This window comes from Mus caroli, unplaced genomic scaffold (genome assembly GCF_978045245.1).
Source record: "Mus caroli unplaced genomic scaffold, Mus_caroli_1 scaffold_18, whole genome shotgun sequence".
In the NCBI taxonomy this organism is placed as follows: domain Eukaryota; kingdom Metazoa; phylum Chordata; class Mammalia; order Rodentia; family Muridae; genus Mus; species Mus caroli.
In genome coordinates, this window is record NW_028227273.1 from 21,100,184 (window position 1) to 21,172,272 (window position 72,089).

Here is a 72,089-nt window from a genome sequence, read left to right on the forward strand (position 1 = left end):
AGTGCTCCTCAAAGACAAAAGAAAATGAGTTGATGAATCAATCGACTAAGTTCCAACGTGAATGGCTGCCACAGCATCTGTCACCATTGGGCAAAATGGCAATCGCCACAAACCATGTGCTCAGAGCTTGCAGGACAGCTGTACTGGGTATCAGACCATCCTTCCAGCAAGGCCTGTGTCCCAATTGGGACATTTTGATAATGGTGCATTTTGATAATTTTTAGAGCTACTGCTCCCACTCTGAATTAACGTAGGAAAGATGCTGACATGCCCTCTTGGCCTTGCTGCTTATGATTTTCCTTTAGGACTCAGAATATCATTATTTAAAGTAATAATGAAAAGCAAAACAGGAAATTCTTATCCTTTCTGGCCGGAAATTCTTCAGCTGCATGGAAGGTACTGCCCTGAGGGTTTGCACCCTCCAGGAACTGTTTGGGAATGATTTATGGTTCAAGATGGCGCCAGTCCTTCCTCAACCCATTGGCACAGAAGAGAGAGGAACACAGCAGACCCTGGAAAGCAGGGTCTGCATTATCTTGGAATGTACATTTCTGTTGATAACATGCTCACTGGCTCCATGAATAACATAGAAGTTTGTTTTTGTCTTGCTCTGGGGTAGGAAGTGCTAAATACAGAAGCAAAGATGTTCCACTTGAGACTGAAACATTTCATATCACTTTTGTATGTGAAATCCTATGTGACAGGTCTGGGGGGGGATTTATGTTTTTTTCAAGATATGAATTCCATCTATAGTGACCCTACATTTATACTGAGTTCTCTTCTTTCAGGGATTTTTTTTCTTCTTCTTGCAGTTATAGAAACGGAGGCACTCTGGGGTTAGTTAAGCATGCTGGTCAAAGTTATATGAGTAGTGATAGAACCAGGAGGAGCGTGATTTCAGTAGACTCTGTTGATGATGTCTGGGATGTAGTGATAGAACCAGGAGGAGCGTGATTTCAGTAGACTCTGTTGATGATGTCTGGGATGTAGTGATAGAACCAGGAGGAGCGTGATTTCAGTAGACTCTGTTGATGATGTCTGGGATGTAGTGATAGAACCAGGAGGAGCGTGATTTCAGTAGACTCTGTAGATGATGTCTGGGATGTAGTGATAGAACCAGGAGGAGCGTGATTTCAGTAGACTCTGTTGATGATGTCTGGGATGTAGTGATAGAACCAGGAGGAGCGTGATTTCAGTAGACTCTGTTGATGATGTCTGGGATGTTGGCAGGTGCTTGTCCATTGTGGTGCCCTCCAGAGCCAGCCAACTCCTTGGACAGCAGGAGGAACTGGACAAATAGTTCTTAACTGAAAATTGTAAGTTGTGAGAAAGGAGGAAGGCAGGCTGATAGTCTGCTACACACTGAGAAATCCCTAGAACAGGTTCATGAAGCCTTTCAATAATGTCTAGGACTTCGAAACCATAGAAGTCATGTCTAAGGAAAATATTGAGGGATGGTTAGGTGTTACCAAAGCCTCCCTGGCTGGCTATTTTTCTCATTCTCTCTCATTACCTTTCTGGTATAATATCCTTATTTTGATTATTTGGCTTTCACCTCCAATTCCCATGCGATTCTTTGTCTCAGATCCTGCATTGGCACCAGGTCCTTCATGCCAAGTGAGGCTCTGGATTTATACCCTCATTGTCCACACTTATTTCTATCTTTCCTGCTGTTCTGATCACATGCTTTGGAGTGTATGTGTGGGGTAACAGGACTGTCATGACTGACAGTTACTTCTAGTCACTTAGTTGTTTCTCATCTGTATGTTGCTTTGCTGGAAAAAAGATTTTGTTTATAAATAACTTTAAAACGTTTTATCAAAGAGGACAGGTGAGCTCTATTTGATCATGAGTCTAGCCCTTATGACTGGCTTAAACCTGTCTGCTTTATTCATCCACATTTGGACTTTAATCTTCAGACGAGGTGGCCCTTCCAGTGCCGATAGTCCTTGAGTGTGTGATTTTAACACAGTCTATCATGTGCACTCACCTGAACCACCATCCTTATTTAAGAGGTTTCTAGACAACATTGTACTTTCCTCTACAGTAAGGCTTTATCTAGTGGTGCTCCATATCTGAGATCTGGCACCTTGCCTGTCTTTATGCATACAGACTCTACATTTTTACATCTAGGGTTTCCCAAACTAGTATCTGGTGAGTTTGGTTTCCAGACCTAAATTAGTTAATATTGATTAGGTTTTAGGTTTATCATAGGGCTGACTAATCTAAGCCACCTCATTCATTCATTCACTCATTCATTCAACCAGTATTTATTGATCATATTCCGTTACATCTTTTCGGTTCACTGTGATCTTTGGTGCATCTGAGAATTAATAAACTTTTGTTTTGTCTTTTAGCCTAACCTTTGGAATAGTGTTTTGCAGGAAGGCCTTATATGGTCATCTTGTATGTTTATCTGGCTTATATACAATGCAAATTTATTTATTATAATTCTGGAGGCTGGAAGGGCAAGAATAACATATCCAGTGGCTGGTGAAGATCTGTTTCCAGGTTGAGTCCTTAGATTACAAACAAGAGAAAGCAGATCTCTGCAGTCCCTTTTATGGGGGTACAAACTCCATTCATATAGGCTCTGTCCTTGTAACTTACTTTCTTTAAAGCCATATTATAGCTTTGGGGCTTGGATGTCAACATGTGACTTTTGGAAGGACACTAACACTGTGACCACTGCAATAGGAAGAAGTCTCGAGGACTTCAGTTCTCACCTGAGTCATATGGTTTCCAGCCAACACAGCTCGTGGTGACTTCCTGGTCATTTGGTTCTACTTTTCTGGCCTTGTGTTTGCTTCTGAATCTTGATAGAAAGAGGAATGTCTTGGCAGCTTTGTGGAATTTATAAAATCTAAGGAAAAGATCTGTGTATCTCAACTTCCATGAAGCATCATGAATAGTGGCCATGGGATGGAAAAGGCTAGTAGAGGTGAAATATTAGAGGGGCTTGGGGATGTGGCTCCAAGAAGGTGTAGCTGGTGGGCCAGGTAAAGAATGAAGAGGACTTTAGAAACTGGTGCATATCCCTCAGATCCAATGATTTCTTCCTATGAAGTTTGTGGGCATCTGGTGAAAACTCAAGGTTCATAAAAGGGCTATGTGAGGCCATGATGTATGAGTATTATTACCTGCTTGGGAGGGCAAGAAATACATTTGGAACAGAAGGCTTTGGAAGCCTTCCAAGAAGAGGCAAAATCTGAAAATCTAGGCCCTTAGGCTTTGAGGGCTTACAGTATTTAGGGACGTGCTTTGCTATGAAGCAGGGGACCAGCCAATGGCTCTGATTTTAGAAGCATTTATTTTTGCAAGCTTATGGGACAGCTTACAGTGATAGCTTGACCTTTGCTTGAAAGGCAGAGAAGTGAAGGTCAGTGACCAGAAGGTTCTGGACAGCTAGAATAAGCCAACTGTGAACATGAAATATGCACTAGTAGAGACTGGTCCCTGAGCCAAGCTAACGGAGCAATTGAGAGTGTTTCTTTCTGTAATTTGTCAATCCATCTGTCATTCTTAGTGTAATGAAAAGTGGTGTAGAACAATTTGTCTTTCTTGCCTGGGTTAACCTTTCAGCCTCCTCCAGGATCCAGTAGTTTATCATGTTCTGTCCCTGTCTTGTTCTCTTTGTATTTAGTAGGATGCCTTGCTCATTCCTGTTTGCCTGAGACTGTCCTAGTTTTAGCACTGAAAGTCCCACATCTCAAGACATGCCTAGGTCGTGAACAGACAAGGACAATGGGTCATCCCAAAGGCCTTTTCCTTCCTTAGCCCTCAACCATGTCCTTGTCTACTAATTGTTTATTAAACACTTCTGCTTCCCCATTTATAAAAAACATATAGATCACTAAACTTCTGGTCATAGGCCATGTTGTCACTGTGTCCCCTTGCCTTCCGGATGGCTTTTGACCCTTTTCCTATCACATATCCCGTGTTGGGAACTGCCCAGTCGCATTTAGCACCACTTTCTAAGATCACATTCTTTCCTCTCAGATTAGGTCTGGAGAGTGAGCTGTCCCATTTCTTACGCTGCCTATTTGGGACACCATTAAAGACTCAGATCTCCATCCCATGTTTTCACCAATGTCCACAAAAAGCCTTCAAGAGTTGGGGTAGAAAAATATAGTCTGCTGAGCAGAGACTGCTTCATCAAAAGAACTTTTTATGTCTACAAGCTTTGAAAGGAGTTGCTTCCACTAGCTTTGAAAGTACATCTGAATTGCAAACTTAAGTCAACTTGAAACAGGTCACATGATCCTTACATGGAGTGATGTATGTCCATCCAAAGGTGTGATGGCAAATTTGGATCTATCTTAAGCAAGAAACCACTTCTTAGAGCTCTGGGGAAGGGAATATCACATCGCTTGGGAGAAGAGTTCCTAGTCTCACATTGGGAGAAGGCTCTTTCCTTCCCCTGATTTTGTTTGCATCATTCTGCAATTTTTAGTAAATAATTACCAAGTTTCTGTTCACCCAGGTCATCTTTGAGTAACCATGACCTTGATGGAAATATGTAAGGACCAGTGGACCAAGTATTAGAAGTGTTTTAATGTGGAAATAAGAAAATCCTCATAGGCAATGGAGGTTATATCATTCAACACAGATTCATTCATCTTCCCATTGTAATTACAGGTCAGAGTGTAGCACTCATCGAGCCCATGGTCAACAGCTAATGAACAGATAGATAACAGGTAGTTTCAGACACGATCAAGGTCAGCAACCGTAATCTCTTAGCTATTTTTAGTATCAACTATCACAAGTTTAGAAAGGAGTTATAAAGAGTAATTTCTTCTTCTGGTTTTGCATATGGGAACAACATCATATTCCTTATACTTCAGTTTTTATTGTTTCCCTAAAGGCTATGCCCTTGGCTCTTTGAAAAACGTCCTTCGTTCCTTCGTTACCCCTTATGTGATTGTGTGTGTGTGTGTGTCTGTTTGTGTGTGTGTGTGTGTGTTTAAGCTTATGTAGCTAGGTATAAGGGCAATAGCAGTGTGTCTTTGACAAGTCTTTGTTAGAGCTGGGAAGACAAGGTATACCTAAGAACAATAGAAATGCCTTCCTATTATTAACTCTAAATATATGCTTAGTGGATAACAACCTCAGGCAAGTAATTTATTTATCTTATCTCATCTAAGTCTGTCTCTTCAAGGTTTCAGTTGCACTGTGGGAACATAATGACAGTACTTGCCTTCGAGGATTGTTCAAAGGTTTGAATAAGAGCACTTAGGAAAAGAAGTTGAAGGTGATCTGCCGATGTCAGACAAAGTCTTGCCTTCTACTTACCTGCTTCATTGTCAGAAAGCAGATGCTTAGGAATGGGAAGGTTGCAAGCCACTGTTCCTGTTGCAGGGCCAAGTCTTAGGTTCACCAGCACTCAGCAATGGCTACCCAGTCATGTGAGTCTGGCAGCAGCTCCGACTGTTGTCTTATGCACTGTCACTCGGTGGATTCTCACAAGCTTGTCCTTCACCAAGCTGTAGATCGCTGGTGATTAGTCTAAGCAGTTGGGAGGAACCATCAGCAACAGGGAACACTAGCCTGACTTCCCTAGCTTTGCCAGGCAAAGACACTTGGGACCCTTAGCAAGTGATTCAGTCACACACCATTGGGTGGTAAATTTGGAGGAGCTACCAAGTTCAGAAAACGGGTTGCTCACTTTAGAATAGGACTGAAAGAGCAGAAGAGTAATAGCCATATGAAGTTCATTCCCTACATGCCTTCTATGGGAGAGTGTTGACAGGTGACGTTAGGAGGACAAGAGGTAGAGGCAGGCCTTTGTGCCTCAAAGAGGGGAGGGAGAGGAGGGCATGTGTTGTTCTCCCACTCTGGGTCCATTATAGGCATCACCTCACTGTGTTCTCATAGAACCTTGGTAGCAGTGGGTATAATTACCTGCATGTCCCAGACACAGCTCAAAGAAGGGCCCAGCAGTGTGCTCAGGTGACAGGTTGCAGTTGTACTTTGTGACCTTGAGGAAGAGGTATTCAATAACGTTTGAACAGCACAGCATTCCGGTTCCTCGAGTCATTCAATGCTTTTCTCAAGGCCCCCTCCAAAGCTGGGGTTACACACTCGAAGCAGGGTGGGAAGCTTGTGGTGAGATTCTTTTCAAAGTTGCTCACGGGCACTGTCCCAAACTGATACATTACTAAAAGAAATCAGTGAGCACACAAGAATGAACATACCCACGAGAATGTTCAAAGTACACTCACACAAATACCCAAGCTAAAACGCAGGCATATACATATGTAGAACACATACATGTATACACACATATAGAACACAGAGAGAGGAGAGAGAGAGAGAGAGAGAGAGAGAGAGAGAGAGAGAGAGAGAGAGAGAGAAGGAGAGAGAGAGAGAGAAGGAGAGAGAGAGAAGGAGAGAGAGAGAAGGAGAGAGAGAAGGAGAGAGAGGAGAGAGAAGGAGAGAGAGAGAGAAGGAGAGAGAGAAGGAGAGAGAGAGAGAGAGAGAAAGAGAGAGAGAGAGAGAGAGAGAAGTTCTGTAGACACTGCAGTGTTATCAATATTATTTTTTTCAAAGTTGGAGTGAGGCCAGGAAGTATCATAACAGAATAACTCTGTGTGAAGCCATGGCAGGCAGCAGGAAGGCAGAGGAAGGACACTGGGGGATAAATTTCACTTTTTAATTAATCCATGTTTAATTAATGTTCACAGAGGAGAGGGTGGACTGAAACTGGTCATCTCTCCCTATTCTAAAACAACCTTTTTCTTTTCTTTTTCTAAGTTTCTGGTTTGAAAAAACAAATAAGCAAATAGCAGCAACAGCAGCAACAACAACAACAAAACCCCAGTGACCCGTGGTTCTGGATACACGACTGGGTACACGACTGGTATACAATGCACTGAGCTTCAAGGAAAATTTTATTTTTGTATTGGAAGAGAGTTAAAGTGTTTGCTATTTAAAAACTTATCTACAAAAGAAAAAAAAACTCTTCCCCCTCCCTTGTGACTTATCTCCTGTTGCTTCAACAATAAGCTGTCCTGGGTTATGTTTTTTTCCACACAGGGATTGAATGAGACCAACAACAGAAGGAGATAAATGTTAGAATATGATGATCTCAGGGCCATGGGAGAAGGTAGGCTCCCAGCAGGAGCTGAGTGGGGTGCAGAGAAGGGGGCTGGGCATATAGAAATCAACTTAGCTGCAGTTGTACAGATGAATCCATTACAGGTAATTAACAGATCAGGCCTTGGAGCCCAACTCACAGCAGAAACAATCCCTCACAGTGTTCAGCGCTGGCCTGCTCTTTTTACTTTTCTGAGATTGGGGAGAAGCACAAAATGACCCTGATACCAGTGGTCACCAGCCCCTCTTCTTATACACAAAAGGCTCTAATTTCTTTGTTTTAATTAGTGAACTTTTTTTTTCAGAGCAGTTTTAGGTTCACAGAGAATTTCCTTTGAACTCCTCTTCCTGTGTACCCACAACCTTTTCTACTGTCAGCCTCTTCCCTGTGTGGGGCTGTTTGTTGTAGTCAGGGATCTTATACAGACAGTGTGTTCCCACTGAGGCCTGTAGTGTGCACCAGGGCTTGTGGGTCTTGGCAGACGGCTAAAGACCCCTGATTCCTTCTCAGATACAGATGTGTATGTCTCAAAGGCAAAGTGTTCTAATTATTAGTGAGTCACTGGTCTGGGCTATGGGTAATTAGCAGCTGTCCGAGGAGGAGGAGAGTGGGTGGAAGTGATGATTTCCAAAGTTCCATCCATCTTCAAGTCCTCAGGGTTCTATAATACAATAGGTGTCAGTCATGAGCAGACTCATGAGGCATATTCCAGAAAGGATCGTTCCATCTCACTCTGCCACTAGTGACCTTGACACACAGAGCAGTTGGGATTCAAGGGAGCCAGATTGCTATTTGTTTAAAAGTAGCCAAGGAGAATTCTTTCAAGACTTTGGCCAAAGATTGAGGCTATAGGATAAGCTCTGCATGGCTTGTTAACATGCTAGCCATGTGTTGTAGCTGCTTGTTTGTACAACAAGCTACACAGAACCTTCTACCCTGCTCTGGCACTAAATGTGACTCCTCTTCATTGACGAACTGAGAAAACTCCCGGATGGACATGCTATGGTTCTGAACCAGGAAAGACAGAACTGACCATGGGAGCTACCATGCACCTCAGACTCACACCAGAGCTGTATTCTGTGCATTTGTCATTAATTCACAGTCATCTGGACTTTGAAAGCAGCTAAAAGTGTCCCAGTTCACATCCAGTGTTCTTTGTTTGCCCCATTTAGGTAGAAAGACCAACTGGTCTTTATATTCCAGAAATCTACGTTAAGAACAAAATATCTCTCATTAATCACAAGTGTTCTGTTCTGATGAGTGTGAAGAAATCAGTCTTCACTCAAGTGTTTTTGGCAGATGCTTTAGAACAGTACTGTTATAGTATAAATTTCACTACAAGGGAAGTCCCTTGTGCAATAATGCTTAATTTTTGTAAAGCTGAGACTAGAATTGTACCTCAGGAATGCTCTCTCTCTCTCTCTCTCTCTCTCTCTCTCTTTCATAGTGGTTTTCCCTTTTCTCTGTTCGTGTTTCAGAAGTGAGAACTCCTGATTTTCTAGGAAAAGGAGAAACTAGAGTTTGAGACAGCTTAAAAAAAGTATACCTTTGCAGAGAATATGAATCCTGTGGCTCTTTGCATCAATCACTGATAGTAACTCAGAGTTGGTTGGGGCTGCCTAAAGTAAAACTCTCAGACTCCCTTCTCCTATGTGTTCCACGATTCTGGATTCTCCTGATAATTCACAACAACCTGCCAAGTAGAATCTGGTGCCTGGTAGCACTTACCTTCTGGCAAGGCCCTTGTATCCATTTGCATCATCAGCTAACTAATTCCCAAGAGGTCATCTCAGAGTGGCTTCATTACCAAGCAGTTGGCTTTTCAATTATGCAAACACATATTTACTGAACATCTCCTATTTACCAGACACTTTAGACAGGCTGGGCTGCCTGGAAGTAGATTCTGAGCTAGATTCTTAGGAACTTTCCTAGAAAGTGTGCCCTTGGCAAAAAGAAAGGGGGAGATAGCAAGATAAGGAGAGGGACTGCTAGATGGCAATGCAGACACAAGGACTCAAGCTTGGCCCCATGGGGAGTTATGGAGTTTGGCAGAGCCTTCCATGATGAGGTAAGGGGGCTAGGTCTTCTGTGCTTACATTAACTCATCGCTGACTGTAACTACTCTGGACAATGAGCCCGGGAGGCAGATTTCTGTCTCTGCAGGAAATTTCTGGAGACAGTTTGAAGTCTAGGGCTAACAGCTGGCCATAGAGACACCATCCTGGGAATGGAGTTTTTGAGCCTCAAAGGGGAACCTGGTGGCACAGCAGGATGCCTGCTGGCCTAAGCAGGGCACATTCTGTGCTCACAGGCATTTGTGATGGACAGGAGTGGAATTACACAAGTGTTCTGGTGATGATAGTTTTGAGTGGCACCTGGGAGGTGGTGGGATCTCCTGATGCTTTAGGCATTTGCCAAGGATAATGGCAGTGAAGAAAATCAGATTTGGGAAGTATTTGTATTGGTCATTAAAAGATTCTGAGCTTGAGGATCTTCATTATTCTTAAGTTAAAGGATGAAGATTTAAGTCTGTGGTGGGTACAGGGGGCTTCTTTTATACAGACCTCTAGAGTAGGACATTGGACTAGAAGCTAAATGAATCCCTATGGCTAAAAGGAATGCTCTCTGGCCCAGTGTTGAGACTCAGAATCGGTTTGCTTGTTTTGCTCTTCAACTCTAGAAGTTCCAGGAAACACCGCCGAAGAGATCATGGCCATTGGTATCTCTGGCCTCAGTTCCTGTGGCCCTGGATCTGCTTGGGTATCAAGAGGACAAGCTGCAGCTGCTTCAGGGCCGGAATGGTTACTGTGCTCCAGGCACTGGAGTGCCCGCTGGCTCCCCTGCAGGGAGCTGCGTCTTTCCACTCCATAACACATTGCTCAAGACTCTTATGGAATGAGAGGAATGGCTTCCTCCAGCCAAAAACAGCTGAGGAGGCATTTAGCAACTAGGTGAAGACCTAAAGGGAATTCTGCATGCAAGTGCTGCTCTGGGAGGGGAGTTCCTAAATGGCTGCATCTCTCAACTTCTCTGCCAGATGGACAGAGGCCTTTTACCCTTGGCTCTTAAGGGTCCAGAGTCATGGCAGCAGTTGCTGTCCTTAAGGAGTCACCTGCAGTCTCCTGGTTACCCAAGTCAGCCAGCAGGCTCATGGTAATACCTTTCACTCGGGAATGGAGCAGACATGGAAGACAGGCCTGGGTTACTGACCTAGTAAGGGACAAGAGGTCCAGATGGTGGAGGACTGGTGCATGCTGGGATACCATGGGCAGTAGCAGTGGGTAAGGCAAGGGAGTATCCTTATGAATAAGGAAACATAGACCAAAGTCAGACTTTACTAGCATTCTCATGAGGCCAACAGGTTTGGTTACTTGTACAATGGTGAGGTGTGTGCTATTATGACTGGCTTTACAGCTTATTGTGTTAAGCAAGGTTGTAGAAATGTCTTCAAAACAGACATGAAAACAGAAACCTAGGTGCTTTTATGAAGGCAGATGCTTGCCACTGGAGCCCTGATCTCAGCATTGGAGGCTCTGCTGTGACCTCTGAAGTTCTCAAGTGGTCTGCCCTGAAGTCACTACTCCTACCAACCCATGCAATGTCCACAGGCCAGTCAGTACCAGATCATAGTGGCTGTGTTTTCCTGAGTGACAGTGGGATCAAGAGGTCATAGGTGCTACCCATGTAGTGTACAGGTTCTTAAACACTTTTCAGGTATCAATACCTGGACACAACTGTCCATCCTCTCCCCAACTCTTGTTCCCCCTCTACGCCTTTCTTGGGGTTAGTTGGTTTTCTTCTTTGACATAGACAGAATTCTTTTCTGTTCTCTGATGCCTATCTCTTCTAGCAAACGCCAATAAAACTAACCCATGTAGAGTGTTGATATTAGTGGTGAGCTTTCTGTATCCTCATGATGGCTCCAAAAGGCTTACCTAATGTCTACTTAAAGGAACAATGAATGGAGGCACAGAGGGCCACATGGCTGGTCCCCTGCTGAAACTTAGGTCACCTGATATCCCAACACCTGCTTTTCCCAACCTCCTCCAATGCAGCTATATGTTTATGACTCATCTTCCAGTTGTGGCTGTTACCATGGAGCTTCAATGGTACTTTCTAGCTTAGGGAAAGGGGCCTGGTGTCTCATGAATCCTAAGGGAAATAAATAAAACCTCTGTTTCTAACAAGTCTTATCTTACAGTATTGAGTATCCTAAGTATACTCCATCTCAGACAATTCTTAGGAAAGAAACTATTATGTGTTCACATTGTGTGTGTTTGTGTGTGTGTGTGTGTGAGGGTGCACATGTGTGTGGAAGCCAGAGGCCAACATCAGGTGCTTTCCTTAGTTCCTCTCTGCCTCATCTGAGACAAATTCTCTCACTGAACCGAGAACTTACCAGTTGGCTAGATTGACGGGCTAGTGAGCTACTTGTCTGTCCCCTAGCCTCCCACCCCTGGGTCATGGGTGCACACTACTGCACTCTCATTTTTTAGATGGGTTTTGGGATCCAAGCTCAGGTCGTCATGGTTGTGTAGCAAGCACTTTAGCCATTGAACCATCCTCCCAATCCTCTGAGAAGGATTACTGCTTTGAAAATTCCTGTGCCATTCTCTATGGAAAGCTTAGCCATGCTGATTCCTGTTCACTTATCTGAGAAGTACCACTTCAGAGTATCCTCCGTCGATCCCATCTCTCTCTCTCTCTCTCTCTCTCTCTCTCTCTCTCTCTCTCTCTCACACACACACACACACACACACACACTCACAAACATACACAGACAGACAGACATATACATAGACACATATGTACTATGTACACAGACACACACATACAAAGGCACAGACACACAGATACACACACACATATACACACAGACACAACATCATTACCACCACCACCACCACCACCACCATCATCATCATCATCCCACCCACACTACCTACGAGGTCTCCCAGGGTTAGGTAGGCAAACATAAGGTGGTTGGCGAGCTTCCATGTTTTTTCGTTTCTACTAGCATGTTGGCCACTGGGCCATTTAACCTTACAAAAATCTCCAACTCACTTCATCATGGTTATGAATCTGCAAAGCCAGAAAGTCAATGTTATGGTTACAAGGTTCATCTCCAGTGATCTATTTAAGCAATTTCTCATAAGTATAACTGGTATGTAGGACTGAAGACCATTTCTGGAATCTGGCTGCAAGGAAGCCTTGGAATTTTAGTTTTTCTTTTTTTCAACTGATGTGTTTGTTCCTGTGTAGCTCTTAGCAGACAAGTGTCCAGTTCTCAACGCTTATACTCTACCAGTTTCATACTGTAAGTATAGTTTGTGTGTGTTTGTGCATGTGTGTAAGATGGGAGAAGTTGTAGATTTACAATGGACCCTGTTCAATGGGCACTAGTGACAAGTTACAAGGACACAATGATGTAACATGCACACTTGCTTCTCTAAGTCAGGGACAGTCTGCTCACATTCTCATCTCACCAGCCAAAGTCCTCACACAGCCACCAACCTTTAAAGGGGAAGTGTGAGGTTCGATTAGGAGGGTGCACCCTTGTTGCTCCGCTGGGATGGCTCACACTCTTCCATGGCCATGTTTTCTTCCATGTGCTGAAGATACTGAAAAAATTTTCACTTACATTGTCTTCTAGGGAAAAAAAAAAAAAGCTAACACAGTTCCCAGTTCCCAGAGGCAAAATTCTAATCATGCTTTGCAGTCTTTCTAAGTCTGGTATGATTTGCTGGGCTGGAAACAGCATCTATGTTTGTATAAAAATTCTGTCTATCATTCTTGCATTTAGGAGGGAAGGAGAGGCCCAAGAGGCTGGATCTGGAGTTTTTTTTCTGCTTTCTTGGTAATCATTTCCAAGGAAGGACAGTGCTCCTGGATTCCATTAGATTACTGCATGAGCAGGACCTAAAATCATCTCCTGAACCTGACCGCAAGGAAACCTGGGAATTGTAGTTTCTCTTTTCAATGATACACGTGCCCCTGGGTAAGTCCAGGACCAATGCGGTTGCCCAATTCCCTATACTCCTCATGTGTCTACCCTCTCTGGATGTTTTCTGTGACTTCTACTTTCATTCTGCCTTGAAGGCACTTCTAACTCCTTTGAGTCCTTATGTTACCTGTATCTGCCCCCAACACTCCCTCTTTGTCTTATCAGTGTTTTATAAATACCTCACTCCTCCACCAGGATGTGAGCTTCCTGACATGCTAGGAAGCTGGTTTGATTCATCTAAAACTAGAGTAGACTTTATTAAGTATTTCTGAACAGTTCAAAGAGCAAATCTCCATGGTTTCCCTAAGAGTCTTTTTGTGGGAAATGCTTAAGATCTCTTAAGTGAAAGATGGCACATGGATGGTCAGAATACAGAATAGTTTGAATGTGTGCAGAGGTCAGTTGGCATCCTGCAGGGAGAATGAACAAGCTTATTCTCCTCCAGAGGGATCTTGATGGACAAATTCTCACATCCTAGTTCTTAGAACAGAGGGAGCCAAATGGGAGTGAGGATGACTCAGAGAAACATGAGTCTGCAAACAGAGGGCCGCACCCTGCTGTGGTAAGCAGTTCACCTCGATGCATGTGTACATCAATATATTTTGGTCAGGATTTAACTCTTTGGTAAAGAAGTAAACTTCACTGGGTCAGGGTTCTGGGATGTTTCTACTTCATTGACAATCTTCATGGTCAAGGCTGATCATGTGGGAGAAAGGAACAGTAGAGGATTTTGTAAATGCAATGGGCACCATGTGTCTTGGTTTACCACGTGAGAGGTCTCCTTGGTTGAGGCAGGGGATCACTGCAAGTTCTCAGGTCCTGCAAGGGGTCAGCAAGCCATGACAGCTGGAGCCAGAGTAGTACTATCCACACTAGAATAACTCACAGCTTTCACCCCCCAACCCCCAAACACACACACACACACACACACATTGAGAGGAGACCCAAGTATAGCCTCATCCTTCCAGATAGCAGGAGAATAAATGTGGAATTCTTATACCTTCTAGATCCTTCTGGGTTGTCTTGAAGACAAGGTGGGGAGACAAGGAGATAGAGAAGGGTGAACATATGGCATCATCATCATACACTGTGGCATGAGGCACACACATATCTCCCTTTCTTATGAGCTAAAGCAGACTTGATCTACTATTTTATTTTACCTCTGGCTCAACATAAGGTAGAGGGGAATGGGTTCTCTGCTGGGATACTTTGGTGGCGTTTTCTGAATTCAGACCTCTCTGTCTTGGTCTTCCTTTACTATCGACTCAAGAGAAATCTAAGTTTGATGAAGTGAACATCTCCACTCCAGAAGAGCAGGAAACAGTGGCCATTGTAGCTTCATGTAAGCTGGATAAGATCACCAGTCCAGCAGAAGGTGGTGCGTTCATGACCTTTGAGTAGATGAGCCACTGTCTTCCAAAGTTGCCATGTAACTAGGCATGCCATGTTAGAATCTAGTGCTATGCAATGATGCTCAGTCACCAAAAGAGTACCAAAGGGTAAATATGTTGTATTAACATGAATCCTAATGACAAACACACTGCAGTTATAAGCACATTGCAGATACACAGAACAGTCGATATAGTCTGAACATAGATACAAAATAAGTTATACTTGCTTTGTTTTCCATCACAGTAGGAGTGTAGCAGAGAGCTACTGCATCAGTGGCCATGGGGCAAGCCAGGGGGAGACCACAGAGGAGATAGAGGGCACTGAGAATGATGGAAATTTTGCCAAGGACACCAGAGTCCTTGGAGCTCTAGAGAACAAGGTCCCAGTCCTTTCAAGATGGCCTTCTGTGAATTAGCATGAAGTCCTGCTTTGTAAAAGCCTGGGGCTGAATTTGAGCTGGGATGCTTTAGGCTAATGAACGGGAGGCTGAGCAGGAATAGGCACAGACAACATCTAGCAGGCCAGCCCACTCTCCTGATGGCTTGGCTGGTCTTCTGTGATGTTGTGAACATGAGGCGCAGGCCAGAAGGCACAGTTTGCTTCTACAAGGTGACAGATGGTCAGATTGCTGGCCCATCAAAGGCTGGTGAGCCTCCCTCCCTCCCTTGCCTGGATGCTTTGGAAGGCTATATGAGGGGCTGTGTGTTTAGACTGTCCTGTGCTTTGTCACCATGTAGCAACACTGGGATCTTTCATCCATCACAGAACTGGGACAGAGGGGTGTCTCAAGTTCTGGATTTGAGTCTTCTCTTCTTGGTACTTCCAGGAGTTTGGGAAGGTACCCTAAACTACTCTGAGTCTTTGGCTCTTCATCTGAAAAATGCAGTAACAGGAGGGAAGCAAACTTGCCTAGGGCATTCATGAAGGCCACAGGGACTAATACATAGAAAGTGCCTAACCCTGCTCTTGCCACACAGGAATGGCTTGGTGTGTATAAAGAAACTGAGTATCCAGAGATACCAGGCTGGGGGTGAGGGACAAACCCATGAACCACCAATCCAATGTCCTGTTGAAGACCACAGGGCAGCTTCCATGTGCTTTCCTACCAAAGTTTTCTTTTTCCTTTTCCTGTTTGGGAGTCTTTGACACAAAGTGGCAGGCAGAATTCAAGGTCCGCATTTACTGAGGAAGACAGAGAGTCTTAGGTTGAGAAAAACACAGAGAACATAGGCCAGTGTCTTTTCAAGTGTGGGGTGCAGTGCCCTACGGAGGTTTCTCAGCTTGGTCCTCCTCCCTCAGCTTCTCCATTCCCTCACAGCTCCCAGGCCCTGAGTCAATTTCTACTTAGGAAGCCCCAGAGGAAAAAAAATAAAAGCATAGAAAATAAAGCAAATTTTCTATTCCATGAAAAAGCCTTTTCCATCTGCTCAGAGCCTAGATAGATGTGGAGGCACTGGGGGTAGAGTGGGTGGGCCATCTGTGTTAACTGCCTCATGTCTGTGGGGGAATGGGAGATGGAGGGACACGGGCCTATATCCTAAGACAGAGGAGGGAAAGCTGCCCTTCTACCAACCCTGGGAACTTGGAGAGGTGCTCAGACAAAGGTGAACGCTTCTCATTTATAGTGTGACTGTCAAGTTGTGTGTGTGTGTGTGTGTGTGTGTGTGTGTGTGTGGTCTACATGTCTATCCTCTCTTTTGATACTGTCTGTCTGAGGTTACTTGACTCTCTCACTCCGATACTTTCCTCTTAGATGGAGGGAGGAGGTGGGCAGGTAGCTCACTAGGCAGCTCATGCCCCTCTAGCTTGACTTTGATAAGGTGGTTGGCCAGGGCAAACTCCTCGTCATCCAACATGCCATCCTTGTCAATGTCGGCTAGCTTCCAGATCTTGCCCAGCACACTGTTGGGCAACTTGGAGCGCACCATCTCCTTCTTGGCGTTGGCGCCTGTGATCTTGCCATCCACCGGGGATAAAGTGTAGAAGATCTCATCATACATAGGCTTGTCCCGGGCCACCACCCACTCGGCATCATCGATGCCCTCCCCGGCTCCCTCTCCATAGCCGTGCCCGAAGGGGCCTTGCAAGGTTCCCTCAAATGCTCCGCCCTTCACCATCTGGACAGGCCGTTGGGTCTCTTCCTGGCGCACCAGCACCATGAGCTGGGCAATGTCATGGGCCAGCATATCATCAACCACTTCCAGCAGCTTGCTCTTCAGTGGCTGGAATTTGCTGAAGTCCTGGGCCTGCAGCTGGTCCTGAGAAGAGAAAGGAAAAGGATGAAGTAGAATACAGTGGAAGGAGATGCTCATATCACTGAAGGTGCCTCCTATTAACGATAGAATCCTTGCCCAATTATCTTTCTAGTGAAAGCGAGGGGAGGGGAGCAAGGACCCGATGGGCTAAGGATAGGTCTTTTATGAAGGAGCAGAATAAGAGCTGGAGCTGGGGAACAAAGAAAACTAGTGTTGGTTTTGTTTATTGTCATCTCTTTAAATATTGTTACAAACTGGAACCCAGATGTTCCTTCCAAAGTTAGTCTTGGCTGTTAATTGGTGAGCCTTGAAGGCAGTAGTCCTCTGGGATGGAGTCTTGTGGGTCTCCAGGAAAGCTTATGCTTGTAAAACACACAGCAGAATGCTTTTGATACCTCCCTAACTACTGTTCTTGGTGCTCTTAGAGGTCGGGAAGTCATATTCTAGTCACAGTTAGTGAGAGGGCCACAGTGACCGGGGTGGGAAACCAAGGCAACTAAAACCGTAACAAAAGCCAAAGGTTGTTCCTAACCTTATAGTTCTCAACCAGGAATTTCCTGGATATCAAAAGACTGACCTAGGCACAGGCATGTATGTAGACTATAGGAAAGCTGTCTCTTTTGCCCTCACATGTCCACCCACCTACATCAGAAAAGAAAGATGCTCTAGTTTGAAAATCTTTGCAGTCTCAAAAGACCCTCAACCTAGAACATCCAACTCTCCTTGCTTCTAGAACAGTGGTTCTCAATCTTCTTAATGAACCTTTAATACAGTTCCTCATGTTGCGCTGATCCCCCAACCATAAAATTATTTTTGTTTCTATTCAAAACTATAATTTTGGTACTGTTATGAATCATAAGGTAAATATCTGTTTTCTAATGGCCTTGGGCAACCTCTGTGAAATTGCAAAGGGGTCGTGACCCACAAGTTGAGAACAACTGTTCTAGAAGACCATAGATGCCCACTGCTGCCCTGGTCTGGCCACAGCAATCTCATTATGTGGGGAAGAAGGCCACTAAACATGGATGGGCACTGACGAAGATTTAAAGGCTATTTACAGCTACTATTCAGAGGCAAGTGCTGGCAGGAAGCTTCTTGCCTCCTCTCAATGGCTGGGCCAAAGAGGATTCTGTGGGGAGCAGAGCAAGACTCTAGGCTAAGGGCCTTGCAGGCAAGATATTTCACTGGTTTCCCAGCAGTTGTGTACAAGAACCTTTGCAGGCCCTGTTTATGGATGCCAGGAAAGCTCTGCATGTATCTAGCTTCTAATGGCATGGCGGGTTCTTGCTTGGGTTACGGGGACAGTATCTGGCTTTTCTATGTGACGCTTATGTGAATGCTTTGCTGGGAAAATACTAAGGACCTCAGCTGACAAAAGGCAGGTGAAAATGCTCTCTCTGAGAATGACTTTGGAGAAGACCACATCTCCTACCCCCAAACACACAATCCCAAGTGGTAGCCTTAGGTTCAAGGGCTTGCAACATACCCCAAAACATGCTGTGGGCCACAGACTGTTCCCAGGGAATTCTGGGATATGTTGAACATGTGGCCTTCACTAGGTAAGGTCTTCAGTGTCATCAAACACAGCTCTGTGCCTTTGGGGACAACTGGGCTGTTTCTCTCCAGCCTTTGCTATGGCATTTGCTGTGAGTGATTGTGACTTATGACTCTGGCTTCTCACACCTTCATTTTCTGGAAGCCAGCTAGTAAGATGCCATCTCCCAACTGTAGGGTCCCTGACCCTCATTACCTGCATCCTCTTCAGGTTGGGGAAGTCTCCAGGGGAGATCTGGTGTTCTCGCTCAATCCGGCCATAGATCTCAGCCAGGTTGTTCACCAGTTCTTTCTTTTTGGTGTCCTTCCCAAACACCGAGGGCATCTCCTTCTTCAAGGAGCTGATGATGTAGGCATGGACCTACCAAAGAGGAAGAGGACAACCTCAGGAGGAGCCTGAACTGGCCCTTCCAGTCCCTCCTCCTGACCCTGCTTCTGAAACTACTTCTTTTGTTCCTCACAGTCACAGGCTAGTACGGTGAGACTATGGAGAGGGAAGGTCACAGCGGAGGGGGTGAGAGCACTGCTGTCATAGACACCGACAGTGGCAGCTTCTGAACACTAAGAGGTCTGGCACAGTGACAAGGGTTTTCATGTTCTGTTCCTCTTCTTCTTCCACCAGCCCATTCATTTTGCGAATGTAGAAAACAACACAGAAACTATCAAACCTTAGCCCTCCCACGGATCACTGAGGTGGACATGGAGCCAAGCTCCAACCTGGCATTCTAATCCAGAGCCAGCAACCATAACCACCCACACTCTCCTATCGAAGGGACCTCAGTTCTGGCAATTGAGCTCTACTTTCGAACCTGTTCACGTTGCATTTACTTGGCGGCAGCCTTACCTTGGCCAGCCGAGCTCTCTTGATGAGATCGTTGAGCTTTCGAAGAGCAGCATTACGGGGTAGACTCTGAATGTCTCTGAACAAGTCTTGCTCTTCAGCTTCAAAGAGCTTCCGGTTGTCGGGAATGAGGAGAGGGTGGGACCAGAAGGAGCCAATGTAGACCCGGATCACCTCGGGGGTGTTCACGATCTTCCCCAGGGACCACATGAGGGCCCCGTATACTCGCATCAGCTGCTGGGTCTCAATCTGGTCAGCTTTGTTCAACACTACGCGCATCTTGTCCTCGTGGTTCTTGAGAGCCTTGATGACTTCTGAGAACTCATCAGAGATGTCCAGCTTGTGGGCGTCGAAGAGTAGGATAATTCGGTCCACCCGCTCAGCAAACCATTCAAGGACAGCAGCAAAATCATACCCTGTGGTGGAGTGACAGTCAGTGGGAGGAGCTTTGGGGCATGGAAGTAGAGTGACGGGTCCAATGTAAGATAACACACACAGTCTTGGAAACTGTCTCTGGGTTCACATCCTGGCTCCTCCCATTTGACTGCTGGACCTTGAGCAAATTACTGTGGTGTGTGTATCCCTCTCTCTCTCTCTTTGTGTGTGTGTGTGTGTGTGTGTGTGTGTGTGTGTGTTTGCAGTCATAGGAATCAAACCTCATGCATGGTATCCAATTTTTCTTCCACTAAGTTAGATCCCCAGGGCTCCTTACCACTTTCCATCTATAAAATGACCATTAGGAAGTATCTGGCTTGTAGGATGATGGAGATACTCAGGAATTGCTGGGCTCTATTATAAGCATTGCTATTCCCATAAAGGGTGGCCACAATCCATTTATCTTATTTATTAAAGTTAGGGGTCAGGGATCCTGATGGGAAAAGAACTCTGGACAGTATTTTCATGCTGATATTTTGAGATTGGCTCTCACTGTCTTGCAGTATCCCACGTTGGCCTTGAACTTTCTCAATAGGGCAAATTTAGCCTTGAACTTGAGATCCTCCTGCCTTAGTCTCCAGGGTGCTGAGGTTCCTGGTGTGTATTGTCATGACCCGCTTGGACACTTGTTTTGAATTTGAATAGATTTAGAAATTCTTCACAAGGCACAAGCAAAAAAGAAGAAGAAGAAGAAGAAGAAGAAGAAGAAGAAGAAGAAGAAGAAGAAGAAGAAGAAGAAGAAGAAGAAGAAGATGATGAAGAAGAAGAAGATGATGATACAGGCTATGGATGCATGTTCAGACCATGCCCATTTCTGGTTGGGAAGAAGTCTGAGTTCTTGGTAGGGACTCAAGTGATTTATTCTCCTATAGTTCACAAGATCACTTCCTTCCTCAACTGCTGCAGCCCCACCCAAATTCCCAACTCCTATTCTGTATGGGAGTCCTTCCTGAGGATATGACTGGACCTCTGGCACCTGGTTATCCAGTACTAAGCTACTTCACATCCAGCTGGTTCCAGGAACTCAGTGCTAAGCAACTGCGGATCTGGGAGAAGGAGAAATTATCCTGGTTTGATTATGCTGTCGTCTCCAAAAGACTCATACTGGGGGCTTGACTGTCAACTGGTGGACTTTTGGGAAGTAAATGGATCATGAGGGCTCTGAGATAACTACTGGATTAACTCTTTGGTAGATTTGTAATACTAAGGGCATTATTGGAAGACAGGAGATGTGTGGAAGAATGGGTCACTGAGGTGGGAGAGTGACCCAGACTTTTATTCCAAGCTCTTCTTTTCCTGCTTTCTGGCCCTAAAGGGTTAGCAATGTTGCTCTGCCATGCTCCAATACCTTGATGTTCCATTCTTACCAGAGCACAGAACCAGTGAAGCCAGGAGACCATGAACCATGAGACAGACCTGGCCACTCCTCTTTTTAGGTTATTAGCTTTAGATTCTTGTTACAGTGCTGAAAATCCAACCACAGAGGGAGAGGTTATCCCTGGAACTAGGATGGTTGCCCAGAAAGCTGTAGGCATCTACCTGTCTCAGCTTCCTCAGTGCCAGAATTATAAGTGTAAGGGGACACAAGTGTTTCTAAGTCCAGCTTTTTATTATATGGGTTGTGGGACTCAAATTGAGGTCCTCATGTTTGTATGACAAACACTTTACAAACTGAGCTAAATCTCCCTAACAATGGGTACCCATTATCCTCATGTAATTAAGGAACTCTCCCCACAGCCAACCGGAACAAACCTGCTTTATGCTTCTCCATCTCTTCGATACCAAGGGCACACAGGGCAGGTACCCCATCAGCATATGCTGCGCACAGTTGACATAGAGTCCTGTTCTGCCTTTTACATCCATGAAGCCCTGAACAGGTCACCTCTGGACCATTAGTTTTCCAGTCTCTAAATTCGGACCCACCAACGCTTTGACCACAGGGTTGTGGAGATCAAATCTAAGACGAATGGCTGATACCACTTACTTATGACCTTGCCCAAATGCCCAGCCCCTTCCTAAAGAACTCCTCAGAGTGTTCCCACAGGATGGAGCTTACTCAGCATATCTGTGTCTCCACAAGATCACTGGCCTGGGTAGGTTCCCTGTGGTTTCTGCTTAGTTTATTAACTTGATATGCTAGGCAATTGAATTCCCTTGCTCATCCTTGGTTTCTGCATCTGGGATGGATGATTTTTTTTGAACTTCCTTTCTTGGTTTGCCCTTCTCTGCTTCCAGGGCCAGAGGTGTGAGGACCGAGAGAGTGCAGAAACATGGAGATAAGACCCAAGGAGAGAGAAACACTGGGGGCTGCTGCCATGGGGGCCCTAGGCATGCTAAAGGAAGTCTGCTGGGGCCTGCTGATGAAATGATGGTTTCCAGGGACCTTTCCCATGATGCAATAAGCACAGAGGCCTCCTATATTAATCCTTTTGCAAACTCTGAAAACTCTGGTAAGCTGCTATCACATGCCATGCAGTGAGGAGCCTCCTCTGAGGCCCACCCTCCCAGCTCCTGGCTACTCCAGGGCTCCTGGCTACTCCAGGGCCTGTGTGACCTCAAGGATGTAGGTTAAGTTGCTTCCATAGCCCGGACTTATGCGTATGTCCAGAAATAAAGGCATAGGAAAGGCAAAGACTGGGCCCAGTCAGGAGAGGTGCACGGGGCTACCTTTCCCATTTGTCTTCTGAATGGCCTTCTGCAAGTCTGACTGTCTTTTACTTGGCTGTAAAAATGTGAGTAGTTACAACTGGGGCAATGCAGAGCCCATGGTGTAGCCATGGAAAGTATACCTGACAGCAGGAGGAGAGAGCTTACTCTGAATGGGGACTGCAAAATATGTACTGCATGACCAAGGTGACCACCACATGGCCATATCCCTTATCTCAGGAATGGCTCTGAGACTCGTAGTAACCGTGCCTGAATATATGCAATGGCCCACAGTCTCTGAATCATACATAGATCAGTGAGTGGGGAGATAGAATGCAGAAGCTGTCCTTCCTGGATTCTTTCTGGAATGTCTGCTGGCACCCAGGGATCAAATGGATAGGCTCCAGGCCAGCATCTGGGAAGCCTTCGGCAATCTGTAGTCCCCACCCTCAGGCTCCAGGGGCCGGGAAGAAAGCATTTCTAATTAATGCCAGGCAGGAGGAAATCAATGAGACAAACCTAATAAAGCAGGGCCATTTCTTAATCACCCAGCATTTCCCCTCACTGTCTGACATACAGTGTATCATTCTTTGCATTTTCAGTTTCAAAATTGGCCTCACTGGATCCTTACTGCTCCCCAGAGCAAACAGGATGCTTGTGGCGGCCACATAGCATAGCCCATGAAAAACTGTTAATGTCTAGAGATGTTTTTAAGAAGAGAGAGATACTGAGGCATGCAGTACCAAGAGTGGGAGAAGGGCTCTGCTGACAATGGGGAGCAATACTGCAGACCCATCACAGGCCTCCAGATGGCCCCAGTAAGGCAGCAAGACCTTTGGAGGGTGTCAGGACTCAGCTGCATATGAATGCCCACACATATACGGGTTTACCAGCTGGTCATCTGAGGAACCCCAGGATCCCTGAAGTGCTCAGGGATAGGCTGGGGATGTAGGCTATAAGGAATGACACACACCCTCAAAGTCTCAAGAGGGAACTTGGAGTTGAGAAGCTAACCCCCCACCCCCGCCCCATTCCTCCCTGGTCTTCCCAACAGGTTATGAGAATGTGCCAAAAGCCAAGGGCTGGGACTCGGGAGACCAGGGCTTCCATGTCAATTGTGTCATCTGCTCTGAGCCTGCTGAGCCCTTGGACCAAGCATCTCCATCTGTGTGAAGTCTGGGATGAGAGCCTGAAACCCTGAGGGTGACCTTCCAGAGAGGAACTGCTACAGGGATTCAGTCTGAGACACAGTCGGGAAGTGTGGCTTCCAGGTGAAAAGGTACGAAGTCTTCCAGATCCCTCTGAGCTCCCCCATTACTGCATCCGTGCTCCTTCCCAGTAAGGAACCAGGGCCAGCCACATCCTGCCCCTTCCAGGAACAGCTTTCTGCCTGCCTTTCCTGCTGACTCCAGAGCCTTTTCTTCCAGACCTGAGTGCTAGCCCCAAAACATCATGCACTTGGTTTCTCTATAGACATACACTGCTGCCCCCACAACTCCCAAAGCCTGGACGGAAGGCTACCTGGAAGCAACACCATACTTTGTTTGACATTAGGCTGGAACGTAAGTCCCACCCCTATGATGCCTGGAGGGGCAGCTTCCTTTTCAGGAGTGCCAGGGATTGGGCAGTCTAGAGCAAGGTCTTTGTGCTGACTTGACTCCAGCCCTTGTGCTGAGCCACAAAGCCCTGAGCCGGCAGTGGTGTGGTGAGGGGGCTTAATTTCAGGCTCTGCAAACTAGAGCCCTTCAGCTAGAGCCCTCATGCAAGGCTTGGTCAGCAAGAATATCTGAGGAGGCCTGGCCCACCTGGGCTTGAGGAAGGTAGGAAGTACCAAATATACTTTGGCCAACAGCAGTGGTGAAGGAAGTCAACTTTAGATCTGTGCATTATACACTTGTGTTATGCGTGGGTGTCAGGAAGTATACAGGCATGCATGTGGGGGAGGGGAAGCTATGGGTATATGTGTGAAGAATCTGTGAGTAACAGGGTTTAGAGTGGGATGAACTGAGACTCTGGCTTTATGGTAACCATGGAGAAGGATGGGAGAGGCTATGTACCCAGGAGATGTTCCTGATTCAAGTCCCACTACCATTGCCGCCACCACCACCACCTGGATCGCTGGGGCATCTGATATCCTCCCTGACTCTGGTCTTCTCAGGGTGCTGAAGTCAGCATTACTGCAGGCTGGTGGCTGCCCCACCCAGTTCCTATTTGTCTCGAAGGCTGCTTTTGCCAGCAGCTCCATCATCAGGGACTCAGGACCACAGAGAACACCCTGGCATAGTCACTGTTTTGCTCAGAGACGAGAAGAGCCTGGCATCTTATCAGTTTTCAGAGGGAGGGTATGAAATATATCCAGGAACACCAGTGCCCAGTATGTGCAGAGCAGCCACTGAGGTTTGAAGACAAAGGCAAGGTGGGAGAGAATGTAGAGGGTGGGCAGGGATGGAGGAAGACAGGTGTCCCTGGAAACAAGGCTGCTTTATGTATCTGCACAGGCACAAACGTAAGGGTGGTGGATCACAGAGCCGACACTGGAGTCGTGTAACGTGTAGCTCTGGATAGCAGCGAAGGAGGGAAGAAGAGAGCCCATCAGGATCCAGTCCCAGAACTAACATCTGTGGACCTTATAGGAAAGCCCTAAGATGCATTTCCCTGTGACCTCCAGGGCTTTGTCTGTTCACAGCCCTGAACTACTAGTGTAGTGCTCTTGGGCCCCTATAGGCTATCCTTTCCAGACCTTCTTACAAGCCAGGCTGTGCTGGCCTAGCAGGTGCATGGGAGGTCCTCTCCCCTCCCCTGCAGCCTGAAGTATGACCTCTCCTAGTGTTTCGGAGCAAACTGAAGACTACCCTGGGAGCCTGTCAATCCCTTGAGGCCTAGACTCAGATGTGGGGTGAGTGCAGACTGACTGCCCCTCATTCTATCAGAACCCAGAGTTAGGGGTCAAGGGACCAGGCTTCCTGGACCCTGTCACAAGTCACCAATTATGGGAACTAGGGATCTGTGAGGAGGAACCTGGGAGGCTGGGACTCCCAGGCACTCCACTTCATGGCACTCCACTTCCCAACACTGTTTCAAAATGGGGGTTCTAGGAAGGTCTGTCCACCTAGAGAAGGCTATTTCCCAGAGGGCCTTGCCAGCAGCCTCTCCGATTGTTTGTGCTCACACACAGCCATGGTGTGACCCCAAAGATCTGAGCAGAGGAAGCAGGACAGCTCAAAGGGGGATGAGAGAGAAGCCTTCTCGGGGGCCAAAAGCCCAAACTGCTAACTCTCAAGGGTCTACATCCATGGGTCGTATAGACAGTTACTCCATGACACTGAAGTGTGGGAGTGAGAAGCCACACCCTTGAGGAATGGCTTCTTGGGCCCGGCTGTGATGATAAGACAGATGGACAGACCTTTGTCAGTTAGGAGTCACAGGAGCACACATGGCAAGGCATGTGTCACCTGAGGTCAACACTCAGAGAGCCCTGGCCATTTCCCAGAGAAAAGAGCCAGTCTAAGGCTGACCCTTCCCGGAGGCTGACTTCTGAGTGCTAACTTGGCCCCAATCCAGGCTGCCAGCATCAGGGTTTGGGGAAAGTACATCTTGTCTAATTTTGTTGGTAAAGATACAAAGCATAGTACAGAAAGGATAGGGTAGCTGGATGCTAGGGCACAAACCTATTAATCCCAGTACTTAAGAAGTAGAGATAGGAAGATCAGGGGTTCAAGGCCAGCCCTGGCTACATAAGACTCTATCTCAAAAAATGAGAATTCCAAAGCTGAAAGAACCATAGGCTACTTAGAGGCAGAGGGCAGCTATGGCAGGCAAGGCCAGGAGTGGGAGGCTAGAGCTAATGGCTGCCTGGAATTTCACTTGTCACTTACCTCGGCTGATCCTCTGCTTCTCCCCAGAGAGGATCCCCGGTGTGTCGATCACACTGATACTTTCAAGCACGGCGTTGGGCAGCTGGGCACACACAAACCTGCACAGATTGTGAGAAGAAAGCTGCACCAAGCCATGGAGGCACCCCTGGCTCAGCCTCAGGGTTCAATCACCTGACCTTCCCATGGGCCGCAGAGTCCCGAGCCCCATGATGTGGGCCTGTTAGGTATGATAGCTGACCCCGGGAGTGCGTTATGGTTTTCTTGCCACTTACCACATCCTGTTTCAGAGTGCTTTGTGCCCAGGGTGCTTAGTAAAATGTTGTCTGGCCAATAGGGCTACTCCATATTGATATTCCATCCCTCATGTGTGTCCAAAGCCTTGGCTTAATGCTTGTGGCCTCAAGTCATTAATGATCCCTGGCCAGCCTGGGAAACCTTTACTTAGCTTGACTGGCTCCTGATGGTCAACCAACATTTATCTCCACTGCACAGTGTTCTCAAATCTGGAGGTCTGCATATAGTTAGGGTATGGGAACCCCCCTCTGACTTGATGCTTGGTAGATATCTCTGTGCATTCTGCATGTGTTTTTAATCTGCAAGCCTACATGAGACCAAGCTGAAAGAAACTGCAGTATACCTGGAGATCGCTTCTTTGAGGGATTTCCAAGGTGATCCTGAGGCAGTCTGGGCTCATACTCTAAACCCTTGGTGTCAAGATACCCATGAAATACCATTTTTTTATCCTTGCCCCCGGTGGAAGCAAAGATGCTATCTGTACAGCAATGAAAACCCAGGGTACAGAGGGGCCAGCACCTCGAAGTCAGAGAAGACTTTGTTAGAACCCAGGTAGAAAGATGGCTTTGAGGGAGGGCTTCCTGGGGGAGGTAGCATTAAGGCTGGCCTTGAGAGATGGGCCATGCCTCCCACAAGTGTGTTATCTGGGCATCTAAAGGGCTAGCTCAGCCAGACAGTGCTCTGGGACGGCTGTCTAGCCTTCCTCAAGAGGAACAGGGACACGTGCTGACAACGTGTGCGACAGATTCTTCTTGGCCCAGGGAAGGTGACTGGGAATCTATGGCTAGACCAAGACAGATGAATGGTCACCACTGGCAGACCCTAGGTGGCCTTATCAGTCACTGTCTTAGTGGTGAGTACACAGTACCCCCCCCCCCCCCCCCCCCGTGCTCTCATTAGAGAGCCCTACACTGAGCGGGTTTCTTTCATCCCTCTCTGCTTGTGTTCTTTCTCTTCAGTTTCCTCTTCCTGGAATGCTCTCTGTTCGCCCATTCAAGGTCATCCCACCCATTACTTCGTGCCCATGTCAAGTACCAGCTTTTCCACAGAGCCCCTCGGGACTACTCTCCCCTACTGGGAGGCATCTTCCAGCATGTCCCGGTGGACTAGACCCAGTCCTCTTTTTGCTGGGCTCACCCAAGCTGCTGCCTCTAAGGCCTAGAGTCTCAGCCTCTGGCACTGGCACTGTGCCTGGGGGATGGGGCAGCCCTAAAGACAGCTACCCTGCTTTCTTCCCTCCAACCTTGCTTCACCGGAGTAGCACTGTACAGGTGCCTGTGGCCACAAAGCATGAAGCAGGACCTCACTTGGGTCTGCTTCTCCAGGCTAAACACTTTAATCATCAAAAGCACAGATTGAAAGAGAGAAGGCAGACACTTTAGAGGCGCTGGCTCCTGTGTCCTTTCCCTTGCCCCCAGACAGCAGCTTCACATATATGCTCTTTACAAATGGCTTTCAGAACCTTTTAATTTATATTCTTCTATGGCTTAAAAAGAGAAAGCAGTACAGCGAGACAGGCAAGGAAACAGTGTCCCCCCTCACCCTTCTCCTCAATTTCTAGTGTGAAATTCACACAAGTACTCTCTCTATACACGTTTCCTCTCTCGGGTTTCCTTTATTTGCAGGAAGAGAGCAGGGCCCAGAGTTTTTGTAGTTTGCATTTTGTCATCTTATGGATGAAGACAGCAATACTGAAGAAGTTTGTGTGTTGTTACATAGACACACACACACACACACACACACACACACACACACACTTCCTTGGTTTCAAAAAGTCTAATCATAGAGTTAGTGGGACCTGCTGGGTTTGGTTAATGATATAAAGGCACTCCCCTGTCAGGAATGTGCTGGCTACTATGGCAATTACACAAATCTGTTATCACAACTGACCACATGCCATTACATATAGATACTATTATCACTGTAAGCAGTTATCCTGAAGGAAGGCTAACCGCAAGCCTTGCCTTCCATCTCTTGATGACTGACTCTGTGTACCCCCAGCCCCCGGTTCTTCTCCCCCCTCACCTGGAAGCCAGCTCCTCTTTGACTCAGAAGAACGAGGCTGCTTAGGTGACTCAGACTCACTCAGTCACTCACTGCAAACCGAGGCATGCAAAATGGAGTGCATCGTGCCTCCTGCCCCAGATATCTCAGTCACACCTCCTGATTCAGTCTTTTACATCATCTTCCCTCAACACACCACTCTTTGGTGTTTAGCATCCCACGTGCCTCTCTTCGCTGTTCTCTGGATCTGGCCTTTCTCACTCAGCCCCAGGTAGTAGGAACTCCTGGTCTCAAGGACCCCAACCCAGTGCACCTCAGTACTGACCACTGCAGTCCATTTTTGCTGATTCAACCTTCTTTTCTAAGAAGCCACGCCCACCTCCTCAGGTCCCTCCCCCACCAGACCAACTCCCCAGTGATTTTTCTTTTCCCCCTGGCCCTGTTTTGGAAACATGTTCTGCCAGTTGGCATTCTACACTGTCTACCAGGCCACCTGTCCCTTCTTGTCTCAAAGTATTACAAGTCATATGTCACTATAGGAAAGTTTACAGGACAAAAGACACTGAAAGTGTCTCTGGATAATGAGCCTCAATTTCTAAAGATGAATATGACACCAAGAGGTACCTATTTCTCTCACTGAATAATCAGTTTAAAGATTTTTTTTTTTAATTTAAATATGTGTTGACATGTGTGTCTACGTTGGGGTACGTGTACATGAATGCAGTGCCTTCAGTGCTGGATCCCCTACAGTGAGCAGCCAGAGGTCGGTGCTATGAAGAGAACTCAGGCCCTCTGCCTTAACTACTGAGCCATCTTTCCAGCCCAGGAATCAAATTTAAAAACAAAAAAGTGAAAATTCCACACAGTAACTAACCATCCTACCACAATCTAACATTCCTGTCGGTTATTATGCACTAGACACGAAGTTCCCTCTGTTCAGGATCTTGCTCACCTCTTCACCGACTCCTCAGAGATATTATTACTACTCTATAATACACCGAAGCCAAGTGAGGCACAGAAAAGGGTGGTAACTCATCCAAGAGCCGCAGTTCAAGGCGGGATCCGGTTCCAGGGCCATCTGAAGCCAAACCCCATACTTTATACTTTCATTTGAAAGATCTCCAGTGAGAAAAAGTAACCTTGAAATTGAGCTCAATGTACATGTAAACTGGATTAATCATTTTGACAAGGGGATCTGTCTACATTCTAGTTAAGTACAGTTATAATATGAAGGCCAGATTAGCTTGTCCAGCACTCTCTAAAGCAACAGTTCTCAACCTGTGGATCACGACCCCTTTGGGAGTAAAACCACCCTTTCACAGGGGTTGCCTAAGACCATCAGATGACAGACAGACATTTGCATTATAATTCATAACACAGTAAAATTACAGTTATGAAGTAGCAACAAAAATAATTTTATGGTTGCTGTCACCACAGCATGAGGAACTGCATTAAAGGGTCGCAGCATCAGGAAGGTTGAGAGACACTGTGTAGGGCTTTGCCAACTCAAAGCCTCATGATGAACTTGGTATTTTCAGGTCTGAACTTGTCCTGGGGGAAGGGAGATGACCTTTCAAGGGCACACAGGAGCTTAAGAGAACTATTGCTCAAACTCAAGGCCTCTTCTTTAAGACCAGTGGTCTTCCCAAGTAGAATAGTTAGGAACAAGAAGGAACCTTCTATTACTTCCTTCTGTTTGGACAAATAATCCAGGTATGATGTAAGCAAATGTTGGGAAACATTTAACTTTCCTTTAATGCTTTTATTAGGGTAGGGCAGGGTAGGTTCATTTGATCCAGGACTGTCAAATCCTTCCTTGGTCTTTCATCAGGTGGTATCAGCCCAGCACTCACTGTTGTCAATCCCATACCATGATTACTGACTCAGTTACACTCAGGCACCAGTCAAGAAGCACAGGGTCTCCCAGGACTACACCCCTCTCCTTTTACCCCTGTGACACCAAAAGAAGCCAAGCGACCACCCAGCATTGTACCCCCCCCCACTCCACCCCACCCTGACTCACCTGTTCAGGAAGGCGTTGCCAAAGGCGTTGAGCTTTCTGAAGGGTTTCTTCGGATCCACCACCAAGGCGTTCCCGGGAATGATCCCCTCCACATCTCCCTGCATCACTGCTATGAAGGAATCGGTGGTCGGCTCAGGCCCAATCCTCATGCCTGGAAAATCCTGTTCCAGCAGGTACCTGCAGGAAGGAGTGAGTGGAGTCATGTAGGTTTGGTGCTCGCTCGGAGAGGGCCCCTGTTTATCTACTACACAGCTGGTCATACTCGGGTCACGGGAGAAGGGCAGCCCACTGCGCAGAGGAAGTAGGCTTTTAGCTGGACTTCACATACTCTGCATTCTTGGTTCTCTCTCTGCTCCGAATCAGGAGCGGGTGAGGGAAAGCAAGGTTTGGGCCATGAAGTAACCCATGGATGAAGCTGATTCCTAACGCCAGTATTACAGGCTTCACAAATCAAAGCAACCAGCTGAAATTGCCATACACAGTCATGTAATTAGACAATCCCAGGGCCCTTCTAGCTTCTTAGACATCATTCGTTGTATACGTGTGTGTATGCATATATATATATATATATATATATATATATATACACATATACATATGTACATATATTCACTATATATGTCATTCTTTAATATTAAAAAGTGTATATATGATATAATGAAACAGCAGCATGAAAGAAACTATGAAAAATGAACCCCAACTGACCTTAGAGTTTGTTTCCTGTGTTGTCTTTATTCTTTGCATTCTGGAACCTTCTAGAAATATTCCATGTATGCATTGCTATAGACTTTGTGCTTAGGCACACTTACACACAGATGACTGGAGGTTTATCTTACTGTAGATTTATCTATTGTATGTGTGTTATAATTTTATTTAGTGTGTGTGTATGCACATGTACATGTTGTCATGTGTCACTGCCTATATGAAAATCAGAGGATATTTTAATGAGTTGGCTCTCTCCTTCCACTATGAGTCCTGGGGATTGAACTCAAGCCATCAGGCTAGGTAGCCAGAGTCCTTACCCACTGAGCCTCCTCACTGGCCCTAACTAAAGTTTGTAAGCAGTTTCCACCTTCCTCCACCTACCCAACTGATGCAAGCTTCTAGCATGAGACTATATTCAAGACATCTTGTGTTGTACTTTGTGATGGTTTGTATATCCTTGGACCAGGGAGTGGCACCATCTGAAGGTGTGGCCTTGTTGGAATAGGTGTGACCTAGTTGGAATGGGTGTGTCACTGTGGGTGTGGGTATAAGATCCTCACCCTAGTTGCCTGGAAGTCAGTCTTCCACTAGCAGCCTTTGGATGAAGACATAGAACTCTCAGCTCCTCCTGCGCCATGCCTGCCTGGATACTGCCATGCTCCCACCTTGATGATAATGGACTGAACCTCTGAACCTGTAAGCCAGCCCCAATTAAATGTTGTTTTTTTTATAAGACTTGCCTTGGTCATAGTGTCTGTTCACAGCAGTAAAACCCTAACTAATACAGAAGTTGGTACCAGGAGTGGGGTATTGCTGTGATAGGCCTGACCATGCTTTTATTTGAAAGAATGTGGATTTTGGGACTTTGGATTTGGAAAGCAGTGGAATGCTTTAAATGGGGCTTAATGGGTCATCCTAGTAGGAATATGGAAGACTTTGTTGCTGGGAGTAATTTGAACTGTGTTGACCTGGCCCAAGAGATTTCAAAGGAGAAGAATTTCAGAATGTGGCATAAAGACTGGTTTTGTGGTATTTTGGTGAAGAATGTGGCTACTTTTTGCCCTTGTCTGAAAAGTTTGCCTGAGGCTAAGGTGAAGAGACTTGGATTAATTGCATTGACAAAAGAAGTTTCAAAAAAGCCCAGCAGAGACTTTGTTCTCTGGTTAAGTCTTATGAAGAAAAGTTTGAACAAGCATAGCAAGCTTAGAAAGGAAAAATATAAAATATATGGTTTGAGTATTAAAGGAGTACCAGGAAGTGAAATGGAGCAAAATCTTGTGTTCTAGGAGATAAAGATTAAGGGAGTGGGACCTTGGGGCAAGATCCTACCCAGCTAAATTAGATCCAGGCATGGTGGTACACACCTTTAATCCCATGAGACAAGCATGCTGATCTCTACATTCAAGGTCAATGTACAGAGCAAGAACCAGGATAGCCAAGCTTAGGCAGTGAAGGATTTAGAAAACATAAAGCTAGTGATAATGTAATAATACAAGGGGATCATGTTCTAGTTCCTGTAAGCAGCAGAACTCGGCAGCTTCAGCCATGTGCCTCTGGCTCTAGAGTTAAGAATGGAAGGAACTACTGGGAAAATTGATGCTGGTTAGCTGGAGCTAAGGAATTAGCGGTGATTAAGAAGAGACCAGCATCGTTGAGGTGAAATCTTCTGGAATCTGTTTTCTGGGAGCACAAAGAAGCTGTGTTCCAGAGATACCCAAGGTTGTACCTCATGCTGCGGCTGGACTTGGTAATGTGTAAGAGTCACTCAGGTGGTACTGCTTGTGAAGGAATGAAGGGATCATGGAGAGAAGCTGAGGCTTAGCACTGTGAGAGGCCAGGGAAGCCCATTGGAGAAGGTGAAGCCTCAGCTGTAGTTGATGGCCCAAGATTGAAGGGGTCATGCAAAGGATTTGAGGCTTGGCACCCTGAAAAGAGCCTATGAGAGGCTATTGGTGAAGCCTAGTTGGAGTGGAACACCCCAGTGTATTGGAGATGTCTGTACCATGGGATGATCACCAAGAACAGCAGCCGTAATGGAGTGGATCAACCTGAGCATAGAGTGCTACAGAGGACAGAGATGGAGAAGTGATGCCAGTCCTTAGGAGGAGTCCAAAAGATCAAGTGGAATCCCAGACACTGAAAGAAGAAGCTGTAACATTGAAATTGCCTTGGAGACTCAAAGATGTTAAAGATGCCAGAGCCATGGGATACATGCTGAGGAAAGCTGCTAACAGGGAGTGGAACCAGCCCAGGAGGAAGCAGTTTGTTGCAGTCAAAAAAGATGAAAAAGGAGTGGAGATCTGAAGACCACTTTGACATCAGCCATGGAGATGCAGAGTTTGGTGTTTGCCCAGCTGGTTTCCTGCCTTGCTTTGGGGATTACAGTTAATTAAGTTGAATGAATCTCAGAAGAGACCTTGAACTTTGGACTTTTAACATTGTTGCAACTGCTATAGACTATGAGGACTTTGAAAGTTGCACTAAATGCATTTTGCATTATGCTGTTTAAGTATGGCCCCCATAGACTCATGTTTTTGAACAAGTCTATGGGGACCAGGGAGTGGAATGTGATGGTTTGTATATCCTTGGACCAGGGAGTGGCACCATCTGAAGGTGTGGCCTTGTTGGAATAGGTGTGACCTAGTTGGAATGGGTGTGTCACTGTGGGTGTGGGTATAAGATCCTCACCCTAGTTGCCTGGAAGTCAGTCTTCCACTAGCAGCCTTTGGATGAAGACATAGAACTCTCAGCTCCTCCTGCGCCATGCCTGCCTGGATACTGCCATGCTCCCACCTTGATGATAATGGACTGAACCTCTGAACCTGTAAGCCAGCCCCAATTAAATGTTTTTTTTATAAGACTTGCCTTGGTCATAGTGTCTGTTCACAGCAGTAAAACCCTAACTAATACATACTTGCACAAGGCACGCTCTCTCCCTTGCGTCCTCAGGCATCATCAGGCAGTTCTATCACCAATATTTCAGTTCACGATGAGGTTGTTGGGTTAAGATTTTAACCGCGCTTTTTTAAAAGTTTTTTTTTTTTTTTTTAACTCTGTGCCTGAAGTGGAGTGAATCAAAATTTACCTTTTATCTACGAATGCTTTTCTATTGCACCTGACACCTGCACCCGCCTGCGTGGGCGCAGACACACACACACACACACACACACACACACACACACACACACACACATCCTGCCCCCAGCTTGAGACTTAGTAACCACAGAGGATGTTGTACAGCCAGTGGGTAGGAATTTACATACTCTGCAGGGGTTATGCAGATAATAGCCATGCAGGGGTTTCGTTTTATGCTTAACACATCTGAGAGACAGCAATCCAGACTTACTTTACCCTTGTTGATAACTATGTAGAATTCCATTGTATCAATTATTACATTTTTTTAGTGAAATTCCTATTGGTATCTGGTAGCAGTGTCTATGGTCTAGAAGGGAGGGTAATGGTGGCACAGGAATTGACACATTATCTCAGTGAAAGAAGGGAAGGTGGGGGAAGAGTGGTTGCCTATTTTTATGGGGTGGTTTTTAACACGCTCACTTTCTACTTCCGGTACCTGATTCTGCTCATGCTGGGCCCCAGGCAGACCTCTTCCCTGCTCTGAACCTCATGGTCTGTCCCACTAGGAGACTGGCCAATGGGATCTTCAGAATTTCTTCTGTTTCCTGGCTACTGTGCCAGGAATGGACTTCCGAATGGTACCACCTGCAACCATTTATTTTCATCCCTGATGATGGCACTCCTGAGGGAGCAGGAGGATGGTTGCTTCCGAAACTCTGGCAGTGTCATGGCATGACCGTACCTCTCTGCTCTTTTCACCTGGGCAGAAAGAACTCAAGGCCACCTGCCTCCCCAACTCTGTTGCCCCTTGTAGAGGCAAAAAGAAAAGGAGCACACATAGCCAGGGAGTAGTCACTAAGGATGATGGAGAACAGAGCCCTTTAGGATTCTTGGACAAGTTTGAACACAGTGTGTTTCAGGGGGTGGGGGGTGGCTAGACTGAAAAACAGTGCATGGAGCTACCCTTGGATAGGACTGGGCAGACAGAGGACAGTCCCAGAGCATCTGTGCTGGGCACTCAAGGATGCTGCCCGAGAAACACAAACCTACAGAGTGAGGGCTCAGGAACAATGAGAAGCACAGAGGCCCAGCTTCCTGGTCCTTAGTACCTGAGGAGTATCAGCGGATGGATTCGGGGCTCTACTCTGATGTTTCTAACCTTCTTGGTCAAGACCTTATCAGTGCTACTCTTTACAAGGTTCCCAGATGGTTCAAACACACAGCCAGGGCATTATAGTGGGCTCTGTATCAACCCTGTCATTTTCTTAATAACTGCTAACATATAACAGCAATTCTGAGTGTCACATTTTATTCCGAACGTCTGGTAATGCTGTCTTCTGTTCCCCACAGTGGCACTTGAGGTAGGCTCCAAGGAAGCTGAGAAGGGTTATGTGACTTCCTCAAGTATTAGGGCTGGAACCCATGCCCCCACCCCCAGCAGGGAGACATTGCTGCTGCTCTTCTCCCATCTTTGATTCCTCTGAGAAATCACCTCCCAGAAAGCTCACCAAGGCCCAGGCAAAGTCCAGTCTCTCTGGCTTAAGTTTGAGCTCCTTGCCATCCACTGCCTCTCTAGGGTGGGCAGAATCCAAGGAGACCTGCTGGGTTTCCTCTGGGTCCCCAGCAGGCTAGCTGTGCCTTCAGGAAACTATCCCATGTTGCCTGGGCTGGGTTGCTATGGACCCGGTCCCCAAGGAGCCCGTGGAGCAGCTGCAGTAGCCTCAACCCCAGAGGAAGCTGTTGATCTGCTCAGAGACTAATGACAGCAGCAGTGTGGGGGAGCCTTTGAAGTCGTGGGCTGCCTTGGGGATCCCCTCTAACCTCTACTATCCCAGTCTAGCAACTGGGAGTATCAAGGAGGGATTTCTTCCAGTCAGAACATCCTTTTAAGAGCCTGTGGTGGAGCTGTGATCAGAGAAAAACAAAGCCACACATAGGACTGTGCTCTCTTGGTGAAGCTTTCCCTTGAGAACTTCCTGAGTGAGACAGGACCCCGGGCTTTCTGACTATGACGAGTATGCCCTTTAGAGGGTACCTATTGTAAACACCGTGGCTTCAGTACCTCCCTCCACCACACAGGGCATCCTAGTTCAGGCTTACTTCTTGCCTGTAATATGCCAGACATTGTTCTAACTGTTCTATGGTCATCTCGTCTCATATTCATATCCAGTGGGCTGTTAGCATGATGATCCTCTCTGTCAAATGCCACCTAGGACAGTGGTTCTCAGCCTTCTTAAGGCTGTGACCCTTTAATTCATGTTGTGTATGACGCCGTTCATGTTGGAGTGTCCTCCCAACCATAAAATTATTTTTGTTGCTACTTCATAACTGTAATTTTGCTACTGTTCTGAATTGCAATGCAAATATCTGTGTTTTCAGATGGTCTTAGGTGACCAAGGGTTGCTCAACTCCCAAAGGGGTCATGACCCAGGTTGAGAACTGCTGGCCTTGGGAGTAAATCTACCTTGTAGACTGCTGTGGGAGTTAGATGAGTTACATGTGTTACTTATTCAACTGGTACCCTTTACAGAGCATCTTTTCTTATTTTAAAGGGGAAGAGACCAAAGTTAATTTGCCCCATGTGCACATCAGTTACAGATAGCCTAGGATTTGAGCCTGGCATTTGGATATAAGAAACCATGCCTCTCATGACCATAGCCACTGTCTCCTCTCACAACCTAAGCCTCCTCCTCCTGGAAATGCATCCACCTCTGGGGACAGGCCAACAATGATACTCTGCATCCCCATGTGGAACTAGAAGTAAAAAGTGATATAAGATCCAAAAGTATATTGTTTGGCAAGAAGCTGGTTAGAGCCAGGGTCTGGGACCCACAAACTTGGGAACACGTGTCTCCAGAAACTCAGCCCCTGGCTGTACACTCAGCCTCAGTGACCGCAGGCATATATGCATATGTATATGTGTATGATATATATGCATATGCTCTTGCTAGCAGATGGCAGGAGCAGGTCTTGACCCTGTGGTTTTCAAAAGGACACCGAGAAACAGTAAGGCCGGATTCCCTATGAGAATCTTTGTGCTGATTTGGGACAGTCGATGTCGGCTGCTCCATGTCCTAACGCAGACCCATCAAGGAGGTGTAGCAGAGTGCGGATGGGACAGCGGAACTAGAGGGATGGAAAGAACCATTCTGAGGCAGCCTCAAAAATGCCCAGAATGAATGAGGCCACAGCAGCAATGAGCTAATGTTCTTTAGAAGGCGTCTCAGATTCCAGCTCTGGAAGACAAGCTGTACTCAGCAGATGAACAAAGGGTGACACTGCCCAGCCTAACAGGTCAGCTTCCTGGGGAGTTGTGGAACCACTGCCTGAGGTGGCCGGCCAAAGGGTTCTGGGTTGGGTCTACTGGCTTCTTACACTCACAGGACCCATAACTTGCTAACCTCGTAATGAGTCTGGGGAAACCCAGAGACTAAGAAGGCCAAGAGCGTGCCCAGAGGCTACAGTCAGGCCAAGCAGGGAACTGGACGGGATAAATTCTCAGAGACATTTGGGTATGGCTTGTAGTACCGGGTGCCTCACAAACAAAGGCACCACTGTGTCCAGAAAGGAAAATCTATTGAGGAATCTCATGCACTACTTCTTTACAGGGTGTGGGACAGATCGCCTCTGTTGCTGGGCAGAAACATTTCCCACAGCTGTGTAAAAAAAGAAAAGTTAATTCAAGCCTGGGTGGGACCAGCTGAGATGGGGACGCATGAAATAAGAAGGGACAGAACCCTCCTTAGATTGTACTTATGCTTATGTTTTGAACTTCTGCCCACATAATCAACCTTACCTGTGCCATGACATGACAACATTAACTCAGTTTTGCAACAGGGTCAGGTGAAAAATACCATGCTCAAGTTCAGGGTCAAATTTGAGGTCCTAAACACTGAAAAGATCTTGTTGTCTCCCCTCCCTTGCCATCCAATGCCAAATAAATAAAGGCTAAACCATAAAATATGTGTGGGGAAATTCAACACAAATCTGACTTTTCCCCATGAGGGCGATTTTTCTTCATATGTTTCTTAAGTAGAGATTATTTCATAACATTTTCCTCATTTTTTTATGCCCTGCTTAGTTGGCAATCTAAGCATGTGGTCTGCTTTGCTGATGACCTAAGTATGCAGGGTATGGCATAGAGCCCAAGAGTCTCATCCGGGCTTGTCTTTCAGGCACCCATCTCCCCAGCAAGGAGGCCCAGGCTCTGAGAAGCTACTGGATTCAACCACAGACAGGGAAGAAACTACAAAGGCTGAAGACCTGCGAATATTGCTGCTGGAGGCTCTGGGTTAGCTGTCCCAAATCATCTGAAGAATCTGTTGCTCTCTTGAGTGACTTAGGGACCCACACAACTCTACCACCAACATGACCCTGAACAAGTGGCTCAAAAGAACATTGGGGCCAGCAAGATGGCTCAGTGGGCAAAGGCACCTGCTGCCAAATCTGGCAGCCTAAGTTTGATCTCTAGCATGGTGGAAAGAGAGAATCGACTCTGGCAAATTGTCCTCTGACCTTCACTTGCTGGACATACACATACATCCAGGCAGGCAAACATAGACAAACTAAATAAATACCTAAGTCACTGAACATGTTAAAAGAATGGCTCTACCTCCCTGGCTGATAAAACAGGCAAATACCTGGTTTCTAACTATGACAGCTAAAAAGTTCAACTGTTCGAGGTAATACACAAGAGTTTTGAGAAAGCAGGGCCTGTAGCAGACTTTTCCCACAATGACAGAAACGATAATTAGAGAAAATGAACCCTTCAGGGTTGCCTGCAGGTACTTGGCACATTCCCACCTCGTCTCTAAACACAGTTCAGATGTGTCCTTCGTGAAGCCTTAACGGATTCATCCCTCACCTCACCCACAAACCACACACACTCTTCCTTCTCCTGTAACAGCAGATCTCACAGCTTAGACTACCCTGCAGGTAGTCTAAGCGCATTCCGAAAACACAGTGGGTCTCTGTGGTATGCAACTATATCTTTGAGCACCTCAGCCATGGGTCCTTCTACTTTAAAATAAAGTCAGGATAACTCTTGCCCTATTAGCCTGACTTAGTTTTAGGGAGAGAGTGACATACACATAGAGACACAAAGTAGGTGGAAGACTGTATGTAGATGGATGCTAGGTTAAGAAGTCAGCTCCATGGCCCCAGGAAATGGTCATGGAACAGTTTAGAGCTGGGATTGGATGGTTTTAGCATTCATTCCCTTGCAGGCTCCATCCTTGCAGCCTGCCCATCTAGGACACTAGTTACTCCAGCATCATGTTCCTTCCTCTGCCCTTCTGTAGTATAGACAGGCAGCATGCCCTTCACCAAACTAGAAGGCTGCCCCCTACCTCCTGAGGGTCATCCTCAGCTAGAAAGAGGGAAGGTATTGATAACCTCCCATCCCATTGGTACCTAGAACTAAATGGCCTAGAATTGGTTCTGAACTCTCCTGTTCCCACGAAGCAGTTGCTAGGATTCACATGGTATGGATAAGGAAACAAGACCAGAGAGAAATGAGGGTGTAACCTCCCTTATCCTTCCTTGTGAGCCTCTTGGCTAAAGAATAGGGAAGCCAGGTTCTACTGACATAGCCTGGGTTAAGACCTTTGTCCCACAGCCAATGGGAGTGGTTTGCAAACTTTTCTCCACTGTTGTCTCTGCTGACTTCCAGATGCCTGGATTCAAGGTGATTCCTCAACTGGACCCGAGGCAGGCAGATAGGTTCCTCTAGTCTGAAGATTTATGCTCCCTTCAGTAACCAATGAGCCTTGGATAAAAGCAACTGAACATTTACCCAGCTCCACTTTGAACACAACAGACTAGGACAATAAAAGAACATCCTTTGACTCCCAATATCAGAGCCCTGAAGTGGTGAAGGTACTGTTGTAGGCAGAGTAAAGTCTACAGAGGAGTGGGTTTCCCCAGGATGGTGAACTCTCTGCCTTTGGTTTCCATGAAAATCATCTTTCATGAGATAATCACACACTGAGGGCCAGGGTAAGGTGTGTGTCCCCATCCCTATCTGTCCCTGGAAATGATAACAGATGGAGCAAACACAGGAAACACTACATCAATCACTCTTGGTGGAGGCTGCAGAGTCCTTGAAGAAATGTGAAACAGTTGAAACAGCTAAGTTGGGCTCACTCTGGTACACCTAGCATCCCAGTGGTCCAAGGCTTACTGCAGAAGAGGCTCAAGTTCAATGTAGACATTATAGTGGGGGCTCTGAACCTCAGACCTCTCCTCTCCAGTCCAAGCAAAGTTCAAGGAGACCACAATAACAGTTGGTACCTGGGCTAGTTTCTGCCTACCTCTACTTCCTCTCTCCTGTCTGCCAGCAGACAGAGAAGGCCCAGAAAATAAATAGCAAGAAAGGGTAGCCAGGAATCCAACAGGTCCAGAGAAGGAGGGGTTTAAAACTTAAAGTTTCAGGCCAGCAAGAGAAACAGCAGAGGCGGAAGGAGACTGCCAGGGACACAGAGCTACTGTGCTCCAAAAAGGCAGACTGTGTTAGAGGGAGCAGCCCACAGACCAATTTATTGTTTATTTTATTACTCTGGGTTGCTGGGCCTTAGGCCAGGGAAGTTATTTCAGGCAGAGATCATAGCACGTCAATTAGTTATTACAAGAATGTCCTTTCTGTGTGTTCCTCCGGAGACAAGCCATAGATTTCATGGCAAACACTGCAGAGCTGAAAGCAGATGGACACTCAGGAGACATAAAGCCAATAATGAGGGACTCAAGGGGCAAGTCCTGGAGGGGAGAGGTTCTTCCCAGGCTCAGGCCTCAGGCAGAGATGGGAAGGCTCCTGAGAGCCAGACCAGAGTGCACACACTCAGGGCAAAGTGATAGTTGTGCATACTACCATGTTGGGAGGCAACTGCGGAATGTGACTCGATAGAGAAATGTTCTTTTTTAAATTAAATATTTATGAAGAATGCTGCATAACCTTTGCCCCCCCCCCCCAGGATTCTTGTAATCTCTAAAAAAACCAAGACTAATCTGTGGAGAATATGCTATTCAGGGTAATCTTGCAACAGCAAACAAATCAGGAGCAACACGTAAAGTAGCATTTAATTAAGGAATATACCGCATCTATCTGAAGTGAAATATTATATAGCTGATGAAAATGATGGTTATGTGAGGCATAGTCATACTATAACCATAACTAAAAAAACTCTAGCTTACGACATGACATTCATGGTATGTGCTCAACAGAGTGTAAGACAGTCGTAAGTCCCGAAAAGGTAAACATATTTTAAATGTTTTTGTTTTGTTTTGTTTTCCTGAGTTATAGGTTATGGACAGTTTCGTTTCTTTTTCAAGTTTATTCTATTCTTCACTTTCTAATAATAATTGAAACTGTTGGGTTTAGTGAGAAGAGAGAAAAATGTGCAGTTTGGTTGGGGAAAACCCTTGACGGTTGACTCGCTCCACTCCTGCCCTCTCTCTAGAGGGGAAACGGCTTTGGGTGCACGAGCTAAATTCAGTTATTGTTATGAGGAGGAAGGAGGCCCCTTGGACTAGGAGGATAAGAAGGAAGAGGGATCTGCCTTCCTCAGATAAGGGATAACGTGGGGCATCTCACTCTTCCACTTTCTTGGATCTAGTAACAGCCTGTGGTGACTCAGGCAAAATCCAGAGGGCATCCCACACAGAGGCACTTAAACTTTCTAGTGTTCGGGGGACCCTGCTCTTAAAACACACTTGCTTTTCTTCCCTCCCATTTTGCAAGATGGCTGCTGGGAACTCCCCAGAGCTTAGTCCCTGGACATGCTCAGGTACAGAAGCTACCAAAGTGCCTTTACTGCGGGAAGGAGACGGTCCAATAGCTTAATGTCCTCAGGGTCATGACCAAGGATGATCAGAGGGCCAGGGAAGGCTGTGCGAAGCCAAGAACAGTTTGCAGATTGCCCACACTTCCCATGAGGCATAAACCCAATAGGGTGGAGAACAGCGATACAAAGGAACTTGTGTGCACAACCCAGGTATCTCTGAAGCACATTTGGCACCAATTGATGTTTAATAAAATTAAGGGCTGACTTTGAATCCAAGATTCTCCCTCTGTGTTCCCAGTTAAATCCATTCAACACTACAGGTAAACATAGGGTATCCGGTGGAGTTTTCTAAAGAGAGTGCTACAGCTTTCTTTTTTTTTTTTTAAGAAATAAAAAAAAAATAGATTTTAAAAAACAAGGTGAAAAAAAAACCCACAATGGATTTATGTCTCATGTTTAAAATATACTAGAGTTAATAAGCTACAACCCCCAGGTCCCCACTTCAGAAATCATTTGACCTTGCAAAGCTGCAGGTCAAGTTGACAGCCCAAGACTGTCCACTCCACAAAGACAAATGATTTGGTGCTCTGCTCAGACAGGACAGGTTAGCATGGTACACACACGGCTCCCAGAAGCTTAGCACGGGAGACATGAGAAACTGAAAAATGAGTCACCGGGTTGTCAACTCTGCTGCTCTCCTTAACAAGCAAAGCACGTGGCTCTGTAGATCATGACGCCAATCCAGAAATATGAGGACTGCTGCTTTAAAGCCCTCCGCAGATGGGTACCCTTGACTCTGGGAGGATACGGCACCTGTAAGAGTGTGACCTCTTAGCCCAAAGGGCCATAAAGCAGTCCCCAACCTTTGGAATATGTGTACCCCTCAACCTTTGAAAAGGGCAGCCTGGCTTTGCAGTCTGTATGCAGTAAAGATGGAGAGAGGCCTGTTCTTCAGAGAGATGGATTTTTCTGACTTTCTCTCTGAATGCTTGCAGCCCCCCAAATCTATCATTCAATGGAATGGAAGAAATCCCTGTTAAAGTTACAGGCACTTAACTAACATTTTTCACAGGCACCGAGGGCTGCTTCCATCTTGTGCAGCTCTAAACCGTCACGTATCCTCCCATCACCTCTGCCATCTCACCTGCAAAGTCCGGGGCCAGATGAGGCATCTTAGTATCTCCTCTACTTCTGTGAGCTTTATTATTATTTATTATTATTATTATTATTATTATTATTATTATTATTATTATTGGACTATTAAGTTCAAAGAAGAAACTTATTAAAAGTATTCTGCTTCTCTAAGAGACAGCCCTAAAAGCACTGTCAGAGAGAAGGAAAAACGGTAAAAGAACAAATGACCCCAGGGTCTCCAGTTCACCCCCATCCCCAGGCCTGCGACCATGAGAACAACTCGGCTGCAAAGGTAAGGCTCCCCTGGATAATCCCAAGCCCTTCACAAGATAAGAGATCCTAGTCAAAAGGAGGGTTACGGTATCCCCACCTTCATTAGAAGTCTGGTTCCTTCTGTGCCTCAGTTTCAGTGCCCAGATCAGACAACAGGGATGACTCTTAATAAAATGACCAGGGCTAAGAACTGAGGAGGGACATCATATAGGACTCAATGGGGGTCTCAGTAGTAGGATCAACTTCTGAGGCCTCCCACAGGGATTTCTTCAGAGCCCTTAGTGGAAGACTTTCCATGTCACCTGGAAGGCTCAGCACCCAGATGAGGCTCACCTGATGAAGGTGGTCTTGCCGGTAGAGTACTGGCCCACCAACAGGACCATGGGCTTGTTGTCGAAATCAGCATCTTCCAGGGCGGGCGAGTGGAACTCGTGGAAGCGGTAATACTCTTCCAGAGGCAGCAGCTTGGTCTTGTAGAGTTTTTTGAGTCCATCGCTCACCGTCTGGAAGACCTCAGGGTCCTTCTTGCGGCGATCATCATTACCCAGCCAACTGAACATTGTGACAGCTGGGAGGAAGCTCCCGGGAGTGGCACCCGCCTAGCTCGAACAACGCCGCAGCCACTGCTGCCTTACCAGAGCTCGGGGCTCAGATGCACCATGGCCCGGGCTGCCCCAGCTGCTGGATTCAGTCCAGTCCCAGGTTCATCCACAGCGGGGTTGGAGAGGAGGATGCTGCGGATTGTGTCAAGAGAAGTACAACCTTGGAAATTAAAGACAAACCTGCCGGGAAGCCGAAGCCTGAGTTCCAGGTCTCCCCAGATAGATGACTAAAGGATGCTCGAGCTCCGCTCCTGCGGAGCCCAGGCTGCTCCGGGTAGGCAGCGGCTCACACAGCTCCGCATCCGCAGCAGCATCCCGCCGCCCCCGGCGCGCGTTTAAATGCCAGACGTGCAGGAAGTCCCGGAGAACTGGCAAAGCCCGGCCAGCTCCACGGTCAGGGCGACGCGAAGCCAAGCAGGGCGCCGCCATGTCTATGGGCAGGCGCTCTGCGACCGCGTGGACTCTATCTGCAAAAAGCTACTGCCAGAGTCCTGTGGGAAAGCGCAGGCATTTCTTTCCCAGCCCTGGGGATTTGACTTGGGAGCAGCGCCCTCTCAAGGACGGAGACTAAGACAGCCGTGACCTACTCTTCCGTTTTGAGACTCAGTTCCTTTGGTCACTGAGGTCAGTTCCCTGGGGATACTAATATTGGGAACCATTTGGGGAAAATGCTACTGTATTTTCCTTGGGGCATGGAAAGCAGGTGCCCCTGACAAGTAACATAAAATAACCACAAAAAAAAAAATCAGTAACTAAACTTTTCACTAAGCCTAAGGTGAAGTAAAAAACAAACAACAAACAAAAACAGCTTTCCTCCTTTTCTCCTCCCCCTCTCTCCCCCTCCCACTCAATAAGGTAGGTAAAACGAGCAAAACACAAACAGGTAGGGAGTGCTAAGGGGCAGCCACCTAATTTGACACAACTACATACAAAGCTGAGTCCTTGAGGAGCCTTTTAGGAGATGCAGCAGGGTAGAATTACAGCAGACATGAAAAGAGGCAGGCGAATTTCTGAGTTTGAGGCCAGCCTGGTCTACAAAGCGAGTTCCAGGATAGCCAGAGCTACACAGAGAAACCCTGTCTAGAAAAAAAAATAATAAAAACAAACAAAAAAAAAACAAAAACAAAAAAAAAAAACAAGCAAGAAAGCAAGCAAAACCATCTTTTGCTTTTTCGTGGTCAATTTGAAGGTGTTACAGGAAACATGGCTGTGAGATGTCTCTTCAAGGATGAGCTGAGAGAAGACTGGAAGGCATCTGAGGCCAAGTAAAAAGCCTTCTTAAAAACAATCCAGAGCAGTGTAAAGATTTTGGCAGAGCTACATCCAAAAAGGTAGATCGTGAAATGTATGATGGGAACAGGCATGGAAGGATGTGCACACCAAGATAGGAGCCAAACAAGAAATGGGAAACCCATAAGAATATCATTACCAATAATTGCTATATAGCAAGATGCTCACCAAGCGCAAGGGTTGCTGAGATCTCAGGAAGCAGTGTTTCATCGCAACATTGTAGCGCCCCTCTGAGGAAGACTGTGCCATTGCCAGCAATGCCAAGAACAGTGGTGGGACATTGGCCAGGTGTGGCAAAGGGTAGGGCAGCAACAATGAACAAAGTCATGACAGTTGTAGAAGGATTCTAACCAGTGAGGTGGCAAGCCTTTCCTCTCTCCTAAGGCAGAGGGCTCCCACTGCCCTCCCTTCCACCAACAAGATAAGGAGCTAATGGACTAAGTCGGGCTGGGGAGTCTGGGAGCATCATCTGGAGGGGTGGAGGCTTGGAAATTGCAGAACATCAGGGAACAGCGGCAGTGGGGGAGCAGAGGAGGTTAGAGTCAGGAGACTCCGGCAGTAGGATCAACAGTCTGATAAGCGGTGACGGAGGAAAGGATGGTCACCCGAAGCCTAGAGCGGTTTCAGAGTGTCTTTTCCTGGGAACTAGACAGTTGCAAAGCTCATGCAATGACTGAAGAAGTTGGCAAGGGGGCAGAGTGACTAGGTAGAGGATCTGTTTGAGCTACGATGGGGTTGCCCTTGGAATAAGCCTGTAGGCATGGCAGGTAGAGGAGGGGTTTGCTGACACTGTGGGATTTCTGTGGGGACTATTAGAGATGGTACTGAATAGAATTTCCTTAGTTCAGGTTTCCTGACACTCTTGTTGACCTTGACCCCGAGAGTGGACTATCTTCTTCTGAGCACTGTAGTCCGCACTGAGAAACCATTCAGACTCATGTTTTACATCACCACCAACGTATGACGCCAGGAGGCGATATCACAGACATCTCATGACTCGGGTGGAGTTGTCTATGAAAATTAACGAGGTGGAGCTAGACCGTATATTGAACGATGGTGTACAAACAGCTTTGATATCCCATCCACAAGAGGGATTAGAAGAAGGGGGAAGGAGAGGGGAGGCAGGAGGCGGGAGGGGAGGAAACAAATAACCAAACAAATATTATGGGACCTGCCCCGGTGGATGCCTTTTGTAGTGGGTGACATGATGTGGTTTTAGCATGGAGATAGACCAACACAATCATGACACAGTCAAAATGCCAGCAAATTCAGAAACCTCATAAACACAGAAGTTGCAGTAGAGAATGCGTGAATGTCATTACAGGCCAGGAATATATCCTTAAACAAGATACTGAAAACACAAACAACAACAACAAAAACCTAGTAGGTTTGGATTTAGTAAAAATGAAGAAAGCTGAAGCAGGAGAATCACAAGTTCAAGGCCCAGGACTGGAGAGATGGGTCAGTGGGTAAAGTCCTTAGCATGAAGCTGGGAGATGGCGATGTGGATCCCCAGATCTCATGTATAAGCAGGATGGGGTGGAGGACTGTCTAATCCCAGCACTCAGGCAGCGACAGGGGATCCCTTGGGTATGATGTCTAGACCAATTTAGCCTAAACTGTAAACTCTGGCTTCAAGATGAAACCCCACCTAAAGTACAAGGCTGGGGATGATGGAGGAAGGCGGTCAGTGTAGACCAGACCTCATGGGGATGCACACATGCAATCACACTCAACGCTCCCCATGTGTGCCCGCAAACAAGCAAACGCACACATGCACATTGGTATATATACCTGATGTAGACATGTATATGAAAGAAAGCTCAAGGCCGGTGCTACCAAATGAGTTCTAGGTCAACCTTACCTCAAAAACTTCAATGGGGGGGGGGGGATATAGCTCAGTGGGAAAGCATGTACCTAGAATGCACAGGCCCTATGTTCACTATCCAGTAACACACACACACACACACACACTCCATTAAAAAGAAGCAAACTCAAAAATCCCTTTGACAAAAGACGCTACCTGAGAGTCCTACAGATATTAGAAAAGATGGTGTGTCTCATTCATAATTGGAGAAATGTCAAGACCCAAAACCAAAATGGCAGAAAGCTGTACAGTCCTGAGCAGTGGGGAGGAGGCAGGGGAGGCAGCTCTCGTACAGGGCCAATGCATAGCCGATTGAACCAACTGCTCTGGGAAAAATCTGGCATCGTCGAGTGAAGCTGAGAGTGGGCATGCTCTGCCACCTACCTGCGTCCTGAAGCTCCACTGCAGTTATTAGGTAAGGAAACTCTAGCATGTGCACATGGAATTTAAGGGTAAGAGCGTTTGTGGTCGCATTATTCCTAACAACCAAAAATTATAGCAAGTAAACGTGCCTCAAAGACCACATGGTTACAATGAGCCACACTCGTGCAATGAGTATTATTGGTGGGGAATGAGGGCCCTGGAGATATCAATGCTAAGCAACAGAGAGAGAGAATAAAGTCACAGGTGTCCTGCTATGTAGAGGGCAATTCCATTTCATTAAAGCGTCTCTCTCTCTCTCTCTCTCTCTCTCTCTCTCTCTCTCTCTCTCTCTCTCTCTCTCTCTCTGTGTGTGTGTGTGTGTGTGTGTGTGTGCAGGTACCTGTTGCAGCCAGAAGAGAGAGTCTTACTCTCAGTAGCTGATGGCTATGATCCACCCGATGTTGGTACTGGGAAATGAGAAGGAACAGCAAGTGTTCTTCATCTCTGAGCCATCTCTCCAGCCCCATTCTTCAAGACTTAATGATGCATGCAAACCTTACCAGCTCTTTCATGTGAGTCATATGGATGGATGTAGGTTTTTAAAGAGAAAAACAAGGAAACAGGCCCCTCCCCCCACTCTAAAGAGTGTTGTTCTCTGGGCACAGAGACAGTAAACAGAATCAGGGCTAAGTAGTGAGAGCATTTGCTATATTTATAATGTTTTGTTTCTTACATTGGATTGTAGTTGGTTTATTATTCTCTCTGTCATTTATTTTAAAACAGCATGTCCTTGGCTGCACAAAATTGGAAATTTTTTCATAATTGTGGGTACAAACAAATGAGAACTGATTTGTGTGTGTGTGTGTTTTAAAAGTGTTTTAACACTATAACAAATCCCCAGTGAATGAGTTATCTAGTCTAGAAATTAAGAAAAATAGCAACTATAAAAATGTTGTATCTGCCCCCCCCTCTCTCTCTCACACACACACACACACAAACACTCGAAGGACGTCTTAGTTCAGTTTTCATGTAGAGACTTTATAAAGCATCCTTCTCCCTGGAGGTACCCTAGAACTCAACTTGTGTGCCACCCTACATTTTGCAGCAGCGTTTCATTCTAAACCTTTTTTGCTCCTACCCAGCAAGCAACCCCCATGCTGATCATGTGCCTGTATGTGTGTACCCACTTGGGGGGGGGTGCTTACCTGTAACAGAGTCCAGTTTACACGCCCCCTTGGTCTTTGATACGCAACTCTGAAGGCCAACAGCTCTGTGTTCAGGCCTCAGCTCTCTGGTTTTCGAAGAAGAGGGTGGCAGCATTGTTTGTCTGAATTAACGGAGAGAACACTTACAGCATGCTTATCTCAGTGCCTGATCTACTATGAGTGTCTCTGTATCGTTAGCTCTTTAGTGTAATCACTATAACTTTTATTCACTTCATGGCAGTGTTCTGTATCATGTTTAATAAGCTACTTAATAAGCTACTGATAAGGTTAATACGCAATAACTTTAATATTTAATAAGTCACTTAATAAGCTAGCACCTAATAAGCTATGAGCAGCTCCCTCTGGTTCGTTTGTGTTCTAACTGAGGGTGGCTCATTGGCTCCAAGGAATATAATTGCTAATAGTGGAAGCTGTGGCGTTTGTGCGATCCTTCAGGAGTGTCACTATGAAACGGGACTTTCTCTACTCCTCACTCTTCTCTTTGGTGCCAAAACCACCAACTCTGGATGGAGCTAAATGGGGAGATGGAAAGTGCAGTGGCAATCTCCAGTGGAAACTTGACCCGTGCCAGGGGAACTTAGAGGAATGAAGAAGTACTGCTCAGGCACAACCAATCACCAACCAATCAGGGCAATTATAGGTCCCACTCATTTTGTTGTCACCCCACCCCTGAAGCCCAGTGAGCCTCACATGCATAAACAAGGGTCTTAATACTAAGACTCCTGCTTCTACTGAGAATAGCTCCTTAGAAGCCCTGCCCTCAGTCCCTCAGTCCTCCGTTCCCCATCTCTCTAACGGGCTGCCTACGTCAGGCTCCCCTCCTCTCTTCAGTGTCCGTTCTGAAGAATGGAGCTGAAGGCTTTCTCAGAGGAGTAAACGGTCCTCCTGCTCCTCTCCATGCCGCCTCACATGACCCACATGCCTTCCTCACCCCAGTTCACTGTATGTACATGTATGTTGCTGTCACTTACCTTCCAAGCAGACAGTGTATGTCTTCCACCTGGTCCGATATTTTACACCCCCACCCCCTGCCTCCCAAAACAAAAACAAAAAGAAAAACCTGCTTTAGTTACTTGAGCTATTGGCCCTGGCTAGCCAGTTGCTTCTACTTGAGAATCATGTAAGTTGTATTATTCTGTGTGGTGCTGTTATAATACCCCAGGCAAGGTGATTTGTAGTGAAATATAAATGTAGATGCTTACAGTTCTGGATTCTGGAAAATCTAAATTCCAGAGGCAGTCATTTGTCAAGGTTCCTTCTTCCCATGGAGGAAGGTCCAAGAGAAGTAGAAAGAGTAAGAGATTAAACTGGACGCCTCAAGCCTTGTTCTCATCCACACCAATGCGTTCACTAGGCTCGGAGCACTGAGGACCCAGTTGGCTGCCATTTTGCTCCCGGTACCCATTGGCCATTAGGTTTTCAACGTATAGGGGGGCAGGCAGAACATATCCAAACTTTGGCAACTGTGTTACCTCTATTATGAAAATGTCCTCACATGTGTGACCAGGCTTAATATTGATAATTCATAATGTTGTTATGAGAATAAAGTAAATGTGCTAGATCGATAAAATTTCATACATCCACAGAGGCTCTTAAACAAACAGTGATTCCCTTCCCTTTCCTTCCCTTCCGATGAAGGTGTACTGAATGCTACACAGAGAGGGAAGCCTGGGATAAAACTAGGGAGATGGAGAAAACTCAGTTGAGAAAATGCCTCCACAAGATCCAATTGTAGGGCGTTTTCTTAATTAGTGATAGGTGTAAGTGGGCCCAGCCCTTGTGGGTGGGGGATTTAGTTCTATAATATAGCAGTAGATCTCAACCTAAGGACCATTGCCCCTTTGGGGGGGGGTTGCTATTAGATACCCTGCATATTAGATAGATTACAATTCATAACAGTAGCAAAACTACAGTTATGAAGTAGCAACAAAATGATTTTATGGTTGGGGGTCACCCCAACATGAGGAACTGTGTTAAAGGGTCACAGCATTGGGAAGTTTGAGAACCACTGATCTATACGAAAGCAGGCTGAGCAAGCCATGGGGAGCAAGCCGGGAGGCAGTACCCCTCCATGGTCTCTACATCAGCTCCTGCCTCCAGTTGCCTGTCCTGTTTGAGTTCCTGTCATGACTTCCTTCAGTGATGGACTAAAATGTGAGAGTGTAAGCCAAGTCACCCCTTTCCTTCTCCACTTGTTTTCAGCCATTGTGTTTCATCAGAGCCATAGAAACCTTGACTAAGACAACTGTATAAACCTGAACTTTACAGACCTGAGAGGCAAGCAAGGAAGCTCAGTTGAACCCAACTGCCCAGTTGACCAGGAAGACTATTTCCCATAATAGTCATGGTCTCCTCAATATCCTACTCATCAGCTGTTGGGGACAGCAAGATGGCATCGTGCTGGTATCTCAGGCATAACAGAGCAACACTCACCTGAGAAACCCACCCTCTCAGGGAGGAAAGCCCATCCCTGGGAGCCTGTGGTGTGTGTCTAGTTTTATGAAAGAGCTTGTTTGGTGAGCTCAGTTTCCTCTTTGAGAAGCTCCGCTTCCAAAGGCAGAACATTTGTAACTGATAAGACTCATGGGCTCTAATCAGAGAACGCTTCCTCATCTCCACCACCATACTCCGTGACATATGTGAGAAATGGAGCCTTTAAAGTACCATGCCTCACAGCAGTCTCAAAGAGGAAGGGAGGATGCTACAGAGGGAGAATCAATCCTGGGGAAGGGGGCAGCTTTGCCTACCCAAGTTAGTTCCCTTTGTTGATCAGTCTTTCATCTTGGTTTCGTTCCCCTTCTCCTTTGTTTTAACAAAGGCTCCAGCATTTCAAGAAGTGAATTAACTCTGGAGGGCAGCAGCTATGAGGCAGGTAGGTGGCACAGTGCAGTGTCTGTGGAGAGGGGCTCATGTATCCAAAAGCTGAAGAGTTCATGCTCCTCCTCCTCCTCCTCTTCCTCCTCCTGCTCCTCCTCCTCCTTCTAGTCCCCTCTCCTCCTCCTCTCTTCTTTTTTTTTATATTTTTATTACATATTTTCCTCAATTACATTTCCAATGCTATCCCAAAAGTCCCCCATAGCGCCCCCCACTTCCCTACCCACCCATTCCCATTCTTTTGGCCCTGGCATTCCCCTATATTGGGGCATATAAAGTTTGCAAGTCCAATGGGCCTCTCTTTCCATTGATGGCCGACTAGGTCATCTTTCGATACATATGCAGCTAGAGACAAGAGCTCCGGGGTTCTGGTTAGTACATCATGTTGTTCCAACAATAGGGTTGCAGATCCCTTTAGCTCCTTGGGTACTTTCTCTAGCTTCTCCATTGGGAGCCCTGTGATACATCCAATAGCTGACTGTGAACATCTACTCCTGTGTTTGCTAGGCCCCGGCATAGTCTCACAAGAGACAGCTATATTTGGGTCCTTTCAGCAAAATCTTGCTAGTGTATGCAATGGTGTCAGTGTTTAGAAGCTGATTATGGGATGGATCCCTGGATACGGCAGTCTCTAAATGGTCCATCCTTTCATCACAGCTACGAACTTTGTCTCTGTAACTCCTTCCCTGGGTGTTTTGGTCCCAATTCTAAGAAGGTGCACAGTGTCCACACTTTGGTCTTCATTCTTCTTGAGTTTCATGCGTTTAGCAAATTGTATCTTATATCTTGGGTATCCTAAGTTTTGGGCTAATATCCACTTATCAGTGAATACATATTGTGTGACTCTTTCTTCTTAATATAGGGTCTCTCGATGTAGCCCTGGCTGATTTGGAGCTTGCAATGTAGACCAGGCTGGCCTCAAACCCACCTCCCAAGTGCTGGGATTAAAGGCATCTGCCATGATGCCAAGCCTCAGAATTCTTGATCAAGGCAAAATGAGGACCAGGCCAGTGGTTCCAATCCCAGGTATGCTAATCTGTCCCTGCAGAGAAGAAGTTGACTGTAAGAGAAACTCTCAGATGAATCAGGCCAACAGACAGAGTGAACCAGAGCAGGTTCCGGAGCCCCTTTCTTGGGTTGTCAGTAAGGTTTCAGTGTCTCCCTCTGTAGGAACCTAGAGAAAACTCCAGGGGAGGGGCACTAGCTTGTAGCTTCTGGTGCTGGGCCAGTGCAGGCTGCACACTTCACTCACTGCTGATGGGGCTCTTGTTAAACAAACAGGAAGCTTCGAAATGTGAATTGCCTGTAGTTGGCCAATGATCATAAAATAGCGAGTCTATGGCTGTCATAAAAATGTCTACACGCGCACAAAATCTGATAAAGGCCGGAGATAAAAGCATGGATTATTTAGAAATACGGAAGGAGACAGGAGGAGACTCACAGCCTGTTCTTGAGAACATGCCCATGTCTATACTAACTTGATACCGCTTCCTTCTCTGTTTTAATCTTGTCTATCCTGTACGTTTTTAATGCTGAAATTTGTGTGTCTTACTTAGGTAACTTTAAAAAATGTTTTGTTGCCAAGGCTATCTATTTTATTCTTGTGGTTCCTTATTGTGTTCAGAATTGTTCTCCTGTCCAAAATTCAAGAAAATTTTGTCTTTTTTTTTTTTTTTTTTTAGCATTCCGTTTTTGCATGTCTTTTACAATCACGGTCTTCCTTGTCAGGTGGTCATCTACTGGATAGCATTTCTAGCTTCCTAGCTTCTTTCAGCTGAGTCATGTTCCATTCTCCATTGATTTGTCAAGACTTCTTGAAGATAAGTTGTTACTCAGGGCGGCAACTCTTTTCTCGGGCTGCCTGCTTTGTTTCAGGGAGCCATGTATCCACTTTAGTACCATGACACTTAACTCGTGGAAACCTTGTGATTCTGCAACGTCATGGCAGCTGTCATCCTTCCTAAACATGGCCTCCACAGCCCCACTTTCTTCCTGTCATCCTGACCCTCCTCTCTTCCGTACCCCTTTCCAATCTTTTGAAATGTGGGTAATTTTATTTGAGTTTCTTTTTTATGCACATGTACTCATTCATTGCTTTGGTCTGGTGTATTAGTTGCTTGTGAGTAGCTGTGACCAAACTGCCTGACATAAACCACTTAAGGGAGGAGAGATTTATTTGGTACCCACGGTTTCCTGGGGTATCATCCGCCATCGATTGGCCTCATGAGTTTGCGCATCAAAGTATCAACAGCCTGCTCCTGAGGTACTTCTTTCCAACCTGCAGGGCAGAATAAAGAAGGGCTGGGGGTTGGGGGATAATGTATTCTTCAAAGTCATACCTAGTACCCTCTTTCCCCAAGTTAGACCCCACCTCTCAGAGTTTATACAACCTCTTAAAATAATGCCACTAGCTATGAACAACCCATTCAAAAGATGAGGGGGTGTGGATCAGATTCAAACTAAAAAATCTACAAAGGAGAGCATCCTTACTATAGCCTAACCTCAAATTCCACAACCATGTATTTGTAAGTATACAGAATCCTGTCTGTCTGACACATACGCAGTGTCTCCTAGCGTTCTTTTTGGATTCCCTGGGCAGATGGTAACACCATTCTGAGAACTTGGGCAGGAGCCTGGAAACATTACCATCAAGGGTCTCTGTTAGGTGGAGACCCTGTTCTGGCATCTCAAAGGGCTTGTTTTTTACAGGATGGAACTGAACTCACACTTTAAAGATACATGAGATTTAATTGACAGAAAATTGAATGTACATAGGCACTAAATGAAGCTGCCAAAATGATCATGCCCATCTTACTGCCTGCAATAAACATGGGGAGTAATGACCATCAGTGTTGACAGACTGCCTGTGTGTATGATGCTCTCAGATGAAGCGCTTTGATTCTTGTTCACAATGTTATTTCCAAGGGTCATTGATCTCCCAGATTAAAACAATACAAAAACAAAACAAAACCTAATCATAGGACCCAGACCTCAGCAGAGCAGGACAGGATCCCATTTTCTTGACTATTCCCTTATGGTCCTGACGCTACTGTCTTAACAGTCAAGTACATTCCAGGCAGGATCTGCAATACTGAATTTGACCACCAGGGAACAGAGGCTAAACAACATTGTGATTAAATGCATGTGTTACTTTTTAAGAAATGCTACTTGAGCTAAGACAAAAGGATGGAACATCCAGAGACTACCTCACATGGGGATCCATCCCATAATCAGCCACCAAAAACAGACACCATTGCATATGCCAGCAAGTTTTTGCTGAAAGGACTCTGATATAGCTGTCTCTTGTGAGGCTATCCCAGCACCTGGCAAATACAGAAGTAGATGATCACAGTAATCTTTTGGATGGAACACAGGTCCCTCAATGGAGGAGCTAGAGAAAGTACCCAAGAAGCTGAAGGGGTCTGCAACCCTATAGTTGGAACAACAATATGAACTAACCAGTACTCCCAGAGCTCGTGTCTCTAGCTGCATATGTAGCAGAAGATGGCCTAGTCAGCCATCATTGGGAAGAGAGGCCCCTTGGTCTTGCAAACTTTATATGCCCCAGTACAGGGGAAAGCCAGGGCCAAGAAGTGGGAGTAGGTGCATAGGGGAGCAGGGCAGGGGGAATGTATAGGAGACTTTCGGGATAGCATTTGAAATGTAAATGAAGAAAATATCTAATAAAAAAATTTTAAAAAAAGAAATGCTGCTCGATAGCTGGATATAAAATCAACCAAACAAATCAGTGGCCTTTCTCTACACAAAAGATAAACAGGCTGAGAAAGAACTTAGGGAAACAACACCCTTCAAAATAGTCACAGATAATGTAAATAACTTGGTGTGACTGTAACTAAGGAAGTGAAAGATCTGTTTGATAAGAACTTCAAGTCTCTGAGAAAGAAATAGAAGAAGATCTCAGAAGATGAAAAGATCTCTCATGCTTATGGATTGGCAGGGTTAATATAGTAAAAATGGCTATCTTGCCAAAAGCAATCTACAGATTCAATGCAATCCCCATCAAAATTCCAACTCAATTCTTCACAGAGTTAGAAAGGGCAATTTGCAAATTCATCTGGGATAACAAAAATCCTATGATAGCAGAAACTATTCTCAACAATAAAAGAACCTCTGGTGAAATCACCATCCCCGGACTCAAGCTATATTACAGAGTAATTGTGATAAAATCTGCATGGTACTGGTACAGTGACAGACAGGTAGATCAATGAAATAGAATCAAAGACCCAGAAACGAACCCACACACCTATGGTTACTTGATCTTTGACAAAGAGCTAAAACAATCCAGTGGAAAGTAGATAGCATTTTCAACAAATGGTGCTGGCTCAACTGGCAGTTAGCATGTAGAAGAATGCAAATTGATCCATTCTTATTTCCTTGTACAAAGCTCAAGTCTAAGTGGAGCAAGGTCCTTCACATAAAACCAAAGACACTGAAACTTATAGAGGAGAAAGTGTCTCGAAGATATGGGCACAGGGGGAAAATTCCTGAACAGAACATCAATGGCTTGTGCTGTAAGATCAAGAATCACAAATGGGACCTCATAAAATTGCAAAGCTTCTGTAAGGCAAAGGGCACTGTCAATAAGACAAAATGGCAATCAACAGTTTGGGAAAAGATATTTACCAATCCTAATTCTGATAGGGGGCTAATATCCAATATATATAAAGAACTCAAGAAGTTGAACTCCAGAAAACCAAATAACCCTATTAAAAATGGGGTACAGAGCTAAACAAAGAATTCTCAACTGAGGAATACCGAATGGCCGAGAAGCACCTAAAAAATGTTCAACATCCTTAATCATCAGGGAAATGCAAATCAAAACAACCCTGAGATTCCACCTCACACCAATCAGAATGGCTAAGATTAAAAACTCAGGTACCAGCAGATGTTGGTGAGGATGTGGAGAAAGAGGAACACTCCTCCATTGCTGGTGGGATTGCACGCTGGTACAACCACTCTGGAAATCAGTTTGGTGATTCCTCAAAAAAATTGGACATAATACTACTGGAAGTTCTAGTAATACCACTCCAGAACATATACCCAGAAGATGCTCCAACATGTAATAAGGATAGATGCTCCACTATGTTCATAGCAACCTTATTTGTCATAGACAGAAGCTGGAAAGAACCCAGATGTCCCTCAACAGAAGAATGGATACAGAAAATGTGGTATATTTACACAATGAAGTACTACTCAGCTATTAAAACAATAAATTCATGAAATTCTTAGACAACTGGATGGATCTGAAGGATATCATCCTAAGTAAGGTAACCCAATCACAAAAGAACACACATGATATGCACTCACTGATAAGTGGATATTAGCCCAGAAGCTCAGAATACCCAAGATACAATTTGCAAAACACATGAAACTCAAGAAGAAGGAAGACCAAAGTGTGGACACTTTGATCCTTCTTAGAAGGGGGAACAAAATACCCATGGAAGGAGTTACAGAGACAAAGTTTGGAGCCTAGACTGAAGGAATGACCATCCAGAGTCTGCCCCACTTGGGGACCCATCCTATAAACAACCACCAAAACCAGACACTATTGTGGATGGCAACAAGAGCTTGCTGACAGAAGCCTGATATAGTTGTCTCCTGAGAGGCCCTGCCAGTGCCTGACAGATACAGAAGTGGATGCTCACAGTCATCCATTGGGCAGAGCAGAGTCCCCAGTTAAGGAATAGGGAAAGTACCCAAGGAGCTGAAGGGGTTTGCAGCCTCATAGGAGGAACAACAATATGAACTAGCGAGTACCCCCAGAGCTCCCTGGGACTAAACCACCAATCAAAGAAAACACATGGTGGGATTCATGGCTCTAGCTGCATATGTAGCAGAGGATGGCTTAGTCAGTCATCAATGAGAGAAGAGGTCCTTGGTCCTGTGAAAGATCTATGCCCCAGTCTAGGGGAATGCCTGGGCCAGGAAGCAGGAGTGGGTGGGTTGGGGAGCAGGGGGAGGGAGAGAGGATAGGGGATTTTCGGAGGGGAAACTAGGAAAGGGGATAACATTTGAAATGTAAATAGAAAATATCTAATAATAATAAAAATAAAATAATGCTACTTGAAATGAATGACTTCAAAGCAGTCCATGCCACTCGTGTAGCATTAGGGCTTTCTGGGTCTCAGTGACTACCTGGATACTCTTGAACATTTCTTTGTCTTCTCCAGCCTGTGTGCCTTATAAACAGAGTCTCAAAGTCTGGTGTCATGAAGTCTAAGATCAGAGCACCAGTCAGGTTCTCCCTTAGAGCTTCTTTCTGACTGCAGACCAATGGCTTCCATTCTCACATGTCAGAAGGAGGGCAGAGATTCCCCTGTGTCCATTTTGTAAGGGCGCCAACTAACTCATTCATCAGGGCTTCACCCTGACTGAGCGCCCTCTCAGATGTCCCGCATCTGTATCCCCATCACTGCAGGTTAGAGTTTCCATGTATAAACGGAGGTGACGTGCCAAGATTCAGTTTGTTCTGAGATCTGTTTCTTACACATTCACGTGTATGTACTACAGGCAAGCCACACTCAGTGCCTGCAGTACAGTCAACACGAACCTCCCACTAAGCCCCAAACCCATCATGAAGTATGTTCATTAAAAACGATTAATTGAACTTTTCAGCTAAAGTACACAATTATTTATGACATTGAGATGATGACACTGAGACCATCTGTGGTGACTGAGAGGACTGTGGCCACCATTGCTCTGCCATGCTTTGCAGGGCACAGAACAACCTTTTTTATGGAACTATGAGAAGACAATGTCTCAGTGTAAATTCATGCTTTGTTCCTTTGGGGGGTGGCACACACCTTTCATCCCAGCACTCAGAAGGCAGAGGCAGGTGGATCACTGAACTCATGGCCAGCCTGGTCGACAGAGTGGGTTTCAGAGCAGTCAAGGCTACAGGAGAAACTCTATCTCAACAAAAGAATGAACAAACAAACCAAAAAAAAAAAAAAAGTCCAAACCCTTTGTTGCAAGTTTTAGGGTGGTTCAGTGACAGAACTGTTAAAGTGAGGGTTGCAAGTTTTAGGGTGATTCAGTGACAGAACTGTTAAAGTGAGGGATTTCCTTGAGAGATCTGGAAGGCTCCATGCTGGAGACATCTCTTTGGACATGAGTCGGGTTGCCAGGCTGCATGTCACTCTGGTTAGGATGCTGGGCACCTGGAGCTTCTCACACCCCCTCTCTTGGCATCAGGCCCGGTGCCTTAGTCACCCTCTCACCCTTGAGTCTTGCCGTGGCTCCTTGACCACCAGGTCTCCTTTCTTACTGGTGTATTTCCACTGACACAAAGCAGATGCCCCCTCCTCCCCCCTGCCCCCATGGACGGAAGTGCAGAAACCACTCTGTTCTCAGTGGCCATCACTCTTCCCTGACACAGGCTTCATAATGCCAGATGAACTTTCTGTGGAGGAAGATAGGCCAGGTCACAAGTCAAAGGAAAAATAAAAAAGCAACAACAAGCCAAAGCGGTTGAGTAAGCAGAGGCAAAGGCTAGAGCCACTGGGGACAATGACACAAGGAAGAGTCACAGGGATAGGCTAAGGTGTTCTTTAGGAGAGGATTGATTTAGATACGTCTGACAATGCCACAGCACATGAGTAACACAATGAGAGATGGGACTGAAAGGGGAAACTGCTAGACATTTTCATCTTTGAGCAGAACGAGGAGCTGAAAAGGAATTGGAAAGGCGGATCATACCTCAGGGCCTTTTCTGGTGTCTCCCTTTGAGCAGCTGTTGTTCGGAGCAGCAGGCCATTGCTTCACTCTGCCTTTCCAGGAAGACTCGCTGAGCTGAAAGGAGCTCTTTGCTGCCTCATTGTAAGTGGGGAGAATCCTGTGTCTCCACATCAATATATTTTTTAATGGACTTCTTGGCCCTTGTCAGTCCATTATCAGTTATATACACCTTTTGTTGAATAAGGTTATCACAATGTTTCCAATGGTTGTGGGAGAAACACATTTTTGAGGGGGAGAAGGGGTGGGGAGGAAAAAAGGGAGGGAGGAGGAGGGGGAGGAGAGAGGAGGAGAAGAGGAAGATGAGCGTGCTGGACTCATGCATGTTGTGTAAGCTTGCTAGAGAAATGCAAATCTGCACGAAATGTTATAATCTACTGAAAGGTTACAGGCCTGTCATATGTGAGGGTATGCTGTGCTGCCTCCAAGGGCTATGCAAGCCTGCTGCCCTGCTGAGAGTAGATCAGAAGAGACAGTAGTCAATCAAAACAAAAGGTGGTAGAGGGAGGTCTCCGCCTTCACTTCTGTTTAACCTCAGTCTGGCCAAGATTCCTCTCACCCAAGACCAGGCAAGTACCTACTTCCAATTTAGATGTCCTGTGGGTCCTTGCGGACTTGTTTCTATAACTTGGCTCTTGTTTAACTTTCTTCAGTCAAGCAGTTACCTAGCCCAGCAACACTGAACCAGTGCACCCTGTCTCAAGTCCCCTTTCTTGTGGAGAGCCAGGAGTCTGATTTCCAGTAAGAGCAAGGTCAGCTTCTGCCACCTTTCCTTTGTGCCTGTGGCCAGTAGACCACAGATGGTTTAGGAACTGTTAGGCAGTAGCCTGTCTACCTCAAGTAGGACCTTAGCATATGTCTGCATTCTCTTGTCCCCGTGAACCTCACATGCCCTTGACTTTGCCTTGTGTTCTGGTATTTGGCTCATGCCCTCTGCCCACCCCAGTCCCTGCTCAACATCCCTAATAGTACTGTCCCCACACCCTTCCTGTAACAATGATGCTGCTTGATGCTTGAGTTCACTGGGGTTATGGGTTTCAAACAAATGCCCTTTGGAATTCTAATTAGCTTTCAGATGACTTAGGAAAACCAGCTTCTGATGTGACAAACAGCTCATCTGTTTTTTGCTTGTTTGTTTTGTTTCCAAACTTTGCAAAGAGTCCCTTAAAGAATATTTTCTCTATGACATTCTTCAGCACCTGTGAATGTGAGGGAATTAATAAAGTAGATATTGGAACTTACTTTGGAACCTAAGAGCTCACTTTAATTTATAAGCTAGCCCACAAAGCCTCTCTTTATTATGTGGGTGTTTTGGGATAAATCTCTAGTTCTTGAAGGTATATATATATATATATATATATATATATATATATATATATATATATATATATTCAGGCACTGGTTTCCCCTTTCATTCTTCTCAGCTTCTTCCCACCCATATGTCAAGACCCTTCTTGGCTTGTTAGATCCTAGCTTTGAAAAACCTATCATCAAGTGAGCAGCAGCAGCAGCAGCAACAGCAGCAACAACAACAATGACAACAACAAGTAGAGAAAAATGTCAAGGAAAAACAGACCCTGCAAGCTGATATTTTTCAGGCTTTGATGTGGAACTCGCCAGACCCTTAGGTCCCATCCACAGCACACCAGAAGGGATCCTCTGCAAGACAATGGTAGCCCAGAATTGTCTGGTTTTGTTCTTATCTGTGCACAGAAAGGGAATCAATGTTTACAGCATAGAAAGTACATCGGTAGTTTTCCTGTGTCTGGCTGCACTGTGCCCAAGCGTTTCCATGGATTTTCAATGGGAGGCTAATCAAGTAGCATACGTGATCTGTGTGAGTGCGGACCAATACTTCACGGAACTATTGTCTACCACATCACGCACCTTAATTTATTCTTCAACTGGATCTTTTGACTTCTTATCTTACTGCCCGAAATTCCAGAAAATAAATTTACGTAGATGAATGAATTTCTCTATCTTCAAAAGTAAACATTCATAATGATAAGAAATGTTAAGAAGTCTCCCCACCGTAGTGAGAACTGTCACTATCAGAATGGTTTCTAGTGCTGCAAGGAAGGAAAGGTTATGCCTGCGGGAACCAAGGGGAAGGAGAAACATTGGAGAATTTACTTGAGTTCATGGGAAAGAAGTTTGGTGGAGAGCCTTGGCCTGTCCCAGAGGAGAGCATCAGGATGTGGGAAATGTTCCCTTAGAATAGTTCTCAAGGTGTGGCTCACGAACCCACTGGGACATGCGCATCAGCTATCCTGCATATCAGAGATGGAGAGTATGATTCATAACAGCAGCAAAACTAAAGTTATGAAGAAGCAATGGAATAATGTTATCGTTGGGGTCACTACAACATGAAAAACTATATTAAAAGGTCACAGCATTGAAAAGCACTGTCTTACAAGGTACAATAGACAGATCTGAACCCTAGCAATGTTTGCCCAGTGCAGTCCCAAACAGTCACAGAATGTCAAACTGAAACTTGAGAGATGGTAGCAAGAGTTTTCCTGTTGTGTGATTCAGAGAGAGGAGGTGAATTGCTTAGATTCTCATAGTTAGTGAACTGTATCCCACTTCCATCTCCCCTTCCCTCCTCTTTGCTTCTCCCATTCCTTTCTTCCTTCCTCTCCTTTCTCTACCATCTTCCTCCTCTATCTCCCTCTTTTTAATTTCTACAAAAAAGGACACAGCTCTTGCCTCCAAGGGAATAAGGAATTGTTTATCCTGGAGTCAAATATGAGTGACTTTGGCCTGGGAACACACATTCGGATTTCCCCAAATACAGTTTTCCAATGTGGTAGTATTTCCTCGAGGTTTTTGCAATAACAATAAAGAAAAATCCTAAATCAAAACACACTTTTAAAATGTATTGGTGGAAATGTTATATAGGTAGCTTACAGCAATGTCTGGAAACTTCTGTTATGGTTCTTAGAGACTTCCTCGTGACATTCTTAGTTTTTGTGTTGGTAGAGATGAGATTTCTGTCTGTTCCTACATTCCACAAAAATGTGAGGTTACCCGTGGTGGGGGGGAGGGGGCAAAATGTGACCATTTATGTAACTAAGATAAACTAAAATAATCACTGTGAACCTGCAGCTTTCTAACTCTGCAAAATAATGGATATTCTTAGCAGTCAAGCAGAATATTTAATGTGAGCATGGCTTCCCTCCCCCTGCTCTCTGAGAACCTTAACTCATATTTGCACTCTTTTTCCCTCCCCTTTGTCCCTCCTTCCCATTTCTCTCTGTGTCTCTGTGTCTGTCTCTCCCTGGACAGATTCTTAAGTTCTTTATCCTGCCTCAGCCTCCTGAGCACTGGGCCTATAGGGGTCCAGCTCTACTCTTCATTTGATTTCCTGTTTTGTGACTGAACTCCTCTTTCTCAGAGAAGTCACTTGCTTCCTCTCTTTTTGTCTCCGAGGTGCAAACACCCAGCAAGTGCTCAGGCTCATTGTCACAGTCCTCCTGAACTTTACTCTCCTGAGGAATTGTTTCCGCAGGAAATAAATTCTTGGCTATAAACCAGCCAACCCACAGTCCAGTGCTGGGTCAAACCTCCAGTGCCAAAGAGAGGCCAAAGGTTTGTCATGGACTCAACTGCCTTTGTCACAGGTATAGTGTGACCCGATGAGAAATCAGAGCCTAGGAAGGGACCATGTGACCTTGGAAATGCCCAAAGTTCCCAGGGCTGGGGTGAGAGGCTGGTGAGCTTCCTCGGTCATCTATTTCCTGTCAATAATTTCAAGAGCTGTCAAGGGAGGAAATGACTCTCTGACTCCTCTAATCTTTGACACAGCTCATGATAAGCCCAATTACAAGCATAGTATAAACAATTCAAACAGAGCGGACCCAGCTCTGGGCTGTGAGTGAAGTGAAGTGGTGTCTTAAGACATGAGATGTGACCCAGTCTACGTGTCCTGAGATGATGAATACAAGAGGTGTAGCTGAGGGCCAAGAGGAGATGAGATTGAACATGGGATGTTATAGAGGCACAGGTTAGGGTGATGGTGACCCTGCACCGATGTGTCAGCAGAACTCTGCAGGGATTTTATACAGCGTTTTCTTCACTCCTGACTTGCTGCATGTCCTGAGTCAGGGATACTATATTTCTTGTTTCTTGGAAGAGAAAATTGAAACATGGTTTAACCACTGGTCTTCCTTTCTGAATCCCATGATTCCTGCTGTGTTTAAAATACCTTCAGACCCCAAAAGTATGAGAGCACAGTGTAAACAAGAACAAGAGACTCCAAAATTAGGATCTGGTTTAGGGACACATGTTTCCTGTCCAAGATGATGAGAACTAGGTAAAATACATCCCCATGGCTTAGTGCCCTCTTTCCTAGACATGGTTATCTTAGACAAGCTACCATTCTGTGCTTTGGCTACTACTTTATAATATAGCGATGATAATAGGACCACAAGGTAAAGTTGAGACTTTCGATGACATTCTACATGTAATGTGTTCATTGCTATACCTTGCATGCAATCCATGTTCCGTAGATGTTCGCTATTAATCACTGATATAGCCGAGATGTTCTATTTATCAGAGCAGAAAATAGAAAGAGTCCCAGAACTGGAACCTGGGCTATGACCTTAAATTCCCTTCCCTAGTTCCATGACCTCTTCAAAGGTACCACCAGGCAGAGGACAAGCTCTTAAAATATGAACCCATGGAGAACATTTTCTGACCTAAATTATAGCAGTAGTAAAGTGACAGTCAACCCCAATGGGAGGGTTGGAAAGTAAGGGTGAGAAGTCCAAAGCTACAACTGTACAAGAGCCACAGAGGAGCCTCCTTGAGACGTCCTCAGGACAGAAGATGGCAAAAGTGAATACGCAGCCTGGAGCTGCAGAGAAGACTTGGAGATTAAGAGCCCTTGCTGCTCCCGTGATTGACCCTAGCTCTGTTCCCAGCAAGGTGGCTTACTACCATGTGTAACTCCATTTCTGATGCCCTCATTTGGCCTCTACAGGCACTAGATATGCACCTGGTCCATATACATGCACGTAGGCTAATGTTCATATACAAATTAAAAATAAATGAATTAAAAAAATAATATAAGAAAGCCTATAGCCAATTTTTGCTATTACAATTCTCCCCTCAGCCAATGTAGAGTTTGAACATAGGACTGTCTGATGATGTAAGTAGGCAGTCTGAAGTGCCTCCCCTGTGGAATGCTACTCTAGGCCACATCCCCAGGGAGTCCACTAAGGCTTGGAAGTAAGATGACTGTCTGTCAAGGTATTTGTACCGGTGAATTTTGTGTCAACTTGGTAGAATCATTGGAGAGGAGACAACCCCAGTTGAGAAAATGTCTCCACAAGATTGGTCCGTAGGCCAGTCAGAAGAGTGTTTTCTTAATTAGTCATCAATGAGGGAGGGGCCCGCACATTATGGATTGGGGCCACCCCTGGACTAGTGATCCTGGGTTCTACAAGAAAGCAGGTTGAGTAAGCCATGGGAAGCAAGCCAGCAAGCAGCACCCCTCCATGGCATCTGCATCATCTCCCACCTCCAGGTCCCTTACCTGCTTGAGCTTCTGTCTTGACTTCCTTCAGTGATAGACTATGAATGTGGAAATATAAGCTGGATAAACCCTTTCCTTCCCAACTTGCTTTTGGTCCTGGTGTTTCATCATAGCAGTGGTACCCCTAACTGAGACAGTATCACTGGAATAAGTTTTATCAGTAGGGTGTGTTAAGGAAATATTGGCTTTGTATAAAAGTTACATAAAGCTTTGGGTGTCTCCCTCCCTTCTAGAGAACTCATGATGGGGGAGGAGTCACAGCCTTGGGGGGTGGCATCTCAACCAAGCACTTGCAGAAGGAAGGGCCCATGTATAAGAGGAAGTCTCATACTACAGGCTTCCAACTACATCAGGGTAAGGGCAAAGTGTCCTGTGAGTCCAAATTTCTTTAGTTCTAAGAATAAGTCTGATTTGGCATGGAGTCCTTCAGGTTTTCCACAGAGCCTGGGTTCAGAATGCACAAGAAAGGCATTTGCTTTATCTAGCTCTAATGTTGTAAGTTCAAGAGCATATGGAGGCTCTGGAGGTTCAGTCTGCCCTATCCCCAGTTTTGACTTATGTAACAGTGTGAACTTGAGGAATAGACTTTAGCCCTTTGGCCCCAGTCTCTTCATCAAAGTTGGAGAAAGATATGAACTGTCTTTGGGCCTGGGTAATCTCTGCAGTCTCATCTAATTCTGGTTTCTGTAGACCTTGGTCTGATAGAGTTGCTGATACTTCTGGGCTCAGTTATTTCCCAGGATACAGACCATCCCAGGGACTTCTTCATGTTTCCACGTGGGAGGGATCAGGAGGCAGCTAGCTCCTGCCCAGGGTCTTGCGAGATTCCAAAGATCAAGGCTAGCTTGGGATTGGGAGTTAATGGGAAGGGAGACTTCTTTGTTTTATTATATTGGGTGACAAGCCCAGTTTGAGTTCTGTGAAGTAAGATGTAGGAGCACCAATGACATCCATATTTTGTGAGGGTGAAATAGTTTTTGGCATGTCAGTTGGCAGTGTGGTGTTAGGAGGAGTCTTACAGAGACTAGGCACCATTACCTAAGCCTTTTACTAGTCTTTAGATGATGGAAGTCACTACTCAATGCTCTGAAGGATGATGGAGCAAGTCATCTGGCTCTCAGGTCAGCTTTTGACTCTCTCCTTAGAAAGGCAGGAAGTGATACTTGGTGTATGGGAGGCAGCTTGGATATGATTAAATATTTTGTGCCAGAAATGCCAACGGAAACCTTTTGGAGCTTGTGGCTATAACTCAATGTCACCTTAAGCTAGGTTTTCAATGTGGAACCATCTTCAGGCTCAAGAGGGTAAGAGCATCTTTGAATGAAGATTCTTGAACAGGTTAGGTACAGCCATTACACGGAGAGAGCACCTCGAAGGAAAGAGAAAGGGGACTGTCTAAATGCGACTTCCGTCAATGGACTGTGAGATCCTGGGCTGCGGAAATTATATCTACTTCTTTCTATGCCCTCTGATTTATGGCGACCTCCATCTATAGGGAGCTACTCAATAAAGCCTTGTTTAAAAATGAATTGAATTTATTACATTTCAAACTCTTTTTGTAAACCTCTCTTCTGACCATCAAAACAATCAATAGGAAAAGAATAGAATTGATTTAACTATTAGGGGTGTAATTGGTTTGGTGATAAATCGCTTCACCTCCAGCGTAAACCACTAAGCTGATTTCTAACATGTAGATTGTTTTTCTGCTGTTTTTGAAAGTCTTGTAAATGTAGTAATAGTTTCTGTGTCTGAATTCTTTCACTCAGTACTTGGTTTGTGAATCCCATTGGTATTGTAGCTTGTAGTATTTGTCCATTCTCAGTAAAACATACCATTCTACCATAAGAACGTGTTTTCATTGTATTTATCCATTTGGGGAGTCTTTGGCTGTGGGCTATTTTTGAATAGTTATGCTACAAACATTATTCCACATGTTTTTTGTGGATGAAGTGCAACATATTATGTAGCACCAAGGAATAGAATTTTTTCGTCATAAGCACATAGATGGTTAGCTTTGGTATTTATCATCAAATGTTTTTCCTAAAAGATATTTCTGGTTAACATGGCTGTTTTCAGGTTTTACCTGGGTGTTTGCCTATAGAGCTTGGTCTTATGGAGTACCTAAGGAACCAGGGATTGCTTCAACAAGGAGAGAGCTTCGGGGAGACATGCCTTTACCCAGCAGCCTTCTCTGCAGTTACAATCTTGAAGAAGGGGCAATCATTGGTCATGAAAAATTTAGGGCATTTTCTTCATGGAAGTGCTTTCTTGCACTAAGCCTTCATCTTTTATGTACACTCTCAAGTCCTTGTGGTACTTCCTTTGAGGTTAGATGAGGTGACTCTGCCAGGAAGAGAAGACAAGTGATTGGAACACTCTCCTTGGAGGAGGGGCAATCTGTGCTGGGCTTTGAACAATGATACAAACTTCATATAGACTCGAGGAGGGTAAACGCTTTCCTGTCCAAATGTGTTTTTAAAGGGGTGGTGTCAGGGCATGCATGTTCTGGGTGTATTTATATCCTGACAGCCTGACATGTGAACTTGAAGGCATGGTCTAGGGGGAGCACTGTATGAAGTGGCCAGTCAGATGGAGAATGCAGAATGAGGAGAAAAATCCACCTCTATGAGTATTTAATGAAGCTTATATTCTGTGACTCATTTCAGATGCAAATATTGCAGAAACATTAGAGGAACAGATTTTTTTTTCTCTGATGTTTTATTATTTTAATACTTTCCAGTATATACAAATAGTTATATAAATAGCTTTTTTTTCTTTTTCCAATTTTTTATTAGGTATTTTCTTCATTTACATTTCAAATGCTATCCTGAAAGTCCCCTATACCCTCCCCTGCCCCCCGCTCCCCTACACACCCACTCCCACTTCTTGGCTCTGATGTTCCCCTGTACTGGAGCATATAAAGTTTGCAAGACCAAAGGCCTCTCTTCCCAATGATGGCCAACTAGGCCATCTTCTACTACATATGTAGCTAGAGACATGAGCTCTGGGAGTTTTGGTTACTTCATATTGTTGTTCCAACTATAGGGTTGCAGACCCCTTCAGTTCCTTGGGTACTTTCTCCAGCTCCTCCATTGGGGACCCGGTGTTCCATTCAATAGCTGACAGTGAGCATCCACCTCTGTGTTTGCCAGATACTGGCATAGCCTCATAAAAGACAGCTATATCAGGGTCCTTTCAGCAAAATCTTGCTGGCAATATGCTGATGTATGCAATAGTGTCTGCCTTTGGTGGCTGATTATGGGATGGATTCCTGGGTGGGGCAGTCTCTGGATGGTCCATCCTTTTGTCTCAGCTCCAAACTTTGTCTCTATAACTCCTTCCATGGGTGTTTTGTTCCCAATTATAAGAAGGGGCGAAGTATCCACACTTTGGTCTTCGTTCTTCTTGAGTTTCATGTGTTTTGCAAATTGTATCTTGGGTATTCTAAGTTTCTGGGCTAATATCCAGTTATCAGTGAGTACATATCATGTGACTTCTTTTGTGATTGGGTTACCTCACTCAGGATGATGCCCTCCAGATTCATCCATTTGCCTAGGAATTTCATAAATTCATTGTTTTTAATAGCTGAATAGTACTCCATTGTGTAAATGTACCACATTTTCTGTTTCCATTCTTCTGTTGAGGGACATCTGGGTTCTTTCCAGCTTCTGGCTATTATAAATGAGGCTGCTATGAACATAGTGGAGCATGTGTCCTTCTTACCAGTTGGAACATCTTCTGGATATATGCCCAGGAGAGGTATTGCAGGATCCTCTGGTAGTACTATGTCCAATTTTCTGAGGAACCGCCAGATTGATTTCCAGAGAGGTTGTACAAGCTTGCAATTCCACCAACAATGGAGGAGTGTTTAGAGGAACAGATTTATATTTATTTTAAGACCCCTTCCTACCTAAATGGGTTCTCAAGTGTATACAGTGGTAAGAAACTAAAGAACTGCCTCTAAAGCATGGAAAGAATGGAGAAGTTTAGATTGAGGACAGACTCTGGACTCTGAACTTGAGGCTATCATCTACCCAGATGGGAAGTGTCGGGGCAGACCAGGCTAGAGGGGAACAGTCACCCTTGCTGAAATCATGATTGTTAGAGGCTTTAAGAAAGGGATATACAGAAGGGATGCCCCAGGACTCACCTGAAACAGACTAAGCAGGTTAAGAAGCCCTGGAACTACTTGGGCCTTTTACTGTACACAGGGCCCCTGACCAGAGTGCACACTAATTCCATCTAGCCTGATATTTGGAATCTGACATCAGAATCTATATTCTGCATGGAGAGATGTCTTCAAGGTGGACACCCAAATCCTGCACTTCTACAGATTAGTGGCACTGCAGAGAGGCCGCTGGGGTCAGAAAGCAGCTAAGGCTGTTAGAAATGGGTCAAGAGGTCATTCTACTGAAATGGGCAATCAACTCACAGGAGCCCACCTCCAGTTTAAGGATCTCCAGTTAAGGCAGTGGGTCTTAACCTGTGGATCACAAGCCCTTTGAGGTTAAAGAACCTCTCACAAGGATCAAATATCAGATATTCTGCATATCATATATTCACATCACGATTCATAATAATAGCAAAATTACAGTTATGAAGTAACGATAAAGGTAATTTTATGAGTGGGGGTCACCACAACCTGGGGAATTGTATTAAAGCATCCCAGCATTAGGAAAGTTGAGAACCATTGAGTTAAGGGCTACCTGTTTTTACTGGCACTGCTCTCATAGTGAATGGATTCTTTAGAGAGTTCTTTCCTCTTTCATGTCCAATCTTGATTTTTACTTCCTTGGGGTGTTTGGCCCTGGGTCCCCTCCCCCACTTGAAGGATCCTTAAGGCAAGCCAGGAAGTCAATGGAGCATGGAGTGGGAAGGATGAAGGGGGCCTCTTTACCCATCATTCCTTAGAGATGTGGTCAGAACAGCAGAGTAGGAGGTAGAGAGCTCCTTTTGATATCCTTTGTCTCTTCAGCTTCTTAATAGGAGGGGAAGCAGGCTTCCTTCCTTCCTTCCTTCCTTCCTTCCTTCCTTCCTTCCTTCCTTCCTTCCTTCCTTCCTCCCGCCCTCCCTTCCTCTCTCTCTCTCTCTCTTGCTATACATATTACAAATGAAGAATCATCCATGACTTCATTCATTCATTCATTCATTCATTCATTCAGTGAACATTCATCAAGCATCCGTTTGCTCATGATACAATGCCCTGTGACTCTGCACCCTCAGGGGAGGGACCAATGCTGTCCTTGTTTTCAAGAGCTGGAAGTTGGGTCACATCCCTCACTGCTTCCCAGAAGGCAGATGTCTAATCTAATGAAGTTGTGTGTTTAGAGTCTTCCGTGAGAATGCGCACATCTCAGAGAATGTAAACAGATGGTTAGAGAGCAAAAAACTTAATGCTTTTTAAGCCACTGATTTGAAACAGCCATTCCCATACCTGTGGACTGGTTCTAACATTCACATAAAGAGATGGGTTTTCCTGGTCAAACAGAGTAACTGCAGAACTGCCTGAAACTGCCTCGGAATGTGTCCTAGCATCACAGCTAAAACTGAACAATGATCAAACTTTACTTAGTGAGTTAGCAGGCCACATTTGCCTAGAGATGTGACTGTAGCTGAAAATGTCAAAAGTCCATTAAAAGCCAACACATCCATTAAAGATTAGAAAAACAATCTCTTGTGTTAAGCTAAATTCTTAATGATGGATTTGGCCAACCATGTCTTATTCTGTGAGGCCCTGCTTGAAGTCTGCCCACAGACACAGAAAGAACTTTGTCACAACCCACATATGAGGTCATATAAGTGACTAGTGGAGTTATGAGGAATTAGGCAACCAAAAATGTTTCTGAATCTTTAATGACCAAAAATTAATGCGTAAGGGACCCAAGGTATTCTGGCCACCCTGTACTCAAATGTTGTGTAGCCTTGGCTTTGAACACATGTGTGTTCTTTGCCATCACATGGAACATGCCATCATAAGGTGCTGTACCGACAAACACTGTCTGGAATATGTAGGCTCAAATTCCAGACCACTGTGCACTATGGTTGTAGTATTTTACTGCACATCTAAGGGTTTTTGCTCTTACAGAGACATAATGGTTTAGCATTATGAACAACAAGGACTTTTAATATTTCCCCCATCATTTCTCAGCCTTAACCACCAGATTCTTGTATCTTTGTGCTATGTTGTATCACAATATTTGGTCTTAAGAGCTACTGATTAGTTGTTGACTTGAGTCTTATGAAGTTAATTTTGGCTCAACATTACAACAGAATTTATAACAATTTCTGCTCTGAACATATTTCTGCCAGTTTGTACTATGTATTTATAGAAAACAGCATTCTAGGGAGTGCAGAGTGGTTCAGAAGTTATGAACATGCTTTGTTCTTACAAAGGACCCAAGTTCAATTTTTAGTACCCACCCTGGGTAGTTCATAAGTATCTGTCACTCCACTGTAACTCCAGCTCCAGGGGCCCCTGGTACTTCTGACCTCTGCAAGCACTCTCTCTCTCTCTCTCTCTCTCTCTCTCTCTCTCTCTCTCTCTCTCTCTCTCTCTCTCTCTTTCACACACACACACACACACACACACACACACACACACACACACACACACAGAGTTAAAAATAAAATAAATCGGGCTGAAGAGATGGCTCAGTGGTTAAGAGCGCCAACTCCTCTTCCAGAGGTCCTGAGTTCAATTCCCAGCAACCACATGGTGGTTCACAACCATCTTTTGAGATCTGATGCCCTCTTCTGGTGTGTCTGAAGAGAGCAATGGTGTACTCATATACAAAGATAAATAAATCTTAAAAAAATAAATCGTTTGAAGAAAAGAAAAGAGCATTTCCATCTTCCCCGGTTGTAAAATCAAAGCACCGATTAACTTCGAGAAATACCGAGGGCGTTCCCCACTCTACAGAATCAGATATTCAACTAGCAAGTGTGTCTGTCTCATTCCAATACAATTTTGCCTTCGCCCTTAACAAATGGTAAAATACATGCATATCAAAAACTGTTTTTAACATAAATTGCCCTATGCTAGTTGCTGAGTAACTGATTTTATCCAGGGTCACATGGAATTTCTCTGATGCAAAGGTGGTCTGAGTACTCAAACAAGAAGCCTTGCCTTGAAGGAGGCTCCGAAGACAAAGTTTCAGCTTGTGAGCCTGTGAGCCGTAGGGTCTTGGTA

At 45.5% G+C, this 72,089-nt stretch overlaps 1 protein-coding gene across 1 annotated transcript; it reads right to left on the reverse strand.

The window, feature by feature from the left end:
- Positions 1 to 14,590: 14,590 nt before the first annotated feature.
- Ehd3 (EH domain containing 3) lies at positions 14,591 to 44,443 on the reverse strand. The gene is made up of 6 exons (XM_021149374.2): positions 43,718 to 44,443; positions 30,420 to 30,596; positions 26,099 to 26,196; positions 19,146 to 19,558; positions 18,498 to 18,662; positions 14,591 to 16,750 (listed from the first exon to the last, which is right to left on the reverse strand). Exons 1-6 carry the CDS (start codon positions 43,942 to 43,944, stop codon positions 16,223 to 16,225), a joined length of 1,608 nt encoding a protein of 535 aa, XP_021005033.1. The 5' UTR covers positions 43,945 to 44,443; the 3' UTR covers positions 14,591 to 16,222.
- Positions 44,444 to 72,089: the final 27,646 nt, after the last annotated feature.

Coding starts and splice junctions, on each gene's coding strand:
- Ehd3 (XM_021149374.2), bottom strand. CDS start 43,944: ATGTTCAGTTGGCTGGGTAATGATGATCGCCGCAAGAAGGACCCTGAG. Junction 19,559..26,098: donor GAAGCAGAGGATCAGCCGAG/GTAAGTGACAAG, acceptor ACTCCACCACAG/GGTATGATTTTGCTGCTGTC. Junction 16,751..18,497: donor CCAACCTGAAGAGGATGCAG/GTAATGAGGGTC, acceptor TTCTCTTCTCAG/GACCAGCTGCAGGCCCAGGA.